We start from the raw sequence: 69,482 nt of genomic DNA, 5'->3' as shown, positions 1-69,482 counted from the left end.
GTTTCACATTGGCCGACAAAAATTTTCACCAATCCCAAGATTCTTCAAGTGATTGATACAGATTTGCAGACACCTTTTCTGAACTTTCTGTTTTTGCTCTTAGCCTCTTTTAGTTTAAATTTAGATTGACGAGTCTCCCTTCCTATCAATTAATTGAGTGCGTACATGAAACTATTATGATATGAAATTTTATGTCAAAAGAAAACGATCGATATGAAAAATATAAAATATGTGGAATTGCACTACTCAGGTAAAATATATAAGGATAAAATATACAAGGATAATGATATTTGACATCAATTTTTCACAATATTTTAATATGGACACGTGTCATTTTTCTACTAGTCCATATGGAAAATGTTTTAAAAAAATTTAAAATGAGGTGAAAATTAAAGGATTGGAGGGTTTTGTTTCTGCGAGATTCATTGGGAGGAGTTTGAAAAAAGAGAAGGTTTGTACTGCAGTCCCCACGAAATGTGGATGTGATTATTTGTGTTCAATATGGTATGAACACGGTTGTATGTGGATTAAATGATGAAAATAAATTTTTGCACTAAAAAATGAATGGCATGAATTTGTTGACCATGTGCAAAATATTTGCCTTAAGTGTCATAATCATTGCCTGAACATGATTTTTATGTCCAATGAGTGTTATCTTAGAAAAGATTGATATGTCTGTGCAAAACCTTTGCTTAAAGTCCCCAATTTTTTGGCCATTAGTACCAATCAAACAATGCGTCAATATATAGTTTATGTCAATCCTGACGCTATGAAATCGATTAACCAACTTATGTAATCGGTTACATTAAACAAGTGTAACAGAATTACAACCAATTTGGCTCTTTAATTGAATACGCAATTAATGCAATCGATTTTCATTAAATGTTGGTCAAACATGTTTAAAAATATGACCGTTATAGAAGTTAGAACAACATGAAATCAGTTTTCAAATCTTAACAGACTTAATTGAATACATGATCCACGTAATCGATTAAGCATTAACACTTAGAATATTTTTTGAAAACATTTCTTTCCAAAACACATTAAAGCACATTTGCAAAAGATATGTGCAAACACATGAGTTTCAATCGATTCACTAACTAATATAATTGATTCAAAACTAGTTGTTTTGCCACAGTTTAAAACTCAAGCTTTATGATGACCTTAATTTATTATCACACCACTATAATCAATTAAGTCATGCAGATATGCTTTTGTGCTTATGGTTTTCATATCACAGTAACATACATTGAGCATACGCAAATATAATCACTTCATAAACACTATAGTATGCATCAATCAATATGATATGTTCAACAAATAATGTGACAAACACAATATGTGCATATTACACAGTAAGCAACATCTAACACACTACACACATGTGTTTTTATTAACAATGTGTTGTCATCATCAAAAACAACCATCACAAGGATTGGGTTTTGCTAACACTATGCTCCCCTTATCAATAAGTTTATGTACTAAAACTTGTACAAATAATGGTTCATTGGAGATGGTGTTCGATATAAATGTCATAATCAAAGCCTCAACATCAGTTGTATGTCCAATAAGTAAAAAAGAATTGCACTTCAAAATGAATGTCATTTTCATAGTTGACCTCGTTCGAAATTTTTGCCTAAAGTCTGTAGTTATTTGGCCTTTGGTACCAATGTAGTTTCTACACCATGAGTTTTACATAGAATGGTTCCTTGGGGATGGAGTTCGATATAAATGTCATAATCATTGTCTTAACATCACTTGTATGTGCAATAATTGTTAAGAAAAAATTCTGCACTTCAAAATGAATGTCATTTTCATAGTTGACCTGTTTGTGCAAAACATTTGCCTGAAGTCTCCAATTATCTGGCCTTTGGTACCAATGCAGTTTCTACACCATGAGTTTTACAAAGAATGGTTCCTTGGGGATGAAGTTCGATATAAGTGTCATAATCATTGTCTGAACATCACTTGTATGTGCAACAATTGTTAAGAAAAAGATTTTGCACTTTAAGTTCATGCTGATCAAGTTCCTCCATTACACTACACTAAATAAGGTTAAACAATATCTCAATAAGACCCATAAAACCATAAAACCCCTAAGTGGTAAAAGATATTATAAAAAAACTCAAACCCACAGAACAACAACAAACGATTGCCCAAAGGAACAGGCCAACGATGGCGGAATGGCGGAAAGGCAACGCTTTCGGTGGTCGTTGCTTCCAAAGGGTGGAACGATGACGAAATGTGCTTTGGTGAACGACATCAGTTCACTAACGGTCAAAACTCTGTCTAACGATGGTTCTGTTCACCATGGCACAAGTCTGCTGAGTGCTCCTTCCCTTTAGGGTTCTCTCTAACCCAAAGTGATATTCTAGTTTTGAAATCCCAAAATGAAGCCTGTCACTTGAAACCCCTGTAGCCCTTCATTTCCACGTCATTTTCGTTTTTTAATTTCTTGTACACATGGACCATTGACCTTGCGACACATGGCTATGTCAAAATATTGTAAAAAATATGTCAAGGTATCATTATCCAATATAAAATATAAAATGCACCTACACGTGTAAGAATCACCATATATTTTTCATTTCTTACATTGTTTCCATCTCACGATTAGTACATGATGTAATCCTTGGAAAAAAAAATATGTGAAAAAATGATAAATACATGGGTTTAGGTTTAGGGAATTGAAAATATATAGGTTTTAAAATATTTATTTTATGACTTTTAGTTTCATATGTATCAAAGAACCCTAATGTAGATAGCATGTAGAGCTAAAACGTTGGCTAAATATATCATGAGCCCATTGAATAAAGAAATTGTCAAGAGAGTGGAGGGAACAAAGGATAAGTGTTAGCAATCCTAAATCAATAATTGTAGCTATGACTTTCCATTGGAACTTCTTCTAATAATAGATAGTGATCGTAAAAAAAATAAAGATTAATAAATGCATATTCACATATTAATGAATGCCAAATGGTTTGATCAAAACCTAAAGTTAAATTCTAAAGAATATACCAGACATTTAATTTGATATGTAACATTATCCTTTGAGAGGACAGTGGGAGAATCACTTCCAAATTATTATTCAGTCTATACAATAAGGAATTAATGTGCCTCTTACTAAAAATGCATATATACATTCTATTGTTTAAATTAATCCAACGTTAATTTTAGGGGTTTGCGTTGTATCATATTTTAGTTGACAAAAATACTCATATATTACGGATTCTAAGTTTTAAGGTTAAGGATATTTGAATAATTTCTGATTTTATTTTTATTTTTTTATTTTAAATTAAAAATAAAATTATTAAAATATTCGTGTGTTCACTAGTGCAGTCAAGGGAAATGACAGAATTTATTTTCGTCCATAGGCAGCGGTCCCACAACCGAAGTATATACTAGCGAGGTAAAAAGTCTACCCCTTTTTGCCTCAGTTATGAACCGAGGCAAAATGGTGTATGCTTTTGCCTCGGTTCAAATACAACCAAGGTAGTAGAGGGCGTTCCTTTTTTATTCTTTTTTTTCACTAGACTTTTGGCCTTGGTTGCAGGTGAACCAAGGCAGTAGAGGGGTCTTATGCCTCAGTTTGTAGTTGAATCGAGGTAGTATAAGGTTTTTTTTTTCTCCTCAATCTTTCTACAATAAAGGCTGCAATATGGGGTTTAAGTTTTTTCTCAATAGAGGCTGCAATAGAGGCTACAATATGATTACTCAATAACAATATCTTCTTTAATTTTTTTCTTAGTTTTTAATAGATAGAGATAAGATATTCTTCTGACAAAGATTATTTCCTAATCAGCAGTCATTTGGGCAAAGCTCCAAAGAATTGAAACAAAAAATTGTAAACAAGAACACTACAATAAAATCGCATATTACCGAAGGTTTATTACCGAGGGCCATTTGCCCTTCGGTAATGTCTGCTTACCGAGGGCCGTTTGCCCTTCGGTAATGTCTGCTTGATATTCGAACCACATCTTCATTTAGCCATTCTTTGGAGAGATCCACCCGCACACATTTCTTTTTCTCTCAAAGCTTCCCTCGTCTTCGATCCATATTTCAAGTTCCTCCGCCTCAGATCTTAATCCGCCCAGCCATGGTTAGTCTCTAGATCTTCATTCTCCTGTACATTTGTCCCTTACCTCGGCCTAATCCACCAAAGAATCCATTTTTCACCGATTGTTCTATCTTTTGCCCGATTAAAATCGCTGTTCATTCCATTCCATCGATTCAATCGTTGAATCCTTTCTCTCCACCGATCAAAACATCCCAAATCCCTAACCCTAGAATGTACACCGATCAAACCATTCAATCTAGGGTTTGCCTCCGTTTTTCGTCATCTGCTGTTCTTCTTCTTCGATTAGCTCGATCTATGCCAGTTTCCATGGTTCCTCGTGGATCCGCCTCGATCTGTAAGCATTACTTCTCTCTAATTGAAGTTCACAAGATTTGATATTTGATCCCATTATGGTGGCTTTTAGAAGTTACTTAAGTGCTAACTACCTGTGCATTCCTTTTGTTAATTTGTTTATATGTTTTGATTTCCATTGCAGAGATGGATTCTTTTTTACTGTAAAACAATTTTCACTACTTGATCAGGGGAATCAGGGAAGGCAAAGTGTATATCAACTGGAACAGGTGAGATGAGATTTCTCTCTTCTCTCTATTGCTTTGGTTTGTGAAAAATGTTTCTTATTTTTCTTACCTGTGCATTGATGTTGTAAACCGCATTAATATTAGTGAGATATTTCAAATTCAGAAAAGCTCTCAAGTTGTCTCGTAGTGATTGCGCTTGAAAATGGTTTTCATTTGTTTTTGCACTGGTCAGCAGTTTCCCTTCTCTGGAATAACTTGTTTGGTGTTGATGGGTTTTCTCTTGGATCATGAAAGCACCTCTGTTAATTTTAGATGACTCAAAACCAATAGAGATTTTCTAAGGCTTTAACATTGTTATCAAATTGCGGGTATTTGGTGTATATAGTTAGAAAGAAATTCTGGACATTCTTACACGTTTTTGTTATATTCTCTTGAGTTCCTTTGTGACTAACTAGTTCACTTGGCTTCTTTGTGGTGTTTTTCTAATGGTCTTCTTAGGGAGTGTCTTTATCAGATGTACAGATAGATTGATATGCATTACATGTTTTATGTTCAAAGTTGGTTTGTTTCCTTTCATGTTATTCTGATTTTACATTTTTTTCTTCTATTTATTAAAACAAAAGAACACAGATGCTAGTAGAGGTGGTTGGTGAAGTATATTGGATGATATGGTATGCTGGCGTGTAAGTGTAAGTAATAAGTTCTATATGAAATAGAGACGAATTGGGGTGTGTTTGTTTTGTCTGGTTTAGTAATGTTCATTGGAGCATGTATACTTTTTTGTTGTCACTCAAAGCTCTGTTTTTAATTGAATAAAATCTAGAGAAACCAGAATTCTGTCCTTGGTTCTCATTAGACAATTTCAGTTAGCTAAAAGCTCTTTTGAATATTTAGTGCATTTAACTGCTTGTATTTTAATTTGCACTTTTACTTTGTAATACTTATTGTAAATTACTTTTTTTTTTTACGTTTGGTTTGATTCGATATAATCTAAAATCAAGCTTGGCTAATATACTTCAATGCTTGGTCTCTAGTGCTCTTTGGAATTCATCAAACTCTTTTTCTTAAAGTTCAATCCTTCTCTCAATCAAGATAGACCTATTCTGAATATCATTGAAGCTTTCTTGCTTTACCTTAGTCTGGAACCTGATTCGTACCATAATAAGCATTTTCCATTCACAATATGGTTTTCAAGCTTTGTCCAAGTTTGCCTAGTGATTTCAACTGTGTCTAAAGTAATTCCAACTCATATTCATCACAGAATAGTAGAATTAGTGGTTGAGTTCATCGCAATCTGGTTTCAAATTCTGCATTCAAATATAATTCTCGGTTCATATTGTGCAAATTGTTTTTGACCAGATTTTGTGTCTCTAAATCTTGGTGCAAGTTTGTTTGAAGTTTCTAAACATGTTTCAAGTTGTACAAACTCTGATTAACCACTGATTTGTCAAAAGCATAATTGAGTTGATTCAAAATTCTGTAAACCAGTGCTGTCACAACTTATCTAGTATCTTTTTGCACCGTGCTTATAGTCTTTGTTTGGTATTAGGTGCTTCAATTCTGCTAGCTGTTTATCTGTAGTTAGATGTAGTGTTTTTAGGCATTCTTTGAGTCTTTAGTTGAGCTATCCAGCTTTGAATGCACTACTTTCTCAATTCTCCAACAGTTTTAGTTCATTTTTCTGCACTTTTAGCAACTGCAACCTTTTTTTGGTGACTCTGCCTATTTCAGAGCATTTTAAACATTTGTGCAAGTGTATTTCACCATTTGAAACTTGTTTCAACTGTTGCCTTGGTCCATTTTCATTAAATCTGCAAAATCATAGTTTGACTTCCCATTTTTGTTTGAAATTTGGAACTCAACAAGTGATAGTGTGATTCAGTAGATTTTGGCACAATTTGGTTGTTTCTATACATATATTTGGTGCATCAAAGTTCATCTTTACTGTTCCTTTGGTTACTTTTGCACCATTTCACCAAATTACATCTTCCTACCGTTTTTATACATATAGCGCCCTGTTTCTATACATATAGCGCCCTGTTTTTTTTTTCGCCCTTCGGAAATTACCGAAGGGCAAAAGCCCTCGGTAAATGTTAGCGACAAGAGATTTACCGAGGGCTCTTTGGCCGTCGATAAGCCTTCGGTAATTACCTTTTACCGACGGTTTTGGACTGTTTCCGAGGGCTTCTGGCCTTCGGTAATGCCCTTCTTTTTTGTAGTGGAAATGATGAGCTATTTTTGAAGTATACCAATTTCATTTGCAAAATATACAAGTGTGAAGTGATGTGAATATCATCATCAAACAGAATGATGAGGCTGAGAGCAGCACCTATTGAGGAGTCTGAACAGTGCATATGCTTTTCTTCTAGCTCTCAAAGATCCATCAGAAGCCAAGCTTTGAGTAGAAGGAATACTTCTTGGATTTGCCAAGAGTCTTCTTGCCACCACTTCTCCCTCTTCGTTGCACATTCCAAGCAAAAAGGCTATTGAATTTTCCTTCCTTTTCATTGAACCAAATCTCAGAAGATCAATAAGAAGTGGCACCAATGCTCTACTATTTCTTATCTCTTCCAATCCCTCAAAGCAACCAAGGAGTGAAGCAAGCACTGCAAGTGCATCACCTGTTATGTCAGCCTTGTCATCCATCAACAATTCTACTAGCACAACAACTACACCAGCCTTAACAGCACTAACTTTATTAGGATTGTAAACTGCAAAGGTTTTTGTAACACATAATCAAATTACCTTTTTAGTTTGGTGCCATAAGTAGCTTTAGGCTTCTAATTAGATGGGATAAGGATGTTTGGTGTAATCCAATTAACGCCAACTTGAAACCTCAGTAGGATTGAACCTCTCGGTGGATTGGCAAAGTCAAACACTACCCTCATACACCCTACGAATGGGTTCCCATCGTTGTTGCCCTTTCTGTACAACATTTCAACAACGTTAATTAAACCTTCTAAATCGCTCCCAAAATAAACACAGAAAAAAGTACCTTTTTAGCTTTTGTAAGAATCAAAGGGTTTTGGGTTTTGATGCAATGAGCATTGCGGAGGTTGTCATCACCACGACCTCAATGCGACCTCGCCGCCACCTCACAGTGGCCTCGCCGCCATCTCGTCGCGGCCTCGCTACGGTCTCGTCGCGGCCTCGCTGCGACCTCGTCGCGGCCTCGCTGCCACCTCGCCGTGGCCTCGCTCCTCGCTGCCACCTCGTCGCGGCCTCGTTGCCACCTCGTCCCGGCCTCACTGTGACCTCGTTGCGGCCTCGCTGCGACCTCCCCGAGGCCTTGCTGCCACCTCGCCATGCCTCGCCACCAACGTTGAGTCTACCGCGGTGAAGAAAAAGTGCATAAGCTTCAAGCTTCCGGATTTCGCATTATGAGGAGAGTAAAAAATGGAAGATACCCAAGTCTTCAAAATGAAATCTGATTAGGGTAAATTATCCCTTTCGGACATAACATTTCTGCCTCGGTTGGTCAGAGAACCGAGGCAGTAAGGCAATTTCAGAAAGTTAACCAGTTTTAGGTGAGACGTGGCAGAACATTACGCCTCGGTTTGGCTTTTAACTGTGGTAATTTGGCTTTTATGCTTCGGTTCCCCTACAACCGAGGTGTATAAGGTCGTTGAAATTGCAAAAAATGTCACCGTCTTTACATATGCTTCGATTTTCTAAAAACCGAGATGTATGACCCTCGTTCTTAACCCCATTTTGCACTAGTGGTTTAAAATATGTATTTTTTTACACTTTAGGAGGTTACATAAGTTAACAAACCTTTTATATATATATATATATATATATATATATCACTACAAGAAAAATCACTATTACATACCGCCAAAATCCGTATATAACATCAAAAATCCGTATATAAAATGATTTTACATACGAATTATATACGGACAAAAATCCGTATATAAAAAAGGCGTAGCTAAGTTACATACGGAAAAATCCGTATATAAATTACATACGGATAAATCCGTATGTAATTTACATACGGATATTATATACGGAAAAATCCGTATATAAATTACATACGGATAAATCCGTATGTAATTTACATACGGATATTATATACGGATAAATCCGTATGTAATTTACACACGGATATTATATACGGATAAATCCGTATGTAACTTACATACGGATATTATATACGGATAAATCCGTATGTAATTACATACAGTATGTACATATGTATCTATTGTTTATAACATTTAATTAGATTGGTTTTTTCTAATAGTTATATAATTAATATTAAAAATTTTACACATTAAAACTTCTCATAAAATTTTAAATAATTACTACCAGATTATAAATGTTAAGAATTTATAATATATAATTAAATAATTAAAACATGAAAATTTTATTTGAATACTCTATAAAGAGAGTTCAAAGAAATAAATACAACTACTTAATATTAATATCTCATAACACTCAAATTTAACTTTTACAATAATTTAAATCTAAAACAAACAGGTTCTTGTATAACAGAGTTGAATATTAACTTAAACTATAATTTACACCTAAAACAAAATCAAGTCCTGACTTAGAAAGAAACTCCAAAGTAATTGCTGATAGCTCTGCAAATGTTGCACATATAATTATTGGGTGGAAGATCTTTTTCAAGTTTGATGGCAATCTGAAAACAAAGGGATAAGAAAAGGCATAATTATAGTTAGTTCTAATAAAATGCAAATACAATGTTGCATATAACATTTTTGGTCCATCTAAATGAGCCATCAAAGCAATCAGCCATAGAGGTTGCTAATGCTGTGAAGAATCAAGCCAAAGAACTTGAGTAGGCATTATCTTTCTATAATAGGTACATTATCTGAATATTCTTGCTTTGAGAAAACCTTAACCGTAACACCCTAAAGAAACATGAATATATTTTTGTCTGATGCACAAAGTAAATTTCAATTGAACACTTTAAAAAAGGACTTTAAATGATAGTAATTTGAATTGCAACATAACCAATAGTGTAATGTATACAAAAAACTTAAACATGTTAAGGAAGATGAAATTTAAAACAGAAATTACATGAAGAGGAAAGAGCATACCAATCCATACTACAAAGCATGATATACACAGTTCCACAAGATCCTGCAAACCAACAATACAAAGCTAAATAAAAAACACTCAAGTTGATATAGCATGCCAATGGACAATAACTACTTTTCACATCAAATTAAGGTGATGGGCCTAATAAAGAAGCAAACAAATTTCAAAAGTACAGAGTAATCACCCTTACTTTTATACTAGTAATCACCCAATTTTGACCCAATCTCTTTTTTCTTTTCCTCTTTGCCAAATTACACTCCACATTAACTCTCAAACCAAACCAACAAAATGATTCAATCTCTTTTTTCTTTTCCTCTCTGCCAATACAAACTTAATATAAATTATGCCAATGACATAATCATAACACCACCTGCAGTTCCAATTTTAAATTATATACGTCATGTAATGTAACTTAAAAAAAAATTACATAACCAAAAAACAGAACCAAGAATTACCACTTGACAACTTCCTCATATAAGCAACCTAAATACTTTACAGCCTAATAAGATCAATATAGCTTAAGCAAAAACGTATTCCATCCTTGGACATTTAAACAGGACAGTCAAGAACATCCACACCATTTGAAATAGCCTTCTCATATGCTAAGTCAGTACAAGAAGGATTAGTCTCCACTTGCTCCATATCTTGGAATAACCAAAGTGTTAACTGAAACATGAAAAAAATGAATGTATGTGGTTCACAATGATGTAATCTCCACTAGCATAAAGGTATTATGAAATGAATTTACCATGAATACACTAAAGAACAAGATGAATACATAATTATAGAAGCATAAAAGCACATAATCATAAAAGCAAAAAAGCATTGATTTTAACACACTTTTCCTTGGAGTATTGAGGCCTATGTGAGCAAAGCAGTCTACATAAAGAAGAATAGAAATCAGTAATCATTTAAGGGGCGAAATTTTATACTCACGCCTATATGTACTCTAAAACATTGGAGGAGATAACTTGCCTCGGAAACACTTTTTCAACTACATGTCGGGGTATATAGTTGAATCTATAATGATTGAAACATATATTTTCAAAGTTATTAAAGTTCAAACTTCATTATCTTGACGTCATTAGTAAGGATCAACTTATCAAAGTTGAAACGATAAATTAAAAGACAACATATCTAAAATTGTTTCTTTATCTGATAACATATGATTAGTTTCTAGACTAAATGATCATGATCTATTGGGCTATTGGACATAGTAAATTCCATACAAAAGAATAAGAAAGTATACCACAAACATTTTTTCACAAGTATATTATAGCCTCCAATGGATGAGAAGGAAAGCTCAACCTATTTAATCCTTGGAATCAGCTTCTACACAAGATGCAAAGAAAACAACTAGGTGCCTGGAAGTTAAGAATTTGAGAGTCCAAGTTATCTTTTATAACAATAAGAATAACATAAACTTATCTTGAATAAATATTCATTAAATAGAATAATATAGGATTTACATTATCGAACAATAATAGTTCAAAGAAACAAAGTTCATTTGTGAAGACTATTTAAAGAATGCATGCATACCAGCATTGGTATAATTAAAGGAGCTTGATTTTCCATGGCTTAAAACTTTAAATCATGAAAACCTGAAAAGCCAACAAATTGCTTAATGAGATTATAAAAATCTCTTATTGGATAATGAAGAAAGAAGCTTTGACTCAATGAACACGGTCTTAACATACCATTGAGTATAACATTGCCAATACACCCATGGACAAAGTCATTTATCTTAATTAGATTATTTATACCATAGAGATGCATATAAAATATTGGCATGTTACCAAAAGTTTCTCTAACAGATAACTTGATTATATATTTTAAAGGAATTTAGTTTAAAGCACAATAATTTTATAAAACCTATAATATAAGAACCATAATGAGATTATAGGTTATTATCTTCATGTAGATAAAAGGTCAAGATTGATGAAATAAAAACAAGTTACGTTGAGATCTTGGATTTTGTTAGAGGAAAGAAATAAGAGAGCAAATATATTGCTTTGTTTCAAACAAATGAAAAGTAGATTTTATCAACCCTTGAAGAAAACCTTCACTTTATAATGAGATCCAGAGCCACTGTCACTATAGTACAATATATACAAATGAATTAAAGAAACAATAATTGGACTTTAACTTCGAATCACATTTAAAATATACTTCATGAGTTAATACCCACACACCATAATCTATGTTTTGTAATGTATGGGAGAAAACAAAACTCATATTACACCTTTCATTTTCTTTATATTTTGGTTGACAAAAGTAGTAATACATTTATTAGAAAATGAGAAAATTTACCTCATAATCAACCCCTTGAATATAGATGCAGTTCGGGTTTATTGTTGAGAAAGCCAACCCTTTTATCTGCAGTATTAATGAAATCAATTACAGTCACCTGTGGCTGCAATAATCAACAACTAACACAATAATAACATCAACAGTAACCTTATCTTAGTAAGTGAAATCAACTATATGGATCACACACTAAGTTAAAAACGAAATTCTAAAGGATATTATTATCTACCGTGAAACCAAAAAGTAATTTTATATAGAAGAATATTGACATCAATGTTCACCAAAAGCAAAATTCCTTTTTTCATCCTTCTCCAGTTCTGGTTATCCTCCACCCACCTCGTAACCACCAATGGATGTCCAAATGTGATTCTTTCCAGTGAGCTTTTTTGGCCTCAACCTACAGCGGTGCTGCGAGGAAATGAAGTTATAATATGTCATTGGAATCAACAAAGAATAATAAAAAGGTACAAATTAGAGAAGTTGGGATAAAAAGAAGTGAAAATGAATTCCGATGGTTAACATTAAAATCCCAAATTAGGAGAGAATAGATAAAGATATCACCTCACACTTGCGAAGGGAGGTGATGGAATAAGCTCCGAGAGAAGAACCCCAAACGAACACGCTATGGACTCCTTCGAAGCTCCCTCAAAGAGTGAAACGCAATGGAATGATACGAATCCAAGAGCAAATGAACCAAAACTGTGAATGAAGCAAGGAAACCCTAAATCGAACGGTGAAAGAACCTTAAAACACTAGGTTAACCGATTAAACGGTGGAAAGTGTTTAATCGGAGCAAAAGAGGATTTAAACGGTTAAAATCAAAGAAAAAGATGAAAGGTGAGGGAAACCCTAGCGGAGGCCATAGATCGAAGAACTCATCGGTGAAGATGGTGTTTCTAAGGCCGAAATAGCTGAAATAAAGTAGAAGATGTTGCAAAGGAGAGCGCTGACTCGAGGTGTGGTTTGTTGGTGATGCCTTCAACAACACCATCACTTCTCTCTCCAGAACTTCTGGCGAAGCATTAAACCTAGCCACGACCGTACTAATTTCTTGAAGGAGGCTGGTTTCCTAAACCCTTATAGGTGACCGCAATTGCTGAACTTTGGCCGGCCGATGAGCAACGATGGAGAAGACAACGCAATAATGACTTGCTCCACTAAGAACTATTAGGTTTGATAAATGTAATGGAGGTTTGGGATCAATGCAAAGTGATATTTGAGAGCAAGCACGAAGTAAAATTTAGAGGCAAATCGAAATTGAAATTTGGGGCTGAATTTGTACCTTAAGTGAAACTGAAAATTTAGGAGGGGGTAGAAAATTTTTGAAAATACGAGAGTAAATAGAAAAAAAGGGGGAAATTTTGAAAAATATAAGAGTAAAAAGATGTTGAAATAAAAAGAAGCTCGAAAACGTAAATATGGTAGCTAACACGTGGATATATACGGATCTATCCTTAGATAACTTTCCCGCCACCACGCGCCAATATTACATACGACTTTTATATACGGATTTGTCGTATGTAAAAATCCATATATAATATCTGTATATAATTTTTTTTTCAAAATCCGTATGTAATATCCGTATATAATATGTATATTATATACGGATTATAATCCGTATATAATAATCCGTATGTAATAGACATATTTCTTGTAGTGTATATATATATATATATATATACATATTTATTACAGTAATTAATAAAAAAAATTAGATATTGTCGCAACCGGATTCGAAACGGGACGACTATCCAAAAAAGAAATGGGTTTAGAAAAAGAGATTTGGAGTCGCTGATGACAAATTTATGAACACCGAAAAACGGCCCACAAACTTGTTTAACAATCGGCAAGTGTGACCGAATCGTTTCAAGTAATAAACTCGGTAAGACCAAGTATCGTTCTCCCAAAGGACTCACGACCTAGTTTAGTTATGTGATTCGTTGATTATTTAAGACTTAAGAACGAAATAAGTGGAGTTTAATATGCAAAACAGAAAATAAACATGTATGCATGAATTTGATCAATGGCTAAAACAAAATACAAACACTTCAATGGAATATATGGATGAGTATGTTGTTGGGGTTATCAATTTCATCTTATCCACTCTCATATACTTTAGGAATTCAACATTCTTTTCATCATTGTTAATGCCACTCTCTAAATTACCTTGCAAGAAGGCCTATCCCTAATTACGAGTTCATACGATTCCTAGCATTCCTAATAATTAGTTCTTTTAGTGCAGGAGCTTAACGGCAACCAATATACTATTAGGAGAAATTCCCCGGATCTAGACTTCCCCGTACGTTCCCGTATCGACAAAATCAATAATCATACATTGAATGAGTTAAACAAAGCAAGCATTGAGCAAAGAGGAAAAACCCTAACTAATGATGAAAGAAAGCATAGGTCTTAAATATAAGATGTAAAAACAAATTCCATATATGAGAGTTTCACAAGACTACATTGATTCCCCAACAACAATACAAGGTTTAGTTCACCATATTCATGGTGAACTAGATGAATAATAATGAAAGAATGAAAGATAAAACCCTAGAAAGGTGAGGAGGTAGCCTGAGCATCCAAGATCCTCCTTCAAAGGGGTGGAAGAGAGAGTGTTTGCTTCGTTTCTGCCAAAGATACAAACCCTAGGACGTCCTAAAGCTTATATACTATTCTAAAATTACAGAAAATTTAGGCCCAAGCCCATAAGTGTGCCGCTCAGCGGCAAAGTACCGCTCAGTGGTATGTGCGTGAGTTGGTTTCTTCCCTTCAGTGGCCATTTTGCCCCTCAGCGGATCCCCCGTGAGCTTGTGAGTGCCGCTCAGCGATAAACTGCCGTTGAGCGGCAGTTGCGGCTTCTCCTTTTGCACTTTTTGATGTCTTTTCTGATTTCATCTCTCTCCTTCTTCACTTCTTTCACCAAATTCACCTTAAAACCTGCACAAAAACACTGAAATCAAGCATAAACCTGTCCAGCTCTCTTATTTCTGAAAATATGAATAAAAGCATGATTTCAAGCTAGTTTCTAAGTGTTAAAGGTTGCTTTTAGTATCAATTTCAAGCATGAAAATAACAGTTTTTCAACTGTTATCACAACCCCAAACTTAGAACTTTGCTTGTCCTCAAGCAAACAAGATGTAACTCAATCTTCTACCAATTCATATGATGGTTCACTCATTCAAAAATTTCTTTTCAAGATAAGCAAAGACTTCAATCAAACTTTTGACCAAGATTTCAATCAAGATGTGCACATGCTTTAGTGTTCACAAAGTCAGTTAATATCAAACAAATGCTATTTTTCATGAATGATCACTCAATTAAGCATGGATGTTCATGTGCTCATGGAATACTTCCTCACCAGGTAAAGTGTTTCACTCACACACAAGTGTATAAGAGGTAATCACTCATTCACTCCACTACCACAATGTCACATGAATCAACTTTGCCTTTCATTTAACCACAATCAAAACATTTACAAGCATGCATCATCACAAGGACTTTTCAATGGCTTATAACGTGGCTGGGCTAATCAAGAAAATTGGTTTTTCTGGATCACAAAATCCTTGAGTTAAGAGAATCATAACAACACAATTATTCTTATTTTTCCCAACTTGTCTTTACATTGAGCTTTGCTTTTTCTTTTCTTTTCTTTCTCTTTTTCTTTTCTTTTCACATTCTTATTCATGCTTTCAAAGTAATAGCATTCAATCAATAAAAACTCTGGAGCTCAAAACCTCACAAATAGGCTCATTCACATTTAACATACACATCCTTCTTAATCTCACAATCACAATCATAATATCCTGCATTTGTTCACAAAGCTTGTGAATCACCTGTATAAGCATTTAATGTGCACATCTATCTCAACATCAATCAATCAATAATCATCATCAAGCATTACTTATCACACAATCACTGTCAATAACAAACCATCATAACAAACCAGGTTTCCAATAGAGTACATCAACCTTAATCTAAAACAAAAGTAAATAAGTTCAGAACACTTAAACCAACAAAAGCATAAGTTCATGATAGCATTCATCAGTAAATGCTATCTCAACTCGTCATCAATTTGAGTTGTCCTCTGTATCTTCCTCTTCTTCCTCATCTTCATCATCTTCAAATGCATCATCATCATCAGCTTCATCTTCTTCCATCTCCCTAACTGAAGCTTCAGCTGCTTCAGCTCCTCCTCCTTGCACCGGCTCCTCTAGCAGAGCTACCACATTATGGAATTCCTCCATAGTCCACCTGTGAGCTGGAGGTGTATCATACATCCCCACAATCATCTCAGCAATAGCCACCTGCCCTCTATGAATGTACTGTAACTGAGCACCTATAAGAGACATGTACATGTCCCTCATCTGGAACGGTTTTGCTTCATGTGTCTCAGCAGATGTCTGGCTCTATGCTTGCCCTCTCTCTCTACGAGCACGGCGTGGTGGAACTGGCTGAGCTGCCTCCTCACCTCCACAGTACTATCTGTAATAGGCCTCATCAATGGCTTTTCTTGGCCTTTCAAATGGTGGAGCAGAAGTGTCCACCCCAGCTATCTTGCAAAGGTGAGTGATTAAGGAGGGATGTCCTATGGCTGCTTTGTTATTTGAGGTATTGGCACACAAACTAATCTCATTAGCTATCACCTGCCCAATATTAACATTTAAGTTCCTGATAGCACAGTAGATGAAGAGTGCCCTGCTGAAAGTAATATCTGACACATGTGAACATGGCTGAATGTTGGCATGAGAAAATGCCATCCAATACTTTGCAAGAGGAGTTAGATCAGTCCTCTTAATGTTTACCACTGAACCAGATCTATTCCTTTGGAAGTGTCCTCCAGGTATACATAGTACTCTCTCTACATCCTCAAAATTAGCCCCTTCCTCCATGCAAAGAGCAAACTGGCACTGCTCACCAGCCCACACAGTATCCAAGAAGTTATTAATAGAATCAAGATCATACCTGATAGCATGGCCTCTGACATAGCCCAGATAATTTTCAGCTGGATAATCACCAATCTTCTTTGCATTGGTGTAGAATTCTCTTACCACAACTATGTTGGCAGGTGCAGGATATGTGGCTAGCTTTCCCCAGTCATTCCCTAACAATTGCTCTCCAAATTGAGGAGCAAAATTAGGTATCATTCCAACTTTTCTCTCCATAAAGAGTCTCCTGTCTTGCACCACCTTGAAGTGCTTCTCATGTTTCCGAGAGAGGAACCTACTAGAATGGGGCTGTTTTGGTTCCTTTTCCTTTCTCTTGGTTGCCATGGTTTTTAATCTTTTTCCTGAAGAGGATGCCATTCGTACAATCAAACACAGATACAAAACCACAGAACATGATGTTAATCATTAGTAAAACACAGAATACAACTCCTTTCGAAGCTAAACCACCGTTGAGGGTCAGAATTACCCCTCAGCGCCACCAGTGCCACATTCCAGAACACAAATTTTCAAAAATTTCAGGTCAGAGTGCCGCTCAGCGACAATTTACCCCTGAGCGGTAACTCTGCAAAGTTTTGAAAAACCTCTTTTTAAGCTGTCCTAACTTCACCTAAATGCAATTTTCAGTTTTCCAGATCAAAATCATGCAGTTTAATCGGTTCAAACATCAATTATATCATCAAATCATGCATAGAAATCAAAACCTCTAAATATTCATGCTTTGACAATCACATTCAAAATCAAGAACCCTAGAATGAATCAAAGTGTTAAAGCTTGCTTTTAGTATCAATTTCAAGCATGAAAATGTCGAAAGTGTGTGTGTGAAGGGAGGAAATTATGCACACCCAAACCCTCACCTGCAAAACAACCAGAAAAATTCCCAGGCAGATATAAACATATTGTCTACCCTAGGGTTCAATATTCCACAGTTATTGCAGTTATTCCAAATATTAAGCATAAAATAGAAAAAAGGGAAAGAAAAACACAAAGCAAAACCACATCAAATTCGCGCATCTAATTAAATGGCTCGACTCTCTAACACTCCCCAGCGGAGTCGCCATCTGTCGCAACCGGAATCGCGACGGGACGACGATCCAAAAAAAGAACGGGTTTTAGAAAGAGATTGGAGTCGCCACCATAGTTTATTCTGGAAAACTATGGAAAAACCTCAAAACGATAAAGCACGGTCCACGAAAACCAGATTCTGGGTTCGGGAGTCAGTTACGTGTAGGGAAGGTATTAGCACCCTACAACGCCTGCCCTAAGGCAGTACCTTTAACTAAATACGCGAATTTGATATGGTTTTCAAAATGTTTAACTATCCCTAAAATAAAATTAACAAATAAACAAAATATAATTTTTAGTTTTTTGGGCCCGACAAGGATTGACCTTGCTCCTACGTATTCTCATTCAAAATGAGAAATCAGGGTTACGTAGTTCTAGCTGAAAGTCTGTTTGTTTGTTTGAAAAAGCAGATGTTTTTAATTTTTGAAGATTTTATATATTTGTTTTTGACATTTTCGAGAAAAAAAAAAAAAAGTAATGAGTACTAGGCCGACGCGAACGGTCACACGAGTACTCATACCTTTAGAATGGTATTTAAATATTTTTAATTATTATTTTTTTTTTTTTAAAAAGAGAAATAACGATATTAAGCACTAGGACGATGCGAACGATCACACGAGCACTCATATCGTTATCTACATATTTAGGAAGACTTAAGAGTATTGAGTGCTAGGCTGATGCGGACGATCGCACGAGCACTCATACCATTATTTAATTTTTTAGATTGAAGATATTAAGTACTAGGCTGATGCGGACGATCGCACGAGTACTTATATCATTATTTAATTATTTAGGTAAGACCTGAGAGTATTGAGTGCTAGGCTGATGCGGACGATCGCACGAGCACTCATACCCTCGTTTAATAATACGTAAATAAGAGAGAAAGGTATTGAACACTAGGACGATGCGAGCGATCACACGTGTGTTCAACCTTTAAAACATATTTTGAAATTTTATTTAAGAAAAGAAGAAAAGGTTTTTAGCACAAGGACGACGCGAGCGGTCACACGTGTGCTTAAACCTTTAAAATGTATTTTTGTATATTTATTTAAGAAAAAGAAAAGGTTTTTTAGCACAAGGACGATGCGAGCGATCACACGTGTGCTTAAACCTTTAACATATTTTTGAAATTTTATTTAAGAAAAGAAGAAAAGGTTTTTAGCACAAGGACGACGCGAGCGGTCACACGTGTGCTTAAACCTTTAAAACATATTTTTGTATATTTATTTAAGAAAAAGAAAAGGTTTTTTAGCACAAGGACGATGCGAGCGATCACACGTGTGCTTAAACCTTTAAAACATATTTTTGAAATTTTATTTAAGAAAAGAAGAAAAGGTTTTTAGCACAAGGACGACGCGAGCGGTCACACGTGCGCTTAAACCTTTAAAACGTATTTTTGAAATTTTATTTATTTAAACTATCAATATTAATATATATCTTAGGATAAGTAAATGTCTAAAATAAATAAATAGAACAAAATAAAAGTAAAACAATAAAGAAAAATAAATAAATAAAAGAAATTGGAGAGGCTGAACGGACGTTGGGAAGAGATTCAGAATAACGAGCGTTCGTTATGTAAAGAACGAACGTTCGTTGGGGGAGAAGACGAACGTCCATTGGGAACAATATAACGGACGGACGTTTAGAAATGTGAGCTGAATGACGAGCGTTCGTCGAGAGATATAACGGACGAACGTTGGGAACGAAGGCCGAATAACGAACGCTCGTTGAAGAGATGACGAACGGACGTTGAGAAATTGAGGCTGTGACGAATGCTCGTTATTGAAATGACGAACGAACGTTCAACAATGGAAGCTTAAAGACGAACGCTCATTGTTCGAAACACGAACGGACGTTCAAAAATGGAAGCTTAAGGACGAACGTTCGTTATTGACATGATGAACGGACGTTCAAAAATGGAAGCTAACGGACGAACGTTCGTTATTGAAATGACGAACGGACGTTCAGAAATGGAATCTTAAGGACGAACGTTCGTTATTGACATGACGAACGGACGTTCAGAAATGGAAGCTAAAGGACGAACGTTCGTTATTGAAATGACGAACGGACGTTCAGAAATGGAAGCTTAAGGACGAACGTTCGTTATTGACATGACGAACGGACGTTCAGAAATGGAAGCTCAAGGACGAATCGTTCGTTATTGACATGACGAACGGACGTTCATAAATGGAAGCTTAAGGACGAACGTTTGGTTATTGATATGACGAACGGACGTTCAGAAATGGAAGCTAAAGGACGAACGTTCGTTATTGACATGACGGACGTTCAGAAATGGAAGCTAAAGAACGAACGTTCGTTATTGAAATGACGAACGGACGTCTAGACAGGGAAACCTAATGACGAACGTTCGTTATGCCGAACAGACGTTTGAATACGAGACTAAATAACGAACGTTCCAAAAGGGCCCAATGTTCCCTGACGTACGCTCATTTCTGGGCCTGGCCCACATGGTCAATTTCTAACCTAGAATTTTCTAGGGGTTCAGGAGGTTCACTCTCATTCTCACTCCCCAGCTCACGTCTTCTCTGACCCAAGGTCCTCAGCTCTGCACCATGAACTCACCACCGCCTCTGCCATAGCCGGCCACCGTCGCCTCAAACAGAACGCGCCTTGGCCTCGCCGGCGACACCTCGCGCCACCAGAACCACCGTCAGCCAAGACAACACCGTCTCCACTCTTCTCTCTTCGAAAACCAGCAACTCTCAAGGAGGGTTTTTCTCCACCTTCATCTCCGATCCACTCGTGTCATCATCACCCATTAACATCCACTTTTACTATCCATGACAAACACAAACACTGCCACAATAAGGCTCCCCGTGCCTATCCTCGTCCACCTCCTCGGCCACCATCACCTACCAGGACAACCTTAGCAAAGCCGTTGCCACCACCACACAGCAGACTACTACTTCCAAACCGCCAACCACGAAACAATCAACCACTCCCTTCCTCTCAAGCCTGTCCAACGTAGGGGTTCCGTGCCATGGCCTCCATCGTCCCATTCATCCTCACTGGAAGAGCGACTCTAGTGGAGAAGACTTCGAATTTCAAGGGGGCCATTTGAGTTTTGGGACGTAAGGGTCTCACAAAAATGGTGCAATGAATAAAGTGGATATTACTGGGTTAGTGTTTTTTGGCAGTGATTTTTACTGGGTTTCCAACGAGAGCATGATGTATTGATGATGATAACAGGCGGTCATGGAGAAGAATGAGAATAAAGGATAAGTTACATACCTGAGAATTCCTCTGATATTCGTCCCTTTGGATAACCTCTGTCTCCTCCCGATGATCTATTCCCGTCACCCTCTCCAACTTTTTTCTCTGATCTCTCTCTGCTCCTTCCTTCCAAAGATCTTGGGCTCCAATCCCCCCCTAACCACCTTGTCGCTTTTTCCTTTCAAAAAAAATCTTAGAAAATATTCCCTCTAACAAACCGGTCCCCCCTCCTCCAACACGTCTCTCACATACCTCTTTCCCACGTTTTCTCTTTTTTTTATTTTTTTACTTTTTTCCAATTTTTGTTTTATTTATTTTCATTATTTTTAATTTTAATTTTACTTTTCAAAATTTTTTCTTTTTGATTAATTAATTTTATTAAAATAAATTGAAAATAAGAAATAAAATAAAATTTGAATTAAAAGCCAATATCTAGATACATAAAAATAAAAAAATAAAATAAAAGAAAAATAATAAAAACACATTTTTTTCCAACCCGGACAAAATTGAGTGTTGACAGCTGCCCCTCTTTACTTAGATATTACTAAATAATATGAAAATTTAAACTTTTCGTATTATTTAAGTAAATCTAAGTAAAGATAAAGACACTAATTTTGTCCGGGTTTCAATCATGAAAGAAAACAAACAAAATAATTCAAATCACGATGCCAAATGACCAATGTCAAGTAAAGTATCAATAACAAAAAATAAAACCTGGATTTGACCATTGCCTCGCAGAGGGCCAAACTCACAGAACAGAAATTTAAATCCGACCATTGCCATGCAGAGGGTCGATAACAGAAAATTAAAACCTGGATTTGACCATTGCCTCGCAGAGGGCCAAACTCACAGAACAGAAATTTAAATCTGACCATTGCCATGCAGAGGGTCGACAACAGAAAATTAAAACCTGGATTTGACCATTGCCTCGCAGAGGGCCAAACTCACAGAACAGAAATTTAAATCTGACCATTGCCATGCAGAGGGTCGACAACAGAAAATTAAAACCTGGATTTGACCATTGCCTCGCAGAGGGCCAAACTCACAGAACAGAAATTTAAATCTGACCATTGCCATGCAGAGGGTCGACAACAGAAAATTAAAACCTGGATTTGACCATTGCCTCGCAGAGGGCCAAACTCACAGAACAGAAATTTAAATCTGACCATTGCCATGCAGAGGGTCGATAACAGAAAACTAAAACCTGGATTTGACCATTGCCTCGCAGAGGGCCAAACTCACATAACAGAAATTTAAATCTGACCATTGCCATGCAGAGGGTCGATAACAGAAAACTAAGACCTGGATTTGACCATTGCCTCGCAGAGGGCCAAACTCACAGAACAGAAATTTAAATCTGACCATTGCCATGCAGAGGGTCGATAACAGAAAATTAAAACCTGGATTTGTCCATTGCCTCGCAGAGGGTCAAACTCACAGAACAGAAATTTAAATCTGACCATTGCCACGCAGAGGGTCAATATCGTAGGAGAAAAACTTGAATTCGACCATTGCCACGCAGAGGGTCAACAATACAGAGCAACGAGCTGAAATTGACCATTGCCGAGCAGATGGCCAGTAATACAACAACGAGATGGGATTAGACCATTGCTTAGCAGAGGGCCATAAAGCGAAAACTGGATTCGACCAATGCCTTGCAGAGGGCCAATATCGTAGGAGAAAAACTTGAATTCGACCATTGCCACGCAGAGGGTCAACAATACAGAGCAACGAGCTGAAATTGACCATTGCCGAGCAGATGGCCAGTAATACAACAACGAGATGGGATTAGACCATTGCTTAGCAGAGGGTCATAAAGCGAAAACTCGATTCGACCAATGCCTTGCAGAGGGCCAATATCGCAGGAGAAAAACTTGAATTCGACCATTGCGAAGCAGAGGGTCGGTATCACAGAAGAAAACTTGGATTTGAAACTTTCTGAAACGTTGGTAAACACTTAGCAAAACATTGAATAAACTTAAAAGCAAATGTTGTATTAACTTTTTCACAACTTCTCTTGTGCCTAAAGGATTTTTTCAAACAAAATACCTTGCTTATTATGAAATGTATGATGTAATGTCATGAGGGTGCATGAATGAATAAACACATGAAACCTTTGCTTTTTTTTTTTTTTTTTTTTTTTTTTTATTTTTTAATTAGACTGCCTATGTTTGAAACTCATTGTCAACATTGTCATCAAACCTAATGTACGTTCAAAACGTAATCATAAAATGTCAGGAGACAGTGAGCCCTCTAATGAGAAAGAGAAGGGTGTAACCATGAGTTCAAGTTCTCTTTATCGCTTCCTGCAATCCAATTTGGCCTGAACCCGAGAAGGTGAGGGAAAAATAGGGACGAGAAGTAGATAGCTGAATGATTGTATGTGGAGCTAACATTTGTGTTCTCCTCATCTGGGGAGATATGGTTAACATAGAAACATGTAGGGCCCACAAGACTGCCCCAATTTTGTTGTGCACAATAAGTACGATTTGGGGAGGTGAAAAGGTTTGGGTAGGAAGGATTGCCCCAGTTGAGGATTCCTTCTTGACATGACGATTGACGGGGAGACTTTACATTGTATTTTCACTTTTCATTTTCAATGTCCTTTCTTTTCTTCAAGTGATGATATCAATCACCACATCATTTCTTCCCAGAGTTAAGTTCGTAAGAAAGACCAGGACGAACAATCTTCAGTCGGCGTGGACTTTAATCGGCTTGTAACGTGGCTAAAAGGCAAACGGGTTATAAAAGAAATGGATATTGAAGGCCCAAATAAGTGTTTGACGGTTAAAGTTTTTAAACAAGAATCATTTGCAAGGTGCCTAGTCAACTGTCTTTAGAGATTTGAACTTCAGGCATCCTTTATTGTTGTTTTTTTTTTTCTTTCCTTGTGGATCATTCTTTTTGTTGCCCCTGCTGTGGTCCCTTATGATACTTTCCTTTTCATTTTTGTTTTGTTTTGTTTTTTTTTTTTTTTTTAGAGATTTCCTCCTCAACTTTGGATGCTTATGATGTATGTTTTTGAGTTGACGTTGATATGCTAATGATTCTTGTCTAGGGTAATGAAAAATGATTACGACTTACGGCTCAAAGTGGGTGCAATTGATTAAACCTCTTTTATCATTTGGATAAAGAAAACGGCCACACGTCATCCTGAAGCTTGCTTGACTTGCTTTCCACAACCTTAACCATGAGACGAAATTCTGTAGTAGTTGACACATCGACTTCATTTTTTCAATTTTTGTTTTTTTTTTTTTTTTTTTTTTTTTTTTTTTTTAATTTTTGCTCCCCGATCGCGGATCATTGGGCATGGGTACAATGATGACAACTGCCCCAGTGTTCTATCTACGACAATCCTTTGTTTTGAAGGGAAATGAAAAGGTTAGGGGTTCACACAATAAGAAAGCGGATGCTTTAACGAGAAATGAACACCGGTTACCCCCGAAACTCTGAATCAGGAGAAGACTCTGCATCTTTGCCATTTCCAGTTATTGTGTGTTTTTTTTTTTTTTTTTTTTTTTTTTTTTTTTTTTTTTTTTTTTTGAACGTACTATGCCCTAGACAACCTAATTGACAATGAATTCAACATGTGCATTTTTATTCTCTCCTTTTTTAGTCTTTCACGACATCCCTCAGGAACGAGCTGGTGTCAACCGAATATACCCGTGATGCTTTTACTCATGTGTGCTTAATTATCATTACCTTTATTTTCCTTTATTTACCTAAAAGCTCAGCGCGACATGCAATATTTCAAGAAGTGTGCAAACAAAAATTATGAATGAAACCATGCAGTATTTATTGAATGAAATAACGCAGAGTACAACAAACTTTAAAGATCATGTCAATATCCCTTAATATTGATCCCCTATCACGGAATCATCATGTGTAAAACTTTTTGACTACACCCGAATTAACCGGTAATGGTAACTCCTCTCCATCCTTCCTTGTGAGAATTAGTGCCCCACCAGAAAATGCCTTCTTCACTACGAATGGCCCTTCATAATTCGGGGTCCATTTGCCTCTATGATCCTTTTGTATAGGCAAGATCATCTTCAACACCAGCTCGCCTTCGTGGAATTCTCTGGGATGCACCCTTTTGTCAAATGCATTTTTCATTCTTCTTAGTTTTTCGCTTAACTGGAAGGTATTCCGGTTTAAGTGGGAGCTTGTGTTGCACAATATCGGTATCCAAACTTGGCATGTCATTGTAAGACCAAGCGAACACATCCTTAAACTCCTTCAATAGGGCTTGCAACCCTTTCCTCACTTCCTTTTTCATGCCAGTACCGATTTTTACTTCCTTTCTCTTCTTCCTCTCCCCAGTTGAGTACTTCAACCTCTTCCAGATGGGGTTTTATCTCTTTAGACTTTTGTTCCACTAATCTCAAGAGCTCTGGAGAGGGTTCCGGATTATCTTCATAATCATCTTCCGTATTATCGATAGGGTGTTCAAAAGTAGGAATATCGACATTGTTATTTTCAAAACTTTCATTGTCACGTCTGCATTATTTAAATTTATGAAAAAAAAGAATAAATAAAACAAGAAAGAAAAAAAAAATGACTAATGCGAAATGATGATAAAAACAAACACGATTCGATTATCACGCTGAGCACAAAACTAAACGTCAACCCGTAAGTCATGAATCCTAAAGCCCCGGGTGAAGCTATAGGATTAATTAAAACTATTACATTTTATTCAAATTAAGCATCACGGGTAAACTCAGAGTTCCAATTGTTGAGTGGTGCATCTGGGGAGCCGGCCCGCACGAAACTTGAGCATTCAAAGCTATCTTCATCCTCCATGGTTGTTATATGGCCCGTGTTGATCCAACCAGCACTACGAAATTTTTCCTGATGTCACGAATACGAATCTTTTCCACCCTGGGTTCACGTCTTTCTACAGGAGCTAGACCGCACTCTCGCCTTTCTTCCATCAGCCTTCCCGTTTTGTAAGGAAAGGGAGACGGCGCCCGGATGATGACAGACAACTTTTCTTCAGCCCCTGGCACAGGGGTGGTTCTAGTGAAATGGATCACCAACGGCTCAGGCAGAGTTACGTCGGATTCTCCACCAATCTGTGTAAACACTTCCCCCTCCTTATCCTTGTAGCATACTTGCATCAAACCCCGATCCAGCAGGTCTTGCAAAACATACTCAAATTCACCACATTCCTCAATAGAGTGCCCATCATCCGGATGAAGCGCGCATGTTACATCCTCGTCATAATCACCTTTTAAAAGGCCCACCTTTATCAGCGCCTTGAAGATAAACTTTCTGGAACCTCGGATTCCACCCGCGTCCCTTATCAACTCATGTTTTCCATCCTCGATGGCATTCATCGAGGCACTCTCATGCCCAGATAGTGGGTTAGTCTCAATGCTGGGTTTATCTTCTTGAAACTTTAACCACCCAGAGTCGATTAGAGTCCGTACTTTGTGTTTAAAAGCCAGACACCTCTCAGTTGAGTGACCAACACCTCCCCCATGGTAACTACATTTAGCCTCTGCATCATAACCCCTGGGATACGGAGGTTGCATGGGCTTCATTGGACAAATAGCAACCAAACCCCTTTGGACGAGTTGGGGTAACAATTCTGTGTAAGTTGTAGGGATAGGGGTGAAATTAACAAATTGGTTCCTTCTTGGGTAAGTATTTTGGCCCGCATTCTGATTTGGACCTGCAATTGCCCCAGCCCTCCAAGTATCAGTTGGGGGCAATGGCGGTTGATAATACCCTTGTTGTTGTTGAGGCCTGGCTTGATGAGCGAATGCCGCATTAGCTGCAAGAGGGGGTTGCCCCAAGTATGGTCGGAAGCTATGAGCGGGAGCTTGACCTCTCCATACAGGCATTGCTGATGCTGCATGCACATCCCCTTCCTTCTTCTTTCCCGCATTGAAATTGGTTTTTTTGTAATTTGCAGTTGCGGGCGAACTGTATGCAATTTTCCCACTTTTAACCCCAATTTCTATCCTTTCGCCTATTATAATGATATCAGCGAAATTGGCAGACACGTTCCCGACCATGTGCTCGTAAAATGGCGGCTGGAGAGTGTTCACAAACATTGCCACCATTTCTCTATCATATAAAGGTGGTTCGACTTGTGCAGCTAACTCTCTCCACCGTTGGGCATATTCTTTGAAAGTTTCGTTGTCCTTCTTTGACATATTTTGCAGCTGTAAACGATCTGGTGCAACATGGGTATTGTATATGTATTGTTTCACAAAAGCATCAGCCAAGTCCGCCCAACAACGAATTCGAGTCGACTCCAAATGAGTATACCAGTTTAATGCCACTCCAGCCAAACTATCTTGAAAAACATGGATGAGCAGTTGCTCGTCATAAGCATATGCAGCCATCTTTCTGCAAAACATGGTTAGATGGCTCTTTGGGCATGTATTTCCCTTATACTTCTCAAAATCTGGCGCTTTGAACTTATGTGGTATTCTGACACCAGGAACCAAGCTCAATCTGGCAACATCTCCGAATCCATAACTTTCATACCCCTCCACAGCCCTCAATCTTGCCTCTAGGCTCTCAAGTTTATCCTTTGCCCCATCGACATTACTAGTTACTCCCTGAAACGAGGTATGTGGTGCAACCCCTGTAGAAAAGCCCTCTCCGGTAGTCACGGGTGGCACCAGGGTTACTCGTGTTCCATCGGTCATGCTTGCATGCATCCCTTCATCTACCATAGGGACAGACATTACAACAGGTCCCTGAGTACCGATTGGCGGTATGTTGACAGTGGTAGGGAAAGAGAATGAAGCCTGCTCCGCTTCAGTATATTCTCCCACAGGTGGGGTATAACCTTGAGGTAATCCATACATTGGGAACGGAACAGATTGGCTCCCAGCATTGAACAACGGAGGGTAATATTTAGCATTTCCCTCAACTTGCGAAGACGTCGCCCCTCCGGTAGTCTTTAGGGCTTCGAGAGCCGCCAAAATCTGGGCCATTTGATCCTTCAACTGGTTGACATCAGCCTTAATAGATTCGTGTGACTGCTCCCAATTCTCCATGACCCTCGAGTTAGCTCTGGTCCTGTACGGATGTCGTGGAAAATTTGCCGTTGTTTTCTCACTTGTACTGATGATTATTTTTTATTAAGTTAAATTAGATAAGGATGAAAAATGCAAAACAAAAGAAAACATGATGCATGCTAGTAATAAGTGGAAATCACAGGATAATGATGACAATACTGATGGAAAATTGACACAAGCCGATACCAAACAAACATCCCCTATCTTTCATTTAAAGAAAATTTGATCCATTATCGGAAGAGTCGGTGTGCCGTGTAGCATCGGATCTTGTGTTAACATCCATCTCGTATGAAGTCAAGTAAGTACCTGTGATTTCCCTTAAAATTAACATGTTACTAAATGATGTATGAATATGATGCATGATAATAAAACAACATGACGAAACAAAGCACATGCATGGTATGAAATGTAATATCATATAAAAAAAACGAACAGCGTGAGGGTTACAGAATTACATATTCCTCCCATCGTGCCCTACCAAAGGTTCATTGCTTTGAGTTCAAGGTCAAGTATATGCAATCTCACAAGGATGATTTCCTGAACCTAAAGGTCAAAGGTCACTAGAGCTATGGCCCACTTCATAGCATTTCCACAACAGTCGAGTAATCAACTAGGTGTGGAAACACATATGAAGAGAACAGACTCTAGCTGGAGTTCTCACGATAGCCAAACAGGAAGTACATCCCAGAGTGACACCGCTACACAACTCCTCTAATTCTAAGCTACGCTCAGACCCGGGTATAGGGCCCCACTCATGATATGTCGAAAGTGTGTGTGTGAAGGGAGGAAATTATGCACACCCAAACCCTCACCTGCAAAACAACCAGAAAAATTCCCAGGCAGATATAAACATATTGTCTACCCTAGGGTTCAATATTCCACAGTTATTGCAGTTATTCCAAATATTAAGCATAAAATAGAAAAAAGGGAAAGAAAAACACAAAGCAAAACCACATCAAATTCGCGCATCTAATTAAATGGCTCGACTCTCTAACACTCCCCAGTGGAGTCGCCATCTGTCGCAACCGGAATCGCGACGGGACGACGATCCAAAAAAGGAACGGGTTTTAGAAAGAGATTGGAGTCGCCACCATAGTTTATTCTGGAAAACTATGGAAAAACCTCAAAACGATAAAGCACGGTCCACGAAAACCAGATTCTGGGTTCGGGAGTCAGTTACGTGTAGGGAAGGTATTAGCACCCTACAACGCCTGCCCTAAGGCAGTACCTTTAACTAAATACGCGAATTTGATATGGTTTTCAAAATGTTTAACTATCCCTAAAATAAAATTAACAAATAAACAAAATATAATTTTTAGTTTTTTGGGCCCGACAAGGATTGACCTTGCTCCTACGTATTCTCATTCAAAATGAGAAATCAGGGTTACGTAGTTCTAGCTGAAAGTCTGTTTGTTTGTTTGAAAAAGCAGATGTTTTTAATTTTTGAAGATTTTATATATTTGTTTTTGACATTTTCGAGAAAAAAAAAAAAGTAATGAGTACTAGGCCGACGCGAACGGTCACACGAGTACTCATACCTTTAGAATGGTATTTAAATATTTTTAATTATTATTATTTTTTTTTAAAAAGAGAAATAACGATATTAAGCACTAGGACGATGCGAACGATCACACGAGCACTCATATCGTTATCTACATATTTAGGAAGACTTAAGAGTATTGAGTGCTAGGCTGATGCGGACGATCGCACGAGCACTCATACCATTATTTAATTTTTTAGATTGAAGATATTAAGTACTAGGCTGATGCGGACGATCGCACGAGTACTTATATCATTATTTAATTATTTAGGTAAGACCTGAGAGTATTGAGTGCTAGGCTGATGCGGACGATCGCACGAGCACTCATACCCTCGTTTAATAATACGTAAATAAGAGAGAAAGGTATTGAACACTAGGACGATGCGAGCGATCACACGTGTGTTCAACCTTTAAAACATATTTTGAAATTTTATTTAAGAAAAGAAGAAAAGGTTTTTAGCACAAGGACGACGCGAGCGGTCACACGTGTGCTTAAACCTTTAAAATGTATTTTTGTATATTTATTTAAGAAAAAGAAAAGGTTTTTTAGCACAAGGACGATGCGAGCGATCACACGTGTGCTTAAACCTTTAACATATTTTTGAAATTTTATTTAAGAAAAGAAGAAAAGGTTTTTAGCACAAGGACGACGCGAGCGGTCACACGTGTGCTTAAACCTTTAAAACATATTTTTGTATATTTATTTAAGAAAAAGAAAAGGTTTTTTAGCACAAGGACGATGCGAGCGATCACACGTGTGCTTAAACCTTTAAAACATATTTTTGAAATTTTATTTAAGAAAAGAAGAAAAGGTTTTTAGCACAAGGACGACGCGAGCGGTCACACGTGCGCTTAAACCTTTAAAACGTATTTTTGAAATTTTATTTATTTAAACTATCAATATTAATATATATCTTAGGATAAGTAAATGTCTAAAATAAATAAATAGAACAAAATAAAAGTAAAACAATAAAGAAAAATAAATAAATAAAAGAAATTGGAGAGGCTGAACGGACGTTGGGAAGAGATTCAGAATAACGAGCGTTCGTTATGTAAAGAACGAACGTTCGTTGGGGGAGAAGACGAACGTCCATTGGGAACAATATAACGGACGGACGTTTAGAAATGTGAGCTGAATGACGAGCGTTCGTCGAGAGATATAACGGACGAACGTTGGGAACGAAGGCCGAATAACGAACGCTCGTTGAAGAGATGACGAACGGACGTTGAGAAATTGAGGCTGTGACGAATGCTCGTTATTGAAATGACGAACGAACGTTCAACAATGGAAGCTTAAAGACGAACGCTCATTGTTCGAAACACGAACGGACGTTCAAAAATGGAAGCTTAAGGACGAACGTTCGTTATTGACATGATGAACGGACGTTCAAAAATGGAAGCTAACGGACGAACGTTCGTTATTGAAATGACGAACGGACGTTCAGAAATGGAATCTTAAGGACGAACGTTCGTTATTGACATGACGAACGGACGTTCAGAAATGGAAGCTAAAGGACGAACGTTCGTTATTGAAATGACGAACGGACGTTCAGAAATGGAAGCTTAAGGACGAACGTTCGTTATTGACATGACGAACGGACGTTCAGAAATGGAAGCTCAAGGACGAATCGTTCGTTATTGACATGACGAACGGACGTTCATAAATGGAAGCTTAAGGACGAACGTTTGGTTATTGATATGACGAACGGACGTTCAGAAATGGAAGCTAAAGGACGAACGTTCGTTATTGACATGACGGACGTTCAGAAATGGAAGCTAAAGAACGAACGTTCGTTATTGAAATGACGAACGGACGTCTAGACAGGGAAACCTAATGACGAACGTTCGTTATGCCGAACAGACGTTTGAATACGAGACTAAATAACGAACGTTCCAAAAGGGCCCAATGTTCCCTGACGTACGCTCATTTCTGGGCCTGGCCCACATGGTCAATTTCTAACCTAGAATTTTCTAGGGGTTCAGGAGGTTCACTCTCATTCTCACTCCCCAGCTCACGTCTTCTCTGACCCAAGGTCCTCAGCTCTGCACCATGAACTCACCACCGCCTCTGCCATAGCCGGCCACCGTCGCCTCAAACAGAACGCGCCTTGGCCTCGCCGGCGACACCTCGCGCCACCAGAACCACCGTCAGCCAAGACAACACCGTCTCCACTCTTCTCTCTTCGAAAACCAGCAACTCTCAAGGAGGGTTTTTCTCCACCTTCATCTCCGATCCACTCGTGTCATCATCACCCATTAACATCCACTTTTACTATCCATGACAAACACAAACACTGCCACAATAAGGCTCCCCGTGCCTATCCTCGTCCACTTCCTCGGCCACCATCACCTACCAGGACAACCTTAGCAAAGCCGTTGCCACCACCACACAGCAGACTACTACTTCCAAACCGCCAACCACGAAACAATCAACCACTCCCTTCCTCTCAAGCCTGTCCAACGTAGGGGTTCCGTGCCATGGCCTCCATCGTCCCATTCATCCTCACTGGAAGAGCGACTCTAGTGGAGAAGACTTCGAATTTCAAGGGGGCCATTTGAGTTTTGGGACGTAAGGGTCTCACAAAAATGGTGCAATGAATAAAGTGGATATTACTGGGTTAGTGTTTTTTGGCAGTGATTTTTACTGGGTTTCCAACGAGAGCATGATGTATCGATGATGATAACAGGCGGTCATGGAGAAGAATGAGAATAAAGGATAAGTTACATACCTGAGAATTCCTCTGATATTCGTCCCTTTGGATAACCTCTGTCTCCTCCCGATGATCTATTCCCGTCACCCTCTCCAACTTTTTTCTCTGATCTCTCTCTGCTCCTTCCTTCCAAAGATCTTGGGCTCCAATCCCCCCCTAACCACCTTGTCGCTTTTTCCTTTCAAAAAAAATCTTAGAAAATATTCCCTCTAACAAACCGGTCCCCCCTCCTCCAACACGTCTCTCACATACCTCTTTCCCACGTTTTCTCTTTTTTTTATTTTTTTACTTTTTTCCAATTTTTGTTTTATTTATTTTCATTATTTTTAATTTTAATTTTACTTTTCAAAATTTTTTCTTTTTGATTAATTAATTTTATTAAAATAAATTGAAAATAAGAAATAAAATAAAATTTGAATTAAAAGCCAATATCTAGATACATAAAAATAAAAAAATAAAATAAAAGAAAAATAATAAAAACACATTTTTTTCCAACCCGGACAAAATTGAGTGTTGACACTTTTAGTATCAATTTCAAGCATGAAAATAACAGTTTTTCAACTGTTATCAGTCGCCACCATAGTTTATTCTGGAAAACTACGGAAAAACCATAAAATGATAAGGTATGGTCTACGAAAATGAGATTCTGGGTTCGGGAGTCGTTTACGCGTAGGGAAGGTATTAGCACCCTACAACGTCTACCTGAAGGCAGTACCTTTAACTAAATATGCGAATGTGATGTGGTTTTCAAAATGTTTAACTATCCCCTAAAATAAAACTCTAAAGAAACAAAATATATTTTTTAGTTATTTGGGCCCGACAAGGATTGACCATGCTCCTACGTATTCTCATTCGGAATGAGAAATCAGGGTTACGTAGTTCTTTTGGAAAGTGTGCTGGAAATTTTGTTCGAAAACTGTTTGAAAATTTGTTTTGAAATGATTTTCGATTTTTGGGAAGTGAACCTGACAAGGACTAGCCTTGCTCCTACGTATCCCCACTTTTGATGGAGAATCAAGGATCACGTAGTTCTAGTTGAGAGATTGTTTGTTGTTTGAAAGTGTTGATGTTTTTAGTTTTTAAAGATTTTATATTTTTTTGTATTTTTATAAAAGAAAGAGAAAAGGTTTTTGGCACAAGGACGATGCGAGCGATCACACATGTGCTTAACCTTAAAAATATATTTGTGGTATTTTTTATAAAATAAAGATAAAAGTTTTTTAGCACAAGGCCAATGCGTGCGATCACACATGTGCTTAACCTTTAAATTATATTTTTTGGTATTTTTGAGAAAAAGAAGATAATGAGTACTAGGTCGACACGGATGGTCACACGAGTACTCGTACCTTTAGAATGACATTTGAACATTTCAATTATTCTTAAAAGAGCAATAACAATATTAAGCACTAGGATGATGCGAACGATCACACAAGCACTCATACTGTTAATTACTTATTTAGGAAGACTTGAGAGTATTAAGTACTAGGCCGATGCGGACGATCGCACGAGTACTCCTACCATTGTTTAATTTTTTAAGATTGAGGATGTTAAGTACTAGGCTGATGCGGACGATCGCACGAGTACTTATATCCCTTTTTTAATATTATAAAATCAATTTTTTGTAATTTTAAAATTTATGTTATGTTTTTTTTACTTTAATTTTATTTAAAACAAACAAGTTAAATAGATAAAAAAAATAAAATAAAGGGGTGGGGTATCATATAAAGGGTTACATACAATAAAACCGAATAATTAGACCAATAAAATGAAAACAAGAATAACCCAATAAGAATAGGAGTACATAGATAAAAACCAGGGATGCAACTCGAAATTTCTTATCCAGGCTAAAGATAGGGGTACAACAGTAAAGTTGGAGGCGCCAAAAATGAAATGAGCCCAATGTCAAAACCTCTCCTTTTTTTTGTTTGCAAAAAAGAATGAGCTTAAGCCCAAACAGAATAAGGGTGTGAATGGGAGAGGGGTGTGTGCAAAGGGAGGATAAAGTTTTTTGTTTCAAAAACAATCTGGATCTGGCCCAAGGTTTTGTTTTTCAAACAGAAGCATTAGGGGTTAGGGGTTCTGCCACTTCTCTCATTCTTCCATCTCACTCGACCATCACGAACACAAGACGTGTATCCCTCCTCTCCCAGCCAGGAGCCCTAACGAAGGGTCGTCATCTCTGCGCGCACACTGCCGCCCCCGCTGGACCGACCACCGCGTGTCGTCGTCCAAGTCGTCGCCAGCTCAGCCGCCCACCATCGAGACCATCGCCAGTTGTCGCTCCAGCTCTTCCCCTCTTTCTTTTTCGCATGCGAGGAAGGAACTCGCCTTTCACCCTACAACGTCACCGCCACCCCCGATGAGGCCAACCACCGTGAGCCGTGAGCCAAGGTTGCGCCAGCGATGCAGCTCGCCGCTGGAGTCATTGCCGGTCACAGCGCCTGTAAGACCCTTGAAATTTGTTGTAATTAAGATAGTAGATATTTAAAAAAAAATTATGTATAAATGCTACAATAAAATACGTATAGTTCTACAGTAAAAATACCTTGTGAATCATGTGTTGCTACAGTACTGCTACAGGAAAAATGTAGTACAAGCTACAATACCGCTACAGTGAATAGTAGTACAGCTACAGTACTACTACAGTAATTGTAGTACAGCTACAGTAACCCCTAACTTCAACTATAAAAAGGGGTGAGAAATGAAGTTTTAGGGGAGGAGATATTAGGAATAGAATCTGAGTTTTAGAGAAGGTAGCGAGAGCTTCTAAAGAAGTGCTCTTCATTCAGAAAGGAGCGAGAATCAGGTAAGGGAAGCTACTCTTGAATCTTGAGTATACAATACTTTGCTTTTGTCTAATCCTAAATCTTGAATATGGAGTATTTTGTTTCTGGATGATCTTGAATTTTGAATGAGAACATGTTTCTGTGATGAGACCCAAGTTTGATGGCTGTAAAACGTGATATTGATTTTGTTATGCTAATTGTACGTTATTATTACTTAGAACGTTTAGTTATTTCTTTTGAAATTTTGGAAGGATGAGAAGTTGTCTAACTGGCTCTGCCAGATTCAACTTCTTGTTTTCCTAGACCTTTTATTGTTTCTTCTCTCTTTATATTGTGTTACTGAGTCCTCTCGGAAAAGTATAGATTCTATTCTATTTGACCGTTAGATCAACATGAAAATTTGATATATGATTCCTAAGATATATTACTATAATTTGACCGTTCGGATTTGTAATTAGAAGTCTATGTGTTGAGAAATAAATTTCGAAATTTTGAAAAGTATGATGAACACTATATTTTTGTTCTTAAGTTATCATGGTAAAAACTTCATATATATTTCATTTACCGTTACATTGAGCCCAAACTTTAATATGTAGTTCCTAAGATATGTTGATGTATTTTGGCTGATCTATGACCTTTGATTGGTGAAAATATGTTGAGTTATAATCGTTATGGGAAAAATGAGTTTATAATATGAAGTATGATATCTAGCAATATGTTTAATTTATTGACACCAAAACGGGTTATTGTCAATTTATGGTTAAAGAATGAACATGATTGAGTTAGGTGGATAAGAGGGTATGAATTGTTGATTTTATGAAATGTTGGAGTGGATATAAGAAATCATTACTTATGAAATGATGTTTACTACTGGGAGTAGTATGTTCGGTTTATACCATGAGAGCTTGATATGAACAAAGTAACACCCGAGGTTTATCAAAGAAGGCAGAAAGTGGTCTGACCATAAGGCTTTGACATAAACATATGATTCGTAAGTTTTATAGAAGCAGTCAGAGAGAGGTCTGACCATAAGGCTTCAGAAAGTAAGACATAGTATACAGGTAAGGCTTAAGGAAGCAGGCAGAGAGCGGTCTGACCATAAGGCTTCGTGAGTAAGCATGGTATACTTGTAAGGTTTATGAAAATGAGAAAGATCATTGTGAAGAAGTTAAAAAAATGAATTAATGACATCGGGATAATGGTATTTATAAATTGCAGAAATACATGATTGAAACATTTATATTATAAGTAAGTTTAATGATTGTATGATATGGTTGGCTTACCCTTATTTGTTTGTGCTATGATCATATAACTCATGTTATATGTGAACAGATAATGTTGCAGATGCGGTTGAAAAAGCTTAGAGATGATGAGAGAGATGCGGGGAAAAACTTTCAGGGATTTTTGTAAAAAGAATAAATTTGCATTGGAAAAATATGTTGTGTAAGACTTATAAGTTTAATTTCGAATTTATGTTAAGTGGTGAAGACTATATTGTTTAAAGTTTGTAAGTTTGGAATTGTACTTTGGAGGAATTGAAATAAAGTTTGGTTGTTTATATCAGATATCAAATTAATTTAGTCTCTACTACCAGTAATACCCTTTAAATTATTTGGGTGTTACAGCGCCAGACCCTCCTTTCCTTCTCTTCTTCCCGCGTTAAAGAAACTCTCACGCTTCTCCGTCAATCGCCACTTGAACGATCACGGCTGCCTTGAACCAGAGCACCACCAGTGTCACAGGTCACGACCAAGGTCGCCGCCGGTTCTCGTGTTGACGTCCTCCACCGCAACGACCAAATCCACCTCTACCCCTAAAATTGTCACAGTCACAACCACTCCTGAAACCACCACAGCCCCTACCACCTCTTGGAGTCCCAATGTTTAGTTATCAGAGAATACAGTTATAAAGCTATAAAGATTTGCCAAGACAATGTTTGGGGGTTTAAGGTTTTTATTTTGTTGTTATGGTGTGCTTATGGTTTTTTATGATTTAACCTTGTTAATGGTTGGAGATAAACAGAGGCATTGGAGGCTATGGAAGATGGGAGAGCTCGTCTTGCTCGCTGGCTTCGAAGCGGAGAGACAGAAGAGGTATTTTCACAGCTTCACTATAGAGAGGGTGCATTAGAGTGTGCATGTGTGAGTTTGAGTGTAATTGATTCTTTGTTTTTTTAGGTAATGGGATATAACAAGGTCGTGTTTATGATGTTGGAGTTGGGGATGATTGAGTGGCAAAGAGTACACATAAGTTAATCATGTATATCCAATATGATTACATGCTTAATATGAACAGACAAAACCCGGTCTTACAAAACCAACACAAGAACTTATATCAACCCAAATGAACGCAGATATCAACCCAATTATGAATAGATCACATCATCTACCATTCATAGTTTGTGAGCAATAAAGCTTTAAGAAGATGAACTTGCCTTTTGTCTCTACGTTCAAATTTTTTTCTTTGAATCCTGGTTGATGGTGATATCGTTTTTCTTTGAATCCTGGTTGATGGTGATATCCGAGTGAATGGAGGAGGATTTTTTTTTTGCGGTTAATGATGTAGGCTGAGGGAATAGTGGGTTCCGGTTATCTGCATGATGAAGGAAATGGTGAATGAAATCTGTCTGAGGTGAGGAAACGAGAGTGAATAGAGAGGAGTTGAGAGTAGTGACTCAGTGGATGATGTTGGTGCCTCGGTGAGGGGAGTCAAGGTCATCGGTTCTCTCTAGGGCGTTGTTCCTGAGTTTTTTTAATGACCCTCCAAGATGGATTCTATTGAAGCGAGTCCCCCCTCCAAAAAATGCTTCCATCTCTACTTTCTCTATGATCAGGGGCATATCCTTTTTTATTTTCTGTTTGTCTTTTTTCTCTTTTTATGTTTTAATTGGATCAATAGGTCAAAGCAAATCAGAGATCCTTTCCCCTTATGTATGATTGTAACTCTGCGTACAGACATTTGGGTTTTAGACTGTGAGCATCATATTGTAGGAGAGACAGTGTTGCAGGATGGAAGACATTGTAGGAAAGCTTAGCTTGTGTTTGTGTAGCCTGAGAATAGGGAGAAGAAAGGCCTGCTATTCCTAAAAGGGCTTAGTGGACCATTATATTTTTCTTTTTTTTCTTCTTTTCTTTTTCTTAGATATTTTTGTTTGTTAACGTTTAACTAAAAAACACATACACACACACACACACACACACATATATATATATATATATATATATATATATATATATATATATATATATATATAAAATAAAACTTAAACAGCAAAAAGAAACTAATATAAAAAAGAATAAAACGAAATAACTCTAAATAATAAAATGTAAAATAAAATAAAATAAAAATAAAATAAACTAAAAAAAAAAAAAAAAAAAAAAAACAAAATAAAATAAAATAAAATAAAATAAAATAAAATTAGAATTAAAATTAAATAATACAAAATGAAACAAAATGATGAAAAGAAATAAAATAAGATAAAATAAAATAAAATAAAGTAAAAAGTGCAAAACATATTACTTAGTCACCCGGACGAAATTGGGTGTTGACAACTTCCCCTCTTTACTTATATATTACTAGATAATATGAAAATTTAAAATTTTCATATTATCAAAGTAAAAGCTAAGTAAAGATAGAAACACTAATTTCGTCTGGGTTTCAAAGGAGGGGAAAAGAAAGAGGATTAGTACAAAACGTAAGATTAAGCAAATTCAAGAAAAAGGTGAGATTGTAGAAGAATTCGACTATTTCCTAGTAGAGGACAGAAACAAAAAGAAAAACTTGAGCGTAGAATGCTAGGTAAACTGGGCTTTGGGGCCAGTGTGGAAATTAGGCTTCGTGGGCCAGTATGGAAACTGGGCTTTGGGGGCCAGTATGGAAACTGGGCTTTGGTTGCCAAGCAAGTTGGGCTTTGTGGGCCAGTGTGAAAACTGGGCTTTGGGGGGCCAGTGTGACAACTGGGCTTTATGGGCTAGTGTGGAAAATGGGCTTTGTGGCCAGGCAAGCTGGGCTTTGGGGCCAGTGTAGAAACTGGGCTTGGGGGCCAGTGTAGAAACTGGGCTTTGGGGCCATTGTAGAAACTTGGCTTTGAGGGCCAATGTAGAAACTGGGCTTGGGGGGCCAGTATGGACTGGGCTTTGTGGGCCAGTGTAGAAACTAGGCTTTGGGGCCAGTGTTGAAACTGGGCTTTGGGGCCAGTGTTGAAACTGGGCTTTGGGGGCTAGTGTGAAAACTGGGCTTTGGGGGCCAGTGTGAAAACTAGGCTTTGTGGGCCAGTGTGGAAACTAGCTTTGGGGCCAAACAAGCTGGGCTTTGGGGCCAGTGTAGAAACTGGGCTTGGGGGCCAGTGTAGAAACTAGGCTTGGGGGCCAGTGTAGAAATTGGGCTTGGGGGCTAGTGTAGAAACTGGGCTCTGGGGCCAGGCGAGCTGGGCTTTGTGGGCCAGTGTAGAAACTGGGCTTGGGGGGCCAGTCTGGACTGGGCTTTGTGGGCCATTATAGAAACTGGGCTTTGGGCCAGTGTTGAAACTGGGCTTTGGGGGCCAGTGTGAAAACTATGCTTTGGGGGGCTAGTGTGAAAACTAGGTTTTAGGGCCAGGCGAGCTGGGCTTTTTGGGCCAGTGCGAAAACTAGGCTTGGGGCCAGGTAAAACTGGGCTTTCAAAATTTGAAATTCTTGAAACTTGTAATTTTGTGAAATGTTTTGTAATTTGAAACTTGTAATTTGAAATGTTTTGAAAAGACATCAAGGTGTTGAAAACCTTCATTACAAATTGTTAAAATCTTGATGCAGGATCAGGATGTCGAGACCCTAATATGAGAGAAAAAGCTTGATCAACATGAAACAATATGGCTTGAAAGAGAAAATCTGAATTGCATTCTTTTTGTTTGTTTTGAAGAACGATTCGATAACCATTCATATGAATGAAGAGGATTTCGATGGATTGATGGCAACTGATGTTATGCACATATGAAAAACATTTGCTTTGTTTTGAGTCAATTTTCTTACTTGCAATCACCAATCTGGTCTTTATTTTCAATGTTTCATGAAAGGGAAGAATGTCATACATCCGAGGTCAAATGTCCAATATGATTATACGTTCGACTTTCTCTTTCATGACATCAGTGCACGCATGCTTGAATTAGTAGGTGAAAAAAAATGGGAGATGTTTAGAATGGTTTGGAAGAGAAATGAGATAACCATGTGAGCACATCATTCCTTATACACTGCTTAAAGGAGATGTAACACGTGAATGCAAAGTGAAATAAGATGCCCAAAAGCTGCCACAGTTTGGTGTTTGGGAAAATGAGCATGGGTATGAATCCATGATTGCTAGGGTGAAAAAACTCAAGTGAGACTTGTAAAGTTGCCCTAGTCTTGGGAATATGGATTGATGAAAAACTCGTGTGAGACTCACAAAGCTGCCCCAGTCTTGAGATTATGGGTTGATGAATTTCAAGGAAAACACGCGTGGTGAGATCCACCAAGTTGTCCCAGTTTTAGTTGTTGTTGTTTTTTTTTGTTTTTGGCATAGGGTTCTGTTTGGAAGAGGTAGTGGGCGTCAAAGGATCGGCTAAAAGGACGACCCAAATTGGTTTGATTTTCTTTTGTACGCTTCTGGCTGGTTGGTAGGGAGATCCCCTATTCCTAAGACATTACTGTTTTCTTTTTTTTCATTCATTCATTTTCAACCTTTTGTTTTTTTTACGACACATTGAAAGTCATTTCGCTTTATCGCAAAATTAAGCTTTATGAAAATTTGAGCAAACATTATCCAATCTGTGTGGACTTTATTAGGTTTGTAACGTGGCTAAGGGCTAAAAGGTATTGAAAAAAATATATAAAGGCTCAAATGAAATGTTTGTCGGCTATATTTTATGGAAACAAGGGTTTTCATCTAGGCATTGCATCAACTATTTGACTTTTCGAGCATTTTGTTTTTTCTCGAACTTCGTTATTCATTCCTTTTTTCTCATCACCACTTTGTGATGTTTTGTTTTTGTTGTTTTTTTTTTGGTTCGCTCTTCTTGATGAATTCTCTTCGTTTAATCATAAGTTGACTCCTATCTGATGACAAACCTTGCTTGGGGGTAATTTTGAAGAAGAATTTATTTTTGGCTCAAACGGGGCGACAATGGATATTTTTTTTGCTTTTCAGATAAAGACAAGAAGCCCACACATCATTTTGAACTCTGATTGCCTTATTTTCAAAAGAATAACTCTACGACTAGATGACCTCAACATAAGTCTTTTTTTTTTTGCCAGCCTGTCCTTTCAGGTTTTCAATCGAGTGGACTTATTCTTCTCTCCTTTTTTTTATCTTTTTTTTTTGTCCCAATGGATTCAAGGATCACTCAACTAGCGCAAGCGAGGATAACGTTGGCCAGGCCAATCTGCCCTAGTGTAAAGCTTTTTGTTAGTGAGGGCAGTGACAATGTTTGTCAGGGAAGATCCTTTATTTTGGAAAAGTGAAGGGTGAAGGTTTTCAAGCAATATGCGCACAAACGTCTTGAGAAAAGTGTCAAATTGTTATTTTTGATTAAAAATTTGACCTTAGAAAAGTCTGATACTGCAACTTTTGTTCTTGATTTATCCTTTCATTTTTTTTGCTATTTTCGAAAAACAATAATTTGGCGATTTGTAAGAAAGACAAATGACTCAAGGTCCCCTTCATTTTTTTCAATTTGTTATTTGCGGCTTTTGTTTTCTCCATGACACCCTATTAGGACATGATTTCCAGTAAACCTTGGAGATACCACGTAATGAAAGTTCACATTAAAAGTCATAGATGAAAGCACGATATCAATGAGCATAGCCCCCATAGAAAGAATTCAAAACATGAGCAAAACAACATTAGTTTCGCCTTTTACAATAACCTATGCTTTCCCATATACTCCTAGAGTCCTCTTCATTTGTTCATGGCATTTGTAGAGACGAACTCACGCCTTGCCATAATGCTGGATTGACTTTCTTCAAAATTTAAACATCTTGAATCGATCAAAGATTGAACTTTATGCTTTAGAGCCTTGCACGCCTCTGTTGAATGTCCACGCGTTCCTTCATGATAATCACACCTGACATTTATGTCATAGTTCTTTGGATGAGGAGGTCGTACAGGCCTGGTGGGACAAACCTCTATGAGGTTATTGTGGAAAAGATATGGTAGTAGCTCAGTGTAGGTCATGGGGATAGGAGTGAAATTGACGACCTTCTCATTCCAATTGTAATTTCTCTACTCCATGGCTCGATTGGATCCATAGGCATGCAACATTTGGGAATAGGCAATAAAATGCGAATTTGCTTTTTGTTCTCTATTTTTTCATGCCTTGGACCATACTTGTAAGACCCGTCTAAATAAAATGATTTCTTACCTTAAGTATTTTATTTTGTGGTATTATATAATAAATTATGATGAGAATCAATGTTGAGAAATATTTAAGGAAGGGAAGAAAATTAGATTAATATTGGTTTTATATTAATTTTCGAAAAAGTTTGAAAGAGTGTTTAAGTATAATTGTTTGCGCTATTATATAAGCGGATGGAGCCCGGTCTAGTGGTTGATGTGAATGTGCATGGGAGGGTGTGTGTGCTTGGTCTCAAGTTCAACCCTCCTAAGACCAAAAAGGCTCCTTGATGACTGTAGAAGTGGCTCCAAAGCCTTATTCCACTTTTCTTTTCATCCATTAAATGATGAAAGTGGAGGGTTGTTGTTATATTTTTTTTTTATTTTGAGGGAAACACTTTAGGTTAATTCTTCCATTAATTGATTTCAAGAGGGAACTTTTATTCCCATTACTCCCTCATTTTTGTGAGTGCTTGAATCATTGCCTTCTTTTTTCTAAACTTTGCTTGACTGGACACATTTTTTTTGGGCTCATGTTTTCCAAACTTAGGAGGCTTGTAAGTGACCTTGGGGAGGTTAGAGCTTGGAGAGTGGAGAAGAGATTTTTGGAGAGCAACTGAGAGAAAGGAAGAGTCACCCTAGCCTTGGAGTTTTTGGACATCACTTGTAGCAGACCAAGAGCCTTTGGAAGCTAGCTTGGATTTGAGGTAAGGGGTTTAACTTGGGATATAACATAGTGTATGATGGGTAGGAGGTACCAATATGATGTTGTTGCATGCTTTCTTCCTTGTGTGTTGGGATTAAAGTTAACATGTTGAGGTATGTACGTTTCTTTTTGGTTGTAAGTTTTATGAGTTTTTGGGTATAACACGCAGAAGCTAAAAATGAACTTTTGCGATTTTTCCAAGATTTTTTGAGACCCTTCCTGAAATCCAAAATAGTCGTATGAGTAGTCAAATTAAGGATAATTGAGTCTAGTTTCCAACAAAGCAAGAATCAACTCAATTGGAGTTCGGTAGAGAGAGTAATGAGCAAAAAAGTCATCAAAGGTCAAAGCTGAGCATACCAGAGCGTGATTAACGTTTCCGAGTTTTAATGATTTTACTGCAGCTAGCCTTGGAGTCCAAAAATTTCGAATTTTATGTCCAAATAAAGATATTGGAGTCTAGTTTCCACCAAATCAAGAATCAACTCAATTGGAGTTCAGTAGAGAGTAATGACCAAAACAGTCATCATAGGTCAAAGTTGAGCATACCAGAGGGTGATTAAAGTTCCCGATTTTTAATGATTTTACTGCAGCTAGATCTGTAGTCCAAAAATTTCGGGTTTTATGTTCAAAGAAATATATTTGAGTCTAGTTTCCAACAAAGCAAGAATCAACTCAATTGGAGTTCTTTAGAGAGAGTAATGAGCAAAACGGTCATCAAAGGTCAAAGCTGAGCATACCAGAGTGTGATTAAATTTTCCGATTGTTAATGATTTTACTGCAGCTAACCCTGTAGTCCAAAAATTTCGAGTGTTATGTCTAAAGAAAGATATTTGAGTCTAGTTTCCAAAAAAGCAATAATCAACTCAATTGGAGTTTGGTAGAGAGAGTAATGAGCAAAACAGTTATCAAAGGTCAAAGTTGAGCATACCAGAGCGTGATTAAAGTTTCCGATTTTTAATGATTTTACTATAGCTATCCCTGTAGTCCAAAAATTTCGAGTTTTATGTCTAAAGAAATATAATTGAGTCTAGTTTACAATAAAAAAGAAATCAACTCATTTGGAGTTATGTACAAAGATTTATGAGTAAAATAACAAGCAAAGGTCAGTGTGGACAACATTCAATTTTACTCATTGGGGGCACTTATCTACACTCTTTAACCAAGAGTGTGGGTAAGAGGGTATTGAGAATTCTCTTCTATTGTTGGAAGAGTAAAGAAAGGAGTGTGTTTGGAGAAAAAGGGGTGTATCGGAATTAGGTGTTTTTGGGAATTTAGTAAAAAGTGGGGGTGCACTAAAAATGTTGTTCTAGTTGGTAGAAGTGTGAAATTAGTAATTTCAGAGGGGTGTGGCAGTAGGATAAATAATTAAATTAAGTTATTTAATTATTTGTTAGTCAATGAATTTAGTTGACTTTATATATGATAATGATGGTTGTGATGGTAAAATTGTGAGAGCAAGCATTCGGTCGTATCCCTAGAATCTTGTTGAATCGATGGTGTTTGTATTGCGATACGATAGTGTGTTGAGTCTCTGCGGAGATTGAGGGTCGAATGTGATGGTAAAACTGTGAGAACAAGCGTTCTATCATTTCCTTAGAATTTTGTCGAATCGATGGTGTTCGTATTGCAATACGGTAGTGTGTTGAGTCTCTACGGAGACTGAGATTCTAGTGTCACCCTTTCCTCATGCGTGGGCACTAAAGAGGGTTGGATGTCTCGCCCAATGACTTCGGCTCGTGTGAGTATAGTACTCGGTGGGTGCGCCTAACCGAAGTTTTTACTCATAATTCCTTGAGGAGTCGGGGAGATAGGTCTGAAGTTGCGATGGAAGACGGCTCGAATCGCCCTGTTTTGCGAAACAGGTTTGGTACGACAAAATTCAAGGAAACAACAGAAGCTTGAGTAAATGATTGAGTCGTGAGTTTAATACTGTGATTTGTTGTAATATTGTGACTTTGATAGTCTGAGTGGTGAGGATCTGAGTTATGAGTTGAATATTATGTTGTATTGTAAGGTTGTGACTAGGATAATCTAAGCTATGATATTTTGATATTTAAATTATATGCTATGTTAGGTTCTTCGTTACTCACCCTTTCATGTTGTGGTTGCGGTTTACACCTACGATGATCGTACTTGTACGGGAGTAGATGGCGTTGCAGATGAGGCAGAGATGAAGTAGCACGACGAGAGTTACGGGAAATACTATGGGGAACTTATCATGTTTTTAAAGTAATTTTATGTCTTTGAATAATGAATGTGATATTTGTAAGGTTTTAACCTTATGTTGTAAGATGCTTAGACTTTTGATGGTTTAGTTCCGCGATGTTAATTTAAAAAAAAAAAAACTAGCGTAAAATTTTGGATTTGTTATTTTCTAGTGGCACTCGTAAGGGTGTTACAATACTCATTCAAACTCGCTACCAGATTTGGACTTGGTGCAATTTTTCCATTTCTTATGCCACCCTCAACCCTTTCTCCAATTACTACTATATCAACAAAACTCGAGGAGACACTGCTTATCAAGTTCTCATAAAATGGTCACTACAGTAATGAAGGGCATTACCGAAGGCCAGAATCCTTCGGAAAACGCCAAAAGCCGTCGGTAACGGACCATTACCGACGGCCTGCCGACGGTCAAAAAGCCGTCGGTAAACCCCCTGTCGGTAACCATTACCGAGGGCCTTCGCCCTTCGGTAATTACCGAGGGCCTTCGCCCTTCGGTAATTACCGAAGGCCGTAAGCCTTCGGTAATTACCGAAGGCCACAAGCCTTCGGTAATTACCGAAGGGCGAAGGCCCTCGGTAAAGCCTTCGGTACGGTGCAGAGAAATATCTGTTTTAATTGTTTTGCTGTTCTACCACACATACCTGCATATCATATTCACAACACACAGACCTGTATAACAGTTTCAATTTACAAACAAACAGACCTGCATATATATATTGTCCATCCCAAAATTTTATATTCATTGATGGAAAAGCATAAAGTACTATTACATTATTATCATAATGTACTAACATCAATTATATTCTAACAATATCATAATAACATTTAAATGTACTATGATCAATAACAAAATGAAACTAAAAATCTACATAGTCTTCAGAAAGATGTTCATCCTCCTGGTCATCTGTAGATGGCTGGACTGGTGTGGGCTGGACTGGTGTGGGCTGATGAGGGACGGCGGGTGACGGGGAGGGTCGTGGCTGGGTCGGAGGGACAATGGAAGGAGTGTCTGAAGTTTGAGGCAGCGCTCTCATGACCAGGGCCTTGAAGCTTGAGAACTCATCTCTCAAGTCACTGTATTCTTCTCTCAATGCACGGTTTTCCTGGTCACGTTGGTCCAGTAGCTGTGTTAAGCGCTGGATGGCCTCGTCAGCAGAAGAGGTGGAAGAAGAAGGTTGATGCTTCAGTGTACCTCCTTTCGATGCTGTATAGTTTGCAGCAAGTTGTCCTGCACCGTAGACTCGTCCCTTTTTCTTCCCACCAACGACATCGACCCAGCACTGTGTCCTACGGATGTCGTCATCTGTATTACTCGTATCATCCGGTGTATGAGCTGACCCATGTTCGGATCTAACCTGTGAAAGTCTCGTAGAAAAATCTTCCTGTTCAAACAATAAAAGCAATGTCAGAGAATGATACAATAACATAATAATGTGGATTACTAATACTAGGAGTGCTATTTGCTTACATGAGTCTTGCGAGACCTTTCATCAACGAATTCATTAGTGCCCTTCCGAACATGGGTCTGTGCAAAGACCTCGTCCACATGGACCGCTCGTCCAAGAGCTTGTGCCTGTAACATAATTTAGACTTAACATGGAATCCAATAATGTGGAAACCAAAGGAGATAAACCCAGCTTTTTCCAATCCAAATTCCAAATTTAACTGTGACTAAAAACCAAACAGCAACTAAAATGTACACTGCAGCAGCAAAATGAGTAGAAAAATGATGGTTTCAGTGGTAAAAATGAGTGGCAGTGGTTTTAGGGATCAAATGACACCTAAAGGAAGTTTATATCATCATATTGAACATGTAGAAGCAGTGAAACAAGCAAGAAAAAATCTACTGCAGAATTTCAGTTGTGCACTTGCTAAAAGTGACCAAAATTCGGTCATGTAGCAAGTATATTTCGGTTTGGCTCAAAATTGACCATATGAACAATAGAAAACAACTTTCAATTCACCAAAAATGACTCCATAAGCAATGAAACACAACCAAAACAGTCAAGCTCTCAATATGAGGTGTGCACTTGCAAATTTAAGGCAAAAGTGATGGTTCAAAAGGTGATTTGGTACATTGGCTGGAGAAAGACCAAATGAACAGTGCTAACAACTTTAAACCATCAAATTGAAAATGTTTAAGCACTAAGACAGTCAAGGGACACAATGCAGCAGAAAATCACAAGTTCACTTCCACATTTAGGCAAAATTTGGTGGTTTAATGGGTCATTCTGCATAAACACGTTTGGAAACATTATTTGATGGTTGGGGCAACTTTTATCATCAATTTGAACATGTTTAGACACTAAGACAGCAAAGAATCACACTGCACTAGAAAATCACTACTTCACTTCCAAAATAAGGCAAAATTGATGGTTTAGGAAGTGATTTTGCATATGAGCTCAAATTTGACCAAATGAACAGTGCATACATGTTTCAAATGGTAAAATACACTTGCACAAATGTGTAAAATGCACTGAAATGGACAGATTCAACAACACACCCCTGCTGTAGCCAATTATGCAGCACTTTTTACTAAAAAAATTGCACTAGAATTCAAGGAAACACTGCAATCATGTTTATCATCATCAAATAAATTTGTTCAAAGTTGTAGATGCAAAAAAAATCTGAACAAAACAGATTGCACATGTCAAACCAGAGAAGTATTTTTATGCAGATTTTTAAATAAGTTTATGATGAACTCAACCACTCATTTTGCAATTAAGTGATTAATATGAGTTGCTACACCTTTAGCAATGCTTATCAACATCAAACATACTTGCACAATGCTTAAGAGACAAGAAAATCTGGACAGAAACAGCTTGAAGAGATTACCAAACGAATGGCATGCTCGTGAATCGTGATCGACCCACCAGTATGCAAGGCACCACCCCTTTCAGACGATCTGTTCTTCTGGGCTGTAGCAGACTTCTTACGAAACTCTACTGTGTTCCAATGTGCAAGCAAAGAGTTCCAAATAATTTCGCCCATCCAGTCAGGGCGCTCCCCTGCAATCCTGGCATTCCTAAACATCTCTGAGAGCCGATGAGATGCTTTCATGTGAAAATTTCTATGAATTTGACTTTCATGCTCAGCTTTCCACTGCACCTTCTTCTGTAATGATGAACAAAACAAACATTGATTAAGACATGGTAAGATATGAATGATAATTAATTTAAAGTGTTCTTGACCTTAAAACGCTCCCAGAATGGCTTTCTGTCGTCTATAGGTATGGCTCCCCAAGTAGGCCATGGAGTCAAATACTGTTGCTTAATTGAACGTGTTATGGCCTGGGAAGCAACTCTGGAGGGAATAAACCTTCATATAAATAAATAAAAGTCATTTCAGTAAAGAAATGATAAAACATCAATCAAAGTTAAAACTGGGATTAAAGTATTTACCCTTTTCCATATGGCTCAATCCATGGTCGATCATGGAAAGGCGGGTCAACATCTTCAGCATCACCAGCTGAAGGCGGTGTAGAAGATGAGGAAGCTATAGAAGTAGGGTCAGGGGGAGGAGTGGGGGTAATAACCTCAGGGGGAGGAGTGGGGGTAATAATGACAGGGGGAGGAGTGGGAATAATAATCACAGGGGGAGACAGAGGCTCTTCTGCATGGGTAGGAGCAGGAGGGTGTACAACAGGGGTAGGAGGAGGAGGATGTACTGCAGGGGTAGGAGAAGGAGGGTGTACTGCAGGAGTAGAGGGAGGTTGTACTGTAGGGGTAGGTAGTGTACTAGGCACCCTAAGTACATACTTTGGGGCCTTCCGTTGCCTTTTTTTAGGCCTGGCTACCCCTTTTCCTTTATCAGGTTTATCTGAACCTTGTCCTGTCATTGCTGCATTTGAAATGTTTACACATAAAGTGAAACAATAGAAAAGAATAAGAAAGGATCACTATAAATTAGTACACTTTTTTAGGTTTTACTTTAGAATAGTTTAAGACTAATTCTACTTAGTGTAGTTTAGTGTAGTTAGTGGAGTTTAGCCTAACTCATTCTTCAAAGTTTGTTTATGCTATTTTAGTTTAATTCAATTGGTGTGAAGTGATTTTCTTTAGTTCACTTTGGTGGAAGTTGATTGGTTAAAGTGATTTTCCTTTCAGCTATAAAATGGTCCCTATGTGGGCACATTCCTACACCTCTTACAAAGAGTGTGATGGGTGTGAGGGTTTTGGGTTTCTCTTCTTCGAAGTGGAAGAGAAGGTGGAATGAGTGAGGGTTGTGGGTTTTGTCTTATTTGGTTTGATCACATTTAGGGTAAAAAAAGTCAACCTGAGCAATCAAGCATGATCAATTTGAAAAATATTCTAACTCTAAAACAATGATATCATTAGCTTGGGAACTTAGAATGTCAATAATTGATACAAGTAAGAAATAACAGTTATGAAACACATAGGGAGTCAAAAGGAACGTAAGATATGTGCTAGAATAGATTTCAAAATGCAAGAACTGGTTATCACTGAATTTTCACATTAAAATTGGCGTAGTGCAATGCCTTTGATGCAGCAATCAAAATAAGCTTTCTATATCACAAATCTGCAACTATACCACAAAAAATGCTGAAATATTGGTGGTTTGAATGGTCATTTTGCACAAAAGTGTTTATAATCATAATTTTATGGTTTTAGCAACTTTTCTTTATGAAATATGACTTGTAGAAGCTGCCAGCACATGCTAAATATGATTAAATCAAAATATCACTGTTTCAATTGCTCTTTAACACCAACTTTAACCATTTTCACCAACCAAATTCAAGCATAAGAATCAAATTGGATTGTAATCATGTAATCTGACTCTAGGACAACAATTGAGATGTGAATAACACTCTAGGAGTGAATTCAAAGATGTCCAGAGGTGAGTTCTAAGCTGGATACATGAGAAAGAGACAAGATTGGCAAAATTACTTTTAAGCACGAGAATAGGGGACAAGAAAGTAGAAACCAAGAAACCTATCACATGCTACCTAGGCCTCAGAACAATGAGGTTATGGACTTCTAATACTTTAGCAAGTCATGAATAAGATTAAGTTATCATGACAAATTCAGTAAACCATTGTTCTTGCAGCAACAGCCCAAGTTTATGCCACAGTAAGAGCTTAATCTTTATCAAGAAAGCTGAAGTATAAGCACAAAACAGTTCTGCTTAGTCTCTATCTTGACACTTTGATTTTGATAACAAAAAAATACTCATTATGGAGGAAAGTTCCGACAGGTTGAAGAGATGGGGTAGTCTCTATCTTGGAGGAAGCCAGAAATAACATTCCTGCTCCATTTGACAACATCACCACCCTGCAAACATTGTTTGCCAACCAAGGACTTGATTTGAAGGACTTGATTCTACATCTGCAGTCACTGTACTCTATTTTATACTTTTATTTCAAAAGTTCAGACATTTCAAAGTTTGCTTCCATATCCTCAACACCATTATTATTTTAATAGACATCCATGTACTTAGAAACTTGAATTAGTTTGACTTATAAATAGATTGTTGTTGGGTACTGTGGAAGACAAGAGGATGAAGTGTTTCTATGGTGTTGAACAACTATAAGCTACTGCTAATAGGGCAACTTGGTTTAGAAAATTTAAACAAGGAAACTGATGAAATCTACTTGAGATTCCAGGTCAGTGTTTGACTATACCAACCCTCCAAGTGGTGAAATCTACTTGAGATTCCAGGTCAGTGGCAGTGCAGGGATTTATTGGGTTCAGTCCAGGAATGCTATCTCTAGTGATTGGACGGCCAGAGCAACATATGACACTATGGTGCAGCTTAATTAGGAACAAAAAACCACTTCAAGATTCCAGGAACATATTCAAATTCATCTGGCATTCTAGTATTCAATTTGTTTCTGTTTAGTTACTGTCATCAATAGGAATGTTTGTGTGTACTGCTGTATGTGTCTCTATTGTTGGGGACTAAAATAATGGGAATTCATGTACTTTTCCATCTTAGATAACATGAATTTGGATAAAATAAATGTATCATCTCCTTTCTCCTTTATTGGTATCTCATATCTCATCTTTAATTTTCTCTGTTATCTCTTTTTTATTTTGCTCAATTACCAAGAGAAATGAAACAGGCGAGATTAGAATGGAAAAGTAGAAACTCTACTCTTCTTTTGTTGATAAAACTAATTTGTATTAGTAAACAAGGCATAGTACGAGGCTTACGTTCCATAATGGCTGCTCATAGTGGAAGATTTCACTCACACTCATACACTATAATTTGTTCTTACATGGGATTTCCAACACTTTTTTCTAGGTTCTAAGTCTAAAAACTCTTACATATTTGACAATCAAATTCAAACAATTCAAAACAAAGTTAGACAAAACTCAATGTATACAGTATCATAAACTCCATTCAACATAACTTAACATTCAAAGTGGACATTCACAACATTTTATAACAACATCAAATTCATGAAACAAGAATGAAAATAACATATCACATATAATCATGCAATTTTAGTTTAGGTGACCGTACCTTCGCCTTTGTTATCCTTTCCTGCTCAAGTCTTCTTTGTAGACTCTCTTCCTCCCCTTCTGACCACAATTGCTTTAAAAACTCACCTAAGACATCAAATAGAAGTGTATTTAAGGTTATTCATTAGATATTGTTCCATTAATTTAATAACCACAGCAACAGTTTAAGCATTACCTAATAGTATCCAAAAAGGTATTTAAACACACAGCTCAATGTTCAACCAACTTTGTTTGATGATTTTATTTGTGTTTAAACTCTAAAATGAGTTATAAACAGCTTGAAGCTCAAAATCACTACTCCGCTTCCAATTTAACTCAAAAATTGATGGTTTAGAAAGAAAATCTTAATATAAACCTAACTATGACCCAATGAGGTGCATAAGACTTTACTTTTAATTCTTTCTTCGTTTTTTAAACTTTTCCAAAGTGTGAACAAAGTTCAAATGGGAAGATTGAAGAGTGCTACTAACAGGTATCAAGACAGTGAGGTGTTGGGTTAACTTCAACAACACTTTTAAACCATTCAATCAATATATATCAAACTTCATTTCTAATAAACACTTTTAAATAATTAAAAATAACATAAGCTCCCCAACCATACAATTCAAATAATTCATGACAATTAAAAATCAGAATCAATTATCAGTTACCTAAAGAATGTGTTGAAACATATTTCTTTGGTGCAGAGAGAGTAACTCAAGCTCTTCTTCCTCTGGTCCAACTCTCCACTTCACTAAGGATTGTCACATTCTTTGTTTGAGAATGAAGAAACCATCAATTAATCTCTGCCAAAGCAATGAAACCAGACAAGTTTTTATCACTTCTCTTCCTCTGGTTGCATACATTTTTACTTATGAATACATATATCAAGTTTCACTAAATCCAAATAAGAAAACAAAGTCCTTGACTGTGACAAGTTACCGTGTCTAGTGTTTAACTTACATGTATATATAATGATATTTTGTAATTGAATTATCCTTACACTAACACAAAAAATTGTCTTTTACATCAAACGATCAAATTGGTACTATATATCTAACAATGGAATTCACACGGTACTCTTCTCTTAGAAATCAATCTCAACATTATAGCACCATAAAGAACATACAATTATTTTCATAACCAAATCACAAAAACACATACATATGAACTTAACTCAAATCAATAACTCAAATCATTAATATATCTCAGCAGCTAGCTAACAGTTTTTTCAGTAGACATAATTATGAAATTAACTCATCTAGATTCTCACCTTGTGTATATATAGAGCTGTTAAAAACTTCTTAATAAGAAACTTAACACAGTGTGAATAATATAGTTTCAAACACCATGATTGAATTTTTTTTTAACATCTCAGCATTACTATATTCTTTCAGTCTTTGAAATCTATATTTATTTTCTTCATATTCAATTCATTTGTATCATGCAGCTTGTGGATTGGGTTTGGGAAGAAGGGATGCTAACTATTTATATCAGTAAAAAAAGTCAGATGTTAAACCAGAACAAGTTAATGCAAATTAGTAATATGTTAATCAAATGACATTAAATAATTCACTTTTGAACAAATTTTGAGCATATTATATGTATCCAACAACAGAACAAGGTGATTAATGTTGATGATTGTTAAATCCAGCATGCTGAATAATCCTTAAGGAAGAAAGATACATGGAGATAAAAATGCAAGCCAAGAACTGATATATACGAAAACCTAAAGAAACAATAGCATTCACGGTTTAAAATGAAACCAAAATATTTTGCAGTTTGATAGGAAAAGAATGTCAGCAGAACCTGACATCATAATTTAAGAGGGCAGAGTGTCCATATCCAAGCACGATTAGTAAGCAGAGTTCTAATGTTAGTTGATGAATCAATTGCTTAAAGTAGATGGTATAATGGTTGAAGGGGATGTCAAATTAAAGAGGAAAATTCAGGTCATGGCACATACTGAGATGTATTTTACAGAGCAATATTAGATTTAGATAAAGAAGGTTGAAAAACAGATTTAAAAACCTTTGGTAGTGAGCTTTAAACCTCAAATCATACGACTGGGTTCAGGCTTAGAATTATCCATCTTTGCTCAATGGAGGATATCCTGAATATACTATTTTTAAGAGAGAATAAGTCCTCCATCAAGGATGGAGAATATGTCTACCATCAATCCTTGTTTTGATTGATCTACATTTTAATTAACTGACGCTAAAAAAAGGTTGTGACTGAAATCAAGTTTTAATGCACTATATGCAGTGCAACTTACTTATAAGGTTATAGGTATTAGCTACAGGACAGAGATATCAGTGTCCATGTAGGACATGCTTACCTTCCTTAGGTCTATACATTAACCTTGACAGGAATATAACACCTTCTATAGTTATGGGACAGAGATATCTTGAGTATTTCGGTACTTATGCTATATCAAATTGGCTTTTTAGGTGTACCAGTACCTTTTTACTCTCAGTGAGTAACTCTTTTCAGTTTTCATAATCTACTCATATTAGCTTGCTTTAGTTTTAAAATGCCTAATTCTAAAAAATGCATTACCAATCAAAATGCCAACTATGAACAATTTTTCTATACCAAATCATATTGGACAAAATAATTCAGACCATACATTTAACAAAGTCAGAAGAAATGCTTCTTAGCTTTCATAGTTCATCAATGCAAATAACAACTTACCTCGACGGTAGCCCCTTCGATAGCCTCTGAAGCAGTAGTGGAAGACCTTGTCACCCAGCGACACTACCCTGGTTACGCCACCTCGTCCATGCCGCGTCGTCCGATATCCTCCGTCGACAATGGTAGCCTTCAACTCAGCCACCCACCACCTTCCTCAGCTCAGAACACTGCAAAACGCTACAAGGAAAAAGGTTACACCATTGACGCGTAATCCAAAACAGTAACAGGAACACAAAATGAGATGGGAGAATGGGACACTTCACCTATAAGTTCGGAGTGGAGAAGAACCGTACCAAGATTGTGCTTAGGGTGGGAAGCAGTCTGCACAAGCCACCCACTGAGTTCGTCGATGAAGTTAGGGCAGAGAATGTGAAGATTGGAGGGAAAACGGAGTTTTCGCGAAATGCTTCCCAAATATCTGACTTACTAATTTGATGAACGTTACCCACTTACCGACGGTCGTTTGCCTTCGATAATCACTCAGGCCCATTACAGATGGCCAAAAGCCCTCGGTAAAGTGATGTAACACAAGCCCTCGGAAAAGCCTTCGGTAAATTACATTTACCGAAGGCCAAAAGGCCTTCGGTAATTAACCGTCGGTATTAATTGATTTTCCTGTAGTGGGTGGTTGTAGAGTATTCAGAAATATGGTAGTCATCTCCTTGTCACTCAAAGGCAGTTCTACTTGAGCAACAATTTCTCTCCACCTTTGGGCATATTCTCTGAATGATTCAGACTCTTTCTTCACCATGTTCTGCAGTTGTATTCTGTTTGCTGTTAGATCCTCATTATATTCATACTGCCTTAGGAATGCATCAAACAAACCTTTCCATGAGTAGATGTGAGTCGTTTCTAAACGCATGTACCAATTTAGAGCCACGCCAGTTAAACTTTCTTGGAAGAAGTGAATCAAAAGTTTTTCACCGTGAGCATAGGCTGCCATTTTTCTGCAATACATAGTTATGTGGCTCCTTGGGAAAGTGTTTCCTCGATATTTCTCAAACTCTGGCAATTTGAACTTTGGAGGTATCACCACATCAGGAACTAAACATAGTTTTCTAGCATCTCCAAATTCAAAACTTCCTTCGTCCTCTATGGCTCTCAACCTCCTCTCAAAGACTTCTAATTTACTATTGTCGTCCTTAAAATCCGCTGGTGTAACGACACAAGTTGAAGACTTCGTCTCAGATTGTTTTGTCATCATCACACTCGCAATACCTATCTCGGCTGTCTCCCCAAGAATTATGGCAATGGTTGCCCCAAGCTTGTCTTCTACTTCAACTATGTTATCTTCGGCCTTTTGAGTGTCAACATGTCCCATGTCCACTACTGAAGGTGGAGTGTAATTCGGGGGAAGACCATATGCAGGGAAAGTTTGTGCCTCTGGAACTCTTTGTTGTGGTCGTGGTGCACACGAATCTCCTGGGCTTTGTAAGGCATTCAGGGCCTCTAAGATTTGACTCATTTGTCCCTTCAGCTGTTGAATATCGACTTCCATCCCCTCTTGAACTTCTCCTTGGTTCTCCATGATTTTGCCACTAGTTTGTGTCCGTTAGAGTGTCTTGGAGACTTAGTCGTATTTTTATTTTTAAACTGAATTTCATTAGATGAAATAAATTAAGAAAAGAAAGAAAAAAGAAACGAACAGAAGGAAGAAAAGACAAAGTAGTGCAACAGAAATTATAAAGATGTGAAACATCGCCAAACGTATAATCTGGAAATTAACATGAAACAAAGTCAAAAGGACACTTCATCCATAAAATTTAAGTTCACCACATGTGAGGTATACAACGACATGATCAACTATCACGAGCTTTAGGTATCACATTCCTCATTTCTCTCATCAGTTTCTTGCAGTAATTGAGGAAAGTTTCAACCTTCTTAGGTGGGTTAAAGATCGACATTGCAGACTCAGCATCAGCTAATAACTTAGGGACATCCTCAATGGCTTCATTAGCAAGGGAAGCTAGCTGTGAGAAACTTCTCTTTCAATTCTTTATAACTCGCCCTTGTTGAACGGTATACTCCTTCATCTGATTCATCAACTTTTGCTATTTCTTCTCTGATTCAGCCCGATGCCAACGTTCCTTCTTCAGTTTTGCCACTACTGCTTTCGCCTATTGTTCGGCGTTGTCCATTCTAATATGCATTTTGCATAAGTCCTCTAGCAGTTTTTCCTTGTCCCTCTTGAATTCATCACACATCTGCTTTATAACACACTCTAATATTTCAATTATACCATATTCCCGATCTTTCAAGGTCAGCTCAATGTTGGCCGCTACCAGCTCTTGCTTTTGTCTTGTTAACAACTCCTTGTATGCTTCGCTGTTTTCCACACTATCTTGCTTAAGATTCACATAATCATGTTGTAGGTTCTGAAGATTACTGGTCAACTTGATATTTTCTACTTTCATTCGCTCTAATTCTGCCTTCAACAGTTGTACCTCCTCACTTTCAACCTCATGAAGCCGTTTTTCACAATCCAGGTTAGGAGAAATTAACTTGAAAGGCAACTTTACTGTCCTAACCCTCTCTACAATCCAATGACTATAAGGAATTCCTTCATCAATAGTCCACGATCTTGGGTCCACCTCCGCACGAACAATGTTTCCCCAAGCATTTCTAATTTGGTGAAGCATTTCAACAAAGGTTCCTTCCTCATAATAGATCTACAATATGGCAAGAGATGTAGGTGTAGGTGATCCTCTCATAGGACGCCCAAATTGCCTTTGTGCTAACACAGGATTGTAATTAATACAACACCTGATACCCATGAGGGGTACATTAGGGTACCTCCCGCAATGATATATGATTTGCGATCTACGCTGCCAAGGGACACCCCATTTAATCTGCTCCTCATTTAAACTTGCATAAAGTTTCGCCCATTCATTTGCTCCTTTCATATTTGGTTTACACTGTAGTAGCTCATCCATGGTTCATGTGGCATTCAAGGCGTCTGATGAGAGGGTCGCACCTCCCAACAAAAGTTGTGCATAAAAGAATGCAGTATAGACTAGGAAGTGACTCCTAGGTCGTCTCTCAAGGACCAATTTGGGTTCAGTCTCAGATCAAACACGTAGTGGGGGGCTTTGTGATTTTTTTGGTTGCGGTAAAATTTAAAAGCGTTGAAATAAAATTCAAAACAGTAAAACGAAATTTAAAACAGTAAAATGAAATTGGTACAGTAAAAAAAACGAAAATACAGAAAAACATAAAATACAGAAAATAGTAAATGCAGAAAACAGTAAAACATCAAAAACAAAAATATGAAATTACAGCCGTAAATAATAACAGTAAGAACAGTGAATACAGAATTTCAAAATCAGTAAAACAGTAAAAGCAAAATACAGAAAACGAAAATACAGAAAACAGTAAATATAGAAAACAGTAAATTTAGAAAACAGTAAAAACAGAATCAAAATCACTGCAGTAAAATACAGAAAATAAATTTATAGTAAATGATCAACATGCAAAAATAAAGAAGAGCAGAAATCAAATTGCAGAAAACAACAACTGAAATTAAATTACAACAGAAATTAAATTGCAGCAGTAAAAAGAGACAGTAAAATCTGGAAATTTAGAAACAGAATTTGAAACCAAACTTTGCTTAGAAATTAAATTGTGCATGAAATTATTACAACAAAGAGCAAGAAAGCTAAATTGAAAATTAAACATTACAGCAAAGAAGATGAGTGCATCAACCGTAAACCTCCATTTTCTGTACTGTGATTCTTCTTTCTACAGCCGTGACTATTCAGCACAAATGAAAAGAAATGAAACACTCACTGCCCTCTCTACTCTTCCAGCTCAACCGTAACCCTCCATTTTTCCAGTCCCCCCCCCCCCCCCCCCCTCTTTTCTAAGTGAAGATGATGCCCCTCTTTAAGGGTGGCGGCTGCTTTCTTTTTTTTTTTTCTTTGCTATTCAATAAAGCCAAGTTGTTGTATGCCTTGTTTAAGAGTGTTGGGAGGTTCTAGCACTGTCCAATTATCAATTCTAGCCACCACAATTACTAAACAGCAAGCAAACAATGCAAACAGATTAGAAATCACTCAAACAGTAATCACTGGACTGACATATGAGAGTAAAATAAATACTGGGAACAGCACAGAATGAATTTGAACAAAGTAAAAACTATATGTTAAAATAGACATCCAGACGAAACTATGAAAAAAAATTGCATGGAAAACGGATAAGAATTGAACTCAAACGAAGACACACAAGTTGACACAACATTCACGCGGCAGCCAGCGAAAATAAAAATGGCTAAGATGCATTGGCTCAATTTCCATTTCTCATTTAGCTTTCTAATGTCCCAAAAAGTTATCCAAAATTTTCCCGTAATTAATAATGCAAAATAATAAGCTCAGATAATTCAAATTAGTTAAAATAAGAATTTCCGATCAAATTAAGCACAATTAGGAAAAACAGGAAAATACCGGACGTTTAAGCATAATTCCCCGACTAATTCTAGCACATTAAACTAAGTGAAGTGAGGAAAATATTGGTTCATCAAAATAGACCACACTTAGTCTTTTGCACTCCTGGGCAAAATCAAGACGCAAATCAGGGAATAGTTCAAAGGGCTTTTAAGAAGGTGACACAACGTCGACACACATAAAATAAAGACTCACAAGGAAACAAACAGAATTTACACCTTCCTCAAGAAATCTTGACAGAGAAAAGAAGTAGACAATTCCAACACAGAATGAATCAGAGAAAGCAGATACTCATGAAATCATCCAAGCAATTCAAGACATGGCAAAATGATTAATCAGCTCAAGAGGTGAATCAAAAGTAACAAAACCTCACAGATGCACTATCAGTGTTTCTCTCAAGTGTTTGGGATAAATCAATGTCACTCAATGCACTCAAGAAAGCAAACAACAACAGACTTGGCAAGCCTCTAATATCAACACTCAGAAACATATGCATGTTCAAATCAAAAGGTCTTTTCATGGTTGTAATGGCGCCAAGGACAAGGCAGGATATATCTGGATAAGAAGCTACAAACCATAAGGAACAGAGGAGCAATGGGGAACAAGTGTAAACACATTCAAACACACCCACAATCTCTAATTCCATCCTCCTCTTGACTCCATTATTCACAATTATTCACAATTTTTTTTCTTCATTTTTCTTTTTCATCTTTCTCACTTTTTTTTCATCCTGTCTCTTTTCTTTTTTCTCTTTTCAAAACAAAACTGTAAAAGACAAGATTTACAAAAACAAAACAGAACAAGAAGAGGAACCAACTAGCCAACTCATCAGAATCCCTAAGGAGACCACACTTGTTCCCAAAACACTTCCAAAGCTCCAAAATTCCCTAAGGTTAAGGTAATCATGGTTTTTCACTTAGGGCTAGTGTATGAGCTTCAAAACAAAGAAATGGGGGAAAGTATAGGCTCAAAAGGGGTTATCAAAGGATCAAAACAAGGTAAGCTTATTTGGCTAGAGAGGCTCAAGAACAAAATTGCCTTTATCACTTCCAAACATGCATATCAATCAAGAGTTATCAACAAGAGTCAAGCAAGGCATATGCGCAAGCAATCAAGAGGCATATCACACACAAGAAAGAACATAAAGTGGCTCAAATCTCACACAGGGTAATTCTGTCACAATCAATTCAACTCTCAAAAATCATAATCATCTTCCAAGCAGAGAAAAGCAAGGATTTCAAACATATAAGTATCAATCAAGTGAAGGAAATGATAAGTCTACAACCCAAACAAAGTCTAGAAATCAAGAGAAACAAGTAAAACTGTACACAAGACATGACAAAAATAACCTAGAAAAGAAAAAAAAAAAAAATTTAACCAAGAAAACAAAAACTAACAAAGAAAAATCAGAATCTCCCCCAATAGACCACACTTAAACTACACAGTGTCCTCAATGTGTCATAAGCATAAGATCGGAAATCAAAACAGTCAACAGATCATGGACAAGTGCAATAAAAGTAGGGAAAGGGGGAGAAGAGAAAAAGGAAACTCCCTGATCATGGTGGCAGTTGCCAATTTTGGACTTTCAGGGAGATGTTTTCCGCCATAGTATCCAGCAAAGAGGTTTTGAGGACGAACTGCTTCATCCTCCAAATCTGATCTAGTAGTGAAATGTTTTCCACAGCTGGATCTATGCACTGATTGTTGATGAGCGGGTTCAGCTGGTGCTTATTGATCTTGAAGCTTTTGTCAGTGTGAGCACCTTTGTTGTCCACTGTGGGTGTTTGTTGATCAAATTCATTTGTACCTCCTGCAATAGGGTTAGTGCAATGTGGCTCTACAGAAATTTCATGCAGGGGTAGAACACCCAATCCCAGTGTAACAGACTGAACCTCAGATACACTCTCAGAACATGAATCGGTTTCAAATTTAGAAACAATATCAACTACAGACTCAAATTCATGTTCAGTGCATGGATAAGAAGTATTCAGATATGATGGCAAAAGTGGTTTCTCATCATGCAGAGAGGGAAAATTAAAAGCATTCTCATCAACAATATAATCATCAATAACATACCCATCAACAACATAATCATGAAAAGCATATTCATCAACAGCATAATCAAATGTAGGCATGTTTACCTCTACTTCCCTGAAGGTTGGAAGAGTGGTAGAAGATGATTGTCTACCTGATTCAAAATTACTGCTTATACCTGCCTGGTCCTCAAGATCTTCAGCAGTCTCCTCAGGTGCAAGAGTAGGGCCATAGGGCGATGGGAAAGTAGATGGCGCAACAGTAAGCTCATGACTCTTCTCCCCATCTTCTATGTTGATGCCACTAACATCATCTGGGATCTGAACAGTATGAAATGGTAACTCTGAATCTTGAGACTGTTCCTCAGTGAGTTGAGTGGTCATCTGCCCTATCTGATTGCTCAAACATTGAAGATGTGCTCTGTTCTCTTGCTGAAACTGAAAGTTCTGCATGGTCATCTGCTCCAACAACTCCTGCAATGTAAGCTCAGAAGTAGAAGGTTGAGGAGCTATCTGGGCAGACTCATAAAGTTGCAGTTGTTGTTGTTGCTGGACTGGCGGAGGCATACAAGCATTCTGAGATGGTGCTTCCTGATATTGTTGTGGAGCATCATACCATCCCAAGCTAGGGTCATTCCATCCAGGATCGTTGTTGTAACCATACTGAGCGGGGAAGAATTCATCCAAGAACAGATGCTTAAGATCTTCCCAAGAAGTGATGCATCCTGGAGGAAGACAATACAGCCAATCCCTTGCTGCTTCTTGTAATGAATGTGGGAATGCCCTTAAGAACATGTGATCAACCGGTACATGTGGAGGCTTCATTGAAGAGCAAATGCTGTGAAATTCCTCCAAATGTCTGTGTGGGCATTCACCTACAAAACCATGAAACTTAGGCAGCAAATGTATCAGTCCAGTCTTGAGAACGCAATGAACATCATCCTCAGTAGGTGGAACCGGTTCCCAAAGAGAAGTCTCAGAAGTCGGACGATGAGCCATATTGTTCTCAACATACAAATCAGCAGAATATGAATTATAATCAGAGTAACATGCAGAATGAGAAACATAATCAGAGGCACTGGCAGAATAAGCAGTATTCACAAACTCAGAATAGGTAGACATGGAAAAAGAAAAATACTACAAATTACGAAACAAATAAAACACAACACATTTATACATGCAGCACGCACACACAAAACAGAACATCACATCACATTACATCACAACACAAGACAAAACACTACACACACAAACACAACAAAAAGACCTAAGACCGAACTGTTGGTCCCCGGCAACGGCGCCATTTTGATGAGAGGGTCGCACCTCCCAACAAAAGTTGTGCATAAAAGAATGCAGTATAGACTAGGAAGTGACTCCTAGGTCGTCTCTCAAGGACCAATTTGGGTTCAGTCTCAGATCAAACACGTAGTGGGGGGCTTTGTGATTTTTTTGGTTGCGGTAAAATTTAAAAGCGTTGAAATAAAATTCAAAACAGTAAAACGAAATTTAAAACAGTAAAATGAAATTGGTACAGTAAAAAAAACGAAAATACAGAAAAACATAAAATACAGAAAATAGTAAATGCAGAAAACAGTAAAACATCAAAAACAAAAATATGAAATTACAGCCGTAAATAATAACAGTAAGAACAGTGAATACAGAATTTCAAAATCAGTAAAACAGTAAAAGCAAAATACAGAAAACGAAAATACAGAAAACAGTAAATATAGAAAACAGTAAATTTAGAAAACAGTAAAAACAGAATCAAAATCACTTAAAATACAGAAAATAAAATTATAGTAAATGATCAACATGCAAAAATAAAGAAGAGCAGAAATCAAATTGCAGAAAACAACAACTGAAATTAAATTACAACAGAAATTAAATTGCAGCAGTAAAAAGAGACAGTAAAATCTGGAAATTTAGAAACAGAATTTGAAACCAAACATTGCTTAGAAATTAAATTGTGCATGAAATTATTACAACAAAGAGCAAGAAAGCTAAATTGAAAATTAAACATTACAGCAAAGAAGATGAGTGCATCAACCGTAAACCTCCATTTTCTGTACTGTGATTCTTCTTTCTACAGCCGTGACTATTCAGCACAAATGAAAAGAAATGAAACACTCACTGCCCTCTCTACTCTTCCAGCTCAACCGTAACCCTCCATTTTTCCAGTCCCCCCCCCCCCCCCCCCCCCCCCTCTTTTCTAAGTGAAGATGATGCCCCTCTTTAAGGGTGGCGGCTGCTTTTTTTTTTTTTTTTTTCTTTGCTATTCAATAAAGCCAAGTTGTTGTATGCCTTGTTTAAGAGTGTTGGGAGGTTCTAGCACTGTCCAATTATCAATTCTAGCCACCACAATTACTAAACAGCAAGCAAACAATGCAAACAGATTAGAAATCACTCAAACAGTAATCACTGGACTGACATATGAGAGTAAAATAAATACTGGGAACAGCACAGAATGAATTTGAACAAAGTAAAAACTATATGTTAAAATAGACATCCAGACGAAACTATGAAAAAAAATTGCATGGAAAACGGATAAGAATTGAACTCAAACGAAGACACACAAGTTGACACAACATTCACGCGGCAGCCAGCGAAAATAAAAATGGCTAAGATGCATTGGCTCAATTTCCATTTCTCATTTAGCTTTCTAATGTCCCAAAAAGTTATCCAAAATTTTCCCGTAATTAATAATGCAAAATAATAAGCTCAGATAATTCAAATTAGTTAAAATAAGAATTTCCGATCAAATTAAGCACAATTAGGAAAAACAGGAAAATACCGGACGTTTAAGCATAATTCCCCGACTAATTCTAGCACATTAAACTAAGTGAAGTGAGGAAAATATTGGTTCATCAGCGTCCTCACTCACACGGGAGATGAACCACATATACAACACTGGTAGACAACATAACATTTTTCCTCCCTTTAGCTCATAACAACGATTAAGGGTCCCATAAACTTCAGCCAGGATAGTAGTGACTGGATTCTCACAACGCTCTATGTATCCCACAAATGCGTTCATGGCGGCATAGTCGACGAAATTCTTGACATTAGGAAAAAGCATGACACCATAGAGGAGAAGAGCCAATACATCCATAAATGTTTCCCAGTTTTCCTCTTCAGCTAAACGATGCAAGTATCCCTCTAGGTATCCTTGAGGAAGGCCCCTTGCTTTGCCCTTGATTGTGAACTTGCTCTCCAACTTCATAGGGTGTACTTTCATGATCCTCGCTAGCTGCAATACAGGGGTATACTGCCCAAGGTAGTTGTATGGAGCTTTTCCCTCGAGAGGTACATCTAAGATTTGCTCGAATTCTTCCACTGTTGGCACCAATTGGAAATCCCAAAAAGTGAAACATCTCAGTGGTGGATCATAGTACTGGGCTAAAGTAGTAATTGCTGATGTTTGGACCTTCACTTCTAACAGGCTCAACAAATCCCATACTCTTTCTTGAAAGCATCCTTTTGGTATGTCTTCATTTTCTTTACCAGTTCTCTCAAACCATCCATATTTCATTCCTCTACTTCGATGGTTATCCTTTCCTTTAAAATGTTTGAACTTGAACGCCGGTCAACTTCAAATCTCATGTTAATTTCCATTTTACCTCAAGGGCTTAGTCACAAATTTATAACTTCCTACCTATAACCAACAACAAGACCATAAAAATGCATGAGAAAGACGCATAAATGATATAGTGATATGCACAAAGTGTTTAATTTTATTAAGCAAAAATAAGAGTTATAAGACGACACACATCTCCCTTTGTGTCCTATGAAGGTTCAACGGTCAAGATTCAAGGTTAGGTACATGCAATCTCACAAGGATGGTTCCCTGTGCCTAAAGACCAATGGTCACTAGAGCTATGGCCCCCTTCACAGCATCTCCACAACAGTCGAGTAATCAACTAGATATGAAAACACAAATGAAGAGAACAGACTCTAGTTGGGGTTCTCACGATAGCCAAATAGGAAGTATGTCTCAAGTGGCACCGCTACACAACCCCTCTAATTCTAAGTTACACTCAGAACCCGGGTATAGGGTCCCACTCATGATATGCATAGTGTTTGTGTGTGAAGGGAGAATGCAATGCATACCTAAACCCTCACCTGCAAAACAACCAGACAATTCTCCCAGGCAGGTATAAGCATGTCGTCTATTATAGGATTCAATATCTAACAATTATTTCAAACATAAAGGACAAGTAAAAGAACTCACATGAAATTATTCCAAATATCAAACATAGATAAAGAAAAAGGGAACAAAAACATAAAGCAAAACCACGTCGAATTTGCAAGTCTAATTAAATGGCTTGACTCTCTTCACATCCCCAGTGGAGTCGCCATCTGTCGCAACCAGAATCGCGATGGGACGACGATCCAAAAAAGAAATGGGTTTAGAAAAAGAGATTTGAAGTCGCCACCATAGTTTATTCTGGAAAACTACAGAAAAACCATAAAATGATAAGGTATGGTCTACGAAAATGAGATTCTGGGTTCGGGAGTCGGTTACACATAGGGAAGGTATTAACACCCTACAACGCCTTCCCGTAGGCAGTACCTTTAACTAAATACGTGAATGTGATGTGGTTTTCAAAATGTTTAACTATCCCCTAAAATAAAACTCTAAAGAAACAATATATTTTTTAGTTTTTTGGGCCCGACAAGGATTAACTTTGCTCCTACGTATTCTCATTCGAAATGAGAAATCAGGGTTACGTAGTTCTTTTGGAAAGTGTGTTGGAAATTTTGTTTGGAAACTGTTTGAAAATTTGTTTTGAAATGATTTTGGATTTTTGGAAAGTGAACCTAACAAGGACTAGCCTTGCTTCTATGTATCCCCAATTTTGATGGAGAATCAAAGATCACGTAGTTCTAGCTGAGAGATTGTTTGTTGTTTGAAATTGTTGATGTTTTTAGTTTTTAAAGATTTTATATTTTTTTGTATTTTTATAAAAGAAAGAGAAAAGGTTTTTGGCACAAGGACGATGCGAGCGATCACACATGTGCTTAACCTTTAAAATATTTTTTTTGGTATATTTTTTTAATAAAAGAAAGAGAAAAGGTTTTTGACACAAGGACGATGCAAGCGATCACACATGTGCTTAACCTTAACAATATATTTTTGGTATTTTTTATAAAAGAAAGATAAAAGGTTTTTGGCACAAGGCCAATGCGTGCGATCACACATGTGCTTAACCTTTAAAATATATTTGTTGGTATTTTTGAGAAAAAGAAGATAATGAATACTAGGCCGACGTAGACGGTCACACGAGTACTCGTACCTTTAGAATGACATTTGAACATTTCAATTATTCTTAAAAGAGAAATAACAATATTAAGCACTAGGACGATGCGAACGATCACACAAGCACTCATATTGTTAATTACTTATTTAGGGAGACTTGAGAGTATTAAGTACTAGGCCGATGCGGACGATCGCATGAGTACTCCTACCATTATTTAATTTTTTAAGATTGAGGATGTTAAGTACTAGCCGATGCGGAAGATCGCACGAGTACTTATATCCCTTTTTTAATATTAGAGAATCAATTTTTTGTAATTTTAAAATTTATCTTATGTTTTTTTTTACTTTAATTTTATTTAAAACAAACAAGTTAAATAGATAAAAAAAATAAAATAAAGGGGTGGGGTATCATATAAAGGGTTACATACAATAAAACCTAATAATTAGACCAATAAAATAAAAACAAGAACAACCCTATAAGAATAGGAGTATATAGATAAAAACCAGGAGTGCAACTCGAAATTTCTTATCCAGGCCAAAGATAGGGTACAACAGTAAAGTTGGAGGCGCCAGAAATGAAATGAGCCCAATGTCCAAACCTCTCCTTTTTTTTTTGTTTGTATAAAAGAATGGACTTAAGCCCAAACGGAATACGGGTGTGAATGGGAGAGGGGTGTGTGCAAAGGGAGGATATAGTTTTTTATTTAAAAATAAATATTGATCTGGCCCAAGGATTTTTTTTTTCTTCAGATAGAAGCATTAGGGGTTAGGGGTTCTGCCACTTCTCTCATTCTTCCATCTCACTCGACCATCACGAACACAAGACGTGTATCTCTCTTCTCCCAGCCAGGAGCCCTAACGAAGGGTCGTCATCTTTGCGAGCACACTGCCACCACCGTCGAGACCATCGTCGGTCGTCGCTCTAGCTCTTCCCCTCTTTCTTTTTCGCTTGCGAGGGAGGAACTCGCCTTTCACCCTGCAACGTCACCGCCACTCCCAATGAGGCCAACCATCGCGAGTCGTGAGCCAAGGTCGCGCCAGCGATGCAGCTCGCCGCCGAAGTCGTTGCCGGTCACGGCGCCAGACCCTTCTTTCCTTCTCTTCTTCCCGCATTAGAGAAACTTTCACGCTTCTCCGTCAATCCCCGCTAAACGATCACGGCTGCCTCAAACCGGAGCACCACCAGTGTCACAGGTCACGACCAAGGTTGCCGTCGGTCCTCGCGTCGACGTCCTCCACCGCCACGACCAAATCCACCTCTACCCCTAAAACTGTCACAGTCACAACCACTCCTGAAACCGCCACCGTGCCTACCACCTCTTGGTGTCCCAATGTTTAGTTATCAGAGAATATAGTTATAAAGCTATAAAGATTAGCCAAGACAATGTTTGGGGGTTTAGGGTTTTTATTCTGTTGTTGTGGTGTGCTTATGGTTTTTTATGATTTAACCTTGTTAATGGTTGGAGATGAACAGAGGCGTTGGAGGCTATGGAAGATCGGAGAGCTCGTCTTGCTCGGTGGCTTCGAAGTGGAGAGACAGAAGAGGTATTTTCACAGCTTCACTATAGAGAGCGTGCATTAGAGTGTGCATGTGTGAGTGTGAGTGTGATAATTGATTCTTTGTTTTTTTAGGTAATGGGATACAACAAGGTCGTGTTTATGATGCTGGAGTTGGGGATGATTGAGTGGCAAAGAGTACACATAACTTAATCATGTATATTCAATATGATTACATGCTTAATACTAGCAGGCAAAACCAGGTCTTACAAAACCAACACAAGAACATATATAAACCCAAATGAACGCGGATATCAACCCAATTATGAACAGATCACATCATCTACCATTCACAGTTTGTGAGCAATAAAGCTTTAAGAATATGAACTTGCCTTCTGTCTCTGTGTTCAAATTTTTTTCTTTGAATCTTGGTTGATGGTGATATCTTTTTTCTTTGAATCCTGGTTGATGGTGATATCCGAGTGAATTGAGGAGGATTTTGTTTTTGCGGTTAATGGTGTAGGTTGAGGGAATAGTGGGTTCCGGTTATGTGCATGATGGATGTAACATCCCAAAATATAGTGATAACCATAATCAGAATTAATTACATTAATCATTAAAACAGTGCAGTCTTTACAAAAAGATACGAGGTTCAAATCGTCGAACGGCTTAAAATACAAAATGTAATGTAGCCGACGGTATCCAAATTCTCAGACTAAACAAAATACTAAAGGCTACCACATGTCGAGCACTCTAGGGCTCGACCTTAACCCCTACTTCAACCGGATTAACATCTTCCGAAATTTCTTCTACCAGCGCCTCTTCCAGCAGCTCACTTCCATCTGCTCCCATCCACATGGATGATCATCGCAAGGACAAGACGGACGTACAAAGACAATCGACAACACAAAGAAGAGAACACAGGGTAAGCTCATGTAATTTAATTCATACATTAAAGTATCAATTCAATCAAGTCAAACATACCAGAATGATTCAACATAAATAAATAAACAAATATCCAACAACTATTTCTAGACGGACCGTCCGGACTGTATGAATCTGTGTAGCTACAGGCGTCCTTGCACCCGAGTGGTGTAGTAACTGGGATACACTCGACAGCTGCCACTCGAGGTTAGTCCGTTTCTTACGTCGCCCATGTTAACTTATGGACTAAGGACCTCTTGCCATTCCCACGCATGAATTACTCTCCTCTACGTGAAGATGAGTATCACGGAATATCAGGATGGACCAAGCCAGCATTAGCATGCCCACAGTCATACTTTACAAAATTCCATATTCAATCTATGTGAGTCGTTCCTCCTTGGAACGCTCGTACAAAATTCATAAACGTTTATTCATCTCATATAATGTTCATCATTCAAAACCTTTCACTTTTATTCTCATTTTTGTTTTTCAGTCCAAGTACATAAATATTGAACTTTCAGCCCTCTTTATAACGAGGACAACCGTGAGGAACGAGACTGAAGAATTTACCCCGTTCCAAAATAAAGTAATACTGACTACCAGATAGATGAA

At 37.5% G+C, this 69,482-nt stretch overlaps 2 protein-coding genes and 1 long non-coding RNA gene across 3 annotated transcripts; all 3 read right to left on the bottom strand.

Annotated features, from left to right (window-relative positions):
- Positions 1-46,419: 46,419 nt before the first annotated feature.
- LOC148200965 (uncharacterized) lies at positions 46,420-49,400 on the bottom strand. Its single transcript, XM_088113099.1, has 6 exons — positions 49,301-49,400; positions 48,964-49,057; positions 48,754-48,880; positions 48,398-48,676; positions 47,031-47,135; positions 46,420-46,944 (listed from the first exon to the last, which is right to left on the bottom strand). The coding sequence occupies exons 1-6, from the start codon at positions 49,398-49,400 to the stop codon at positions 46,420-46,422; spliced, it is 1,230 nt and encodes a 409-aa protein (XP_087969225.1).
- A 7,989-nt stretch (positions 49,401-57,389) lies between these two features.
- Positions 57,390-64,721, bottom strand: LOC148200963 (uncharacterized). The gene is made up of 2 exons (XM_088113098.1): positions 64,074-64,721; positions 57,390-57,635 (listed from the first exon to the last, which is right to left on the bottom strand). The coding sequence occupies exons 1-2, from the start codon at positions 64,719-64,721 to the stop codon at positions 57,390-57,392; spliced, it is 894 nt and encodes a 297-aa protein (XP_087969224.1).
- On the bottom strand, positions 58,297-63,372 carry LOC148200964 (uncharacterized). The gene is made up of 2 exons (XR_015785788.1): positions 63,247-63,372; positions 58,297-58,539 (listed from the first exon to the last, which is right to left on the bottom strand). It is a non-coding gene; the product is annotated as an uncharacterized LOC148200964 (long non-coding RNA).
- Positions 64,722-69,482: the final 4,761 nt, after the last annotated feature.

Source organism: Vigna umbellata, chromosome 4 (assembly GCF_029865625.1).
Source record: "Vigna umbellata cultivar VRB3 chromosome 4, Vumbellata_1.0, whole genome shotgun sequence".
Lineage (NCBI taxonomy): Eukaryota > Viridiplantae > Streptophyta > Magnoliopsida > Fabales > Fabaceae > Vigna > Vigna umbellata.
The sequence above is the reverse complement of the archived record's forward strand: the minus strand, read 5'-3'. Positions and strand labels throughout refer to the sequence as shown.

Bases quoted from the DNA above. Each gene is read 5' to 3' on its own strand.
- LOC148200965 (XM_088113099.1), bottom strand. From the start codon at position 49,400: ATGACAGGACAAGGTTCAGATAAACCTGATAAAGGAAAAGGGGTAGCC. The intron at 48,881-48,963 runs GTAAATACTTTA...ATTTATATGAAG, and splicing joins ATTGAGCCATATGGAAAAGG to GTTTATTCCCTCCAGAGTTG. The intron at 47,136-48,397 runs GTAATCTCTTCA...ATTATGTTACAG, and splicing joins ACGAGCATGCCATTCGTTTG to GCACAAGCTCTTGGACGAGC.
- LOC148200963 (XM_088113098.1), bottom strand. From the start codon at position 64,721: ATGAAATATGGATGGTTTGAGAGAACTGGTAAAGAAAATGAAGACATA. The intron at 57,636-64,073 runs GTGAGTGAGGAC...GAGCTACTACAG, and splicing joins ATATGTGGTTCATCTCCCGT to TGTAAACCAAATATGAAAGG.